The 72,089-nt window shown below is 39.3% G+C and overlaps 1 protein-coding gene across 1 annotated transcript; it reads left to right on the plus strand.

Moving 5' to 3' along the window:
* Positions 1-24,261: 24,261 nt before the first annotated feature.
* LOC141590476 (lipoyl synthase, chloroplastic-like) lies at positions 24,262-36,413 on the plus strand. Its single transcript, XM_074411068.1, has 3 exons — positions 24,262-24,667; positions 35,999-36,162; positions 36,374-36,413. Exons 1-3 carry the CDS (start codon positions 24,314-24,316, stop codon positions 36,411-36,413), a joined length of 558 nt encoding a protein of 185 aa, XP_074267169.1. The 5' UTR covers positions 24,262-24,313.
* The last annotated feature ends 35,676 nt before the right edge of the window (positions 36,414-72,089 follow it).

A 72,089-nucleotide genomic window follows, 5' to 3' on the forward strand; every position in this document is an offset into this window, starting at 1 on the left:
AGTGAAATTGTTGGATAATCAAAGAGAGATATCAAAGCTTGATTGGTAGCAAAGGGTTTTTGCACTAGTTGAAATGCTCAAGTCTATTTGGATCCTCTTAGGGATTGTGTTTCATTATGATGATATACATATAGCAAGTGAATCTAAAACCCTCTTCTTCAATTAGAAGGAATGTATTCAATACATGTCTTGAGTTTTGTAGATTCTTGCAATCCTAAGATAATGTGAAACTTAAGAGAGGGTCTTAAGTAGGACATCAATGAGTTGGAATCAATGTTTTGATCATGTTATAAAACTTTTCTCGATAAGTCGAGAAGTTGTGTTTATACATGAAGTTTAGTGGGAGTTACGGAAATTTTAATTAGTCTTATATGTGGATGACATATTGATCATTGTGAATGATTTGACACTTATGGAGTATTATAATACATCTTTAATATCCGGATTTATGGAGATAAATCTACATGATATTAGCGTCAAAAAAGAAGTATTATGTTGATAAGATTCATGATTAGTTCAATCGAGTTGAACATATTTGATTGATTCCGTTTGCTTCCACTGCCGAATCAAGTAAATAGGAAATGATGTATAACACTTCATGATATACTTTGAGTATGATGAATTGTTTCAAATCGAATTCAAGTAATATTTACAAAGTAAGCCATAAAGATTACCCTTAAGTGCTTGCAGAAACATTAAGGATGTAATGCAAAGTGTTTTTGATGCAATTTTGTGTAAGGGTGTTACACAAATGACAATTGACAATTGAGATTGCGCATGGTTTCCGACAAAACCATAATCAAAACACATCAGGATGGTTAAGATACCATTATGGCTGTGTTATTTAAGAAATAGATTTTCTAGAATCGTTCTAAGCAATAAAGAACAATGAGAAATACTTACAACGGAAATTGAGTACACTTGCAATCATGGGATGTGCAAGAGGGATGAGTTCCGCACACTGTGAAAACAGTGGGAGCTATTTTAAGGCAAGAAAGCCTATGACTAGATTGGATCTAGACACGTACTCAGAAAGTTTTGTAATGCAAATGTATACATTACGAAAGGAAAACAAGTATGTAGCAAGGTTGAGCAGGAAGTTGCTAAGACCTACTTACAATGCCTATTCATAGGCTTAACATGATGAGTCATGTCATTTCAATTGAATTGAAATGAACAACTACATACAAGATCAAAATAGATTATAGAATATGAAATAGTAATCAGGCATTGACTATTTATATATGATAATCGAATTTGTCGTTCGAGTTTTTACTTTAAAAACTCTTTTCTTGTACTTTGTTACATCCAAACGGGTTGTATGACAATATTGAACCCCGTTAAAGTGAGCCCGGATTAACATGGTATTTGCCCATAGTCACTTGTATGAGGTGACGTCTCGAAGTGACTAGAGTGTGATGCGATTGATGGCAAGTTCAGTGCCATACAGTCATGTGAGATGACTAGTCAATCACATAGGCAGACTGTTAGGAACACTTTGTCGGGCAGTGACCGCTTATAGAGTTCTGGCAAATTTATATAGCCTGGTCGTGGCAAGAGCTACTATAGTATTCTAATGAGTCGATTCTTTTGACTAAAGACTGTTCGCCTAAGGTGGCATGGTTTCAGATTAGCTTTGATTTATGTTACTACGACCTTCGTAAATGGGGTCAAATGGGCATATTTTGGGTTATGATGGCTATGGCTAGTCGAAAGGAATAGTGTGATAGGAATTGTCCACGCCTTTGTCAGAGTTAAACAATATCTCAGGGCCACTCGAGGAGTAATGAACTGGAAATGCGTGGCCACGCTCGAAAGGTATCTATGGTAGATAAATTCCGGTCAAATAAGTTATTCTCTAGATCGAGGAAACCACTCTCGATATGATCACTTGCAAGTACGACCTGAAAGACACCTTGCATTGAGTGAGAGATAGTAATAGGACAAGAGAATTGGTGACGCACACTCGTCGAGGACAAGTGGGAGAATGTTGGGGTGTCCCCGACAATAATGCGATCACAATTGTCGATCATGATGATCACATGTTTAAATCTCATTTTAAGAATACGTAAGGGATGATTCATTTTATAGTCAACTGATCAACATTAATCAGTAACGATTGACTTGCTAGAGTTTGACGTTACTGTCGTGGGACGGTGGTGGTGAGTTGATCCCTTAAGGTCACACCTAAAGGATGATGCCCTAATCTGTAAAGTTGATTAATTATATGACGATACAAGTCAATCAATTCCTTAAAATTGAACAATTCAATTTGTGAGAGAGAATATTGATATCTTATTGTAATGGGATTAAATAAGATTTATTTTAGTAATTGAAATACTTTATTACTAAAATTACTTATTGTTTGAGAAACAATAGATATAAGAATGAATGGTTAATTATAATTACAAGATGTTGTGAATTATAATTAAATGACCCATTTTATTTATGTGATCAAGTATCACTAGTCAATTTATTGTATGTAATTTAATTAATTTATAAAATGATATTTATGTGATAAATATGCATTAAATTAATTAATAACATGTATCATACTACATGTGACATATTGTGTGACAATTGACAAAATAAAATGATAGTCCATTTTATGGAGGATGGACCGAAATATAGAGGGAGTATTAGTGGGTTTTGGTTGTTTTATTTTATTTGATAAAATGGCATGATGATGCCTATCTACAACTAGCCTTACACCTACTCTTACACATCTTACACATCTATTTTTTGTGAAGACAAAAAGAGAAAATAAGATGCCCTTAGTTGGAGTACTCCAACCGTGCGCCTCCTTTAATAAGAGAGATTTTGTTCTCTTATTTGATTCTTACACTTAACCATTCAACACACATGCAAACTGTCTCATACTTTGTTCATCTTTCTCCAAAATTAGAGAAATCATGATCAAATTGTTCAAATCAAATTACTAATATTATTAGTGTAATATATGAGTATTAGTAATCAATTTTAAGGTAAACTACTAAACAAATATCTAGCAAATATTATTTAGTGGAGATAAGGGATAGTCTTGGGTGCAATCAAGAGGAGTGGCTTCTATACTTGAAGTCTTTGGAGGATCATCCTATTACTCATCATAGCTCAAGAACAAGTGAAGGTAGGAGATCTTACTTGTGCCCATATAGCCGAAAATACAATTGTAAGGAACCGATTTTTCTTCACTCTTGTATTTGATTTGCATGCATAAGATCTTTAAGTTTTTATGACTAAAACTTTAAACTAAAATATGTGATATTAAAAATATGATTTCCAACAGTTATGATATGTAGTTGTTTTAGTATGAAATGTGATACCATGTTCTGTGTGTTTAAAACTTTTAAGTTCGTTAAAATCTTATGAACTGTTAAAATGGTGACATTGGGACTTAAGATGGTTACATTAGGAACATATTACTCAAAAAATGGTTACAATCTTTTGGGTGTGTGGAACCTTTAATATTGTGACATTGTGATTTAAAATGTGACCCTGGTTTAGTATAAAATGTGACCCTGTGTGTTTAAAACTCTCAATGTCACCATTTTGATAAACAATGGATACATTCTCGTGGACTGTTAACATGTGACCTACATAGGATATGTTGGTGTTGTAGTATTAATTGTGACAAGATGTGGTGTGTGTGTACAACCTAAAATGGTGACATTCTGGGATAAGATGGTTACATTATGATGTAATTTTAGAATGTGGCAATGGTAGTGCGTGATATGTAATTATTTTAGTATGAAATGTGTCAGCATGTTAGGTGTGTATAAAAATAAAAAAAAGATGGTCACATATAGACTAAAGATGGTTACATTCTTATGGACTGTTGACATGTGACCATCGTAGCGTGAAATATAGGTGTTTGTTGAGAACTTAAAATGATGACATTCTGACTAAATGTTGTTACATGTTAAAAAGTGGGCTTCATAGCTGTGATATGTAGTTCTTTTTAAATGTGACATTATATGTATGTGTGTTGAACATTATATTAGTGTATTCAAGTTAGTTAAATATGCTCATAATCGATATTGGTGAATGTGTAGGCGCGTGTACTGAAATGGTACCAGTCCAAGAGGAACCAGCAATTGGTATCACACTTACATCGTGAAATGGCAGCGGAAATAACGGCGGATCCTCCACTGTCTCAGTAGGCACGGCAACAGCAGCCCGCTGATGTTGGAGAGACGGGAGAAGTAGCAGAGATGTTAACGCAGAAATTGGATAACGACCCGGTATTCTATGCTGACTTCATTGCCATGCTTGATCAGGTAGACCAGGCTTTGGAGAACATGGTTCTCCCACCCTCATTTGACTTGGGGATAGATGACATTGACAAACAGGCACCAGCCCGCTCGTACGAACTCAGGTACACTCGTGCTAGAGACCGTCCACTAGGAGGTCATGTTTCTAATTGCCCTAATGATGTCACCCGTGCCCCGAGCTGTCCAGCAACAAAGCCTGCCGGTAAGAAGAAGTGAAGTACGGGCACATAACTGTCGTTTGTTGATAATGATGTAGTATTTTGGGATACCACTTTTGGTCCTTCGTGATGTCAAAGGGATTGTTCAATAGTCCTCGTTTTGTAAACAACTTATGATCTACCAATGTGTAGACTAATTTGGTATTAGTATTACCAGTACTGTAGTAACATTTTGAAGTTGTTTGACACTCCTCCTATTGTAACAACCTTATGGGGTACAAATATTGTGACATATGTGAACAAACATGGTCGCATTTTTGTAGTAAAGTATTAATATTTTGATGTTGAACATAAATGTCAGCAAGTTATAAAGCACAGTTGTTATCATGACCATAAATGTTAGCAAGTTATAAAGGCTCGCCTTTTAACATGTAACAAAATAGAAACATGTCTCTGCTAGGGTGGTCAAATTTGTAACGATGACATACATGTCACCATGATTAGTCACTGATGTTCCCATGTTAACAGTTAAGTCACGATGTTAACTTTAGTATGTAACCAAATGTTTATAAAAGTTTGTTAAACAATGGTATCATCCACAGCTAAATTGCCCTCATATTGAGCATCACAAAGCCACTTTTGAAAGGTGGCAAAAGAACTTCAACAATATTAGTTTATGACAAGAAATGGTGACATTTGAGTATAACTAATAATGTCACCTCCTTCTTTTACAAATGTGATCAGGGTAACCCATATTTTCAACAGAAACACAAAACATTGAAGGTTGCAAATTATCCAAAATAAACAGCCATACACTAAACTTCAAGTCAAAATACTTAGTTTATGACTAAAAATGGTGACATGGGAAGATAACTAATAATATCACCAACTTGTTATACAAATGTGACCAGTTTGTAGCATCATAAAATGGTAAAATGTATGAACGCAGATATATCAATCTGATTTCATATATGTTACAGCTTATATGAGTACACTGTTAACCCAAAATTAACTGGTCTAACAAACAGTTCATCTTCAGCAAAAAAAACTTCCCAAAATATTTCAGCTATTTTACGTGGAACCGTGTAATTCAAATCAGGCGAGGAACAGGAGTGTACATGGTACTGCCTTATTCAGTCGCTTTCTTAGCCTTCTTCTTTGGCCCCAAATTCCTTTTTTTACGTGCACTACGACCCTTTGTCATAAAACGTATTGGATCTAGAATTTGAGGACCAGTAAGCTCTACGTTGGGTGGATCTAAGATTGGACAGTAAAGACTGCACTTCTTTATTAGCCTTCACACACAGCTTCTCAAAAATAATTCTTGCCTCAACCACATTGTGGCATTTAGTGATCAGGTGTTTTGTAGCTATCAACATTGAATGACGCCACTTGATGGCGTCATTAGCAGCGCTTCTTCAAATGTCGCTTGGGAGGAGCCTCTCCCACACAACTGATTTTGAAAATTTTGTTCATCTGTGTAATATATACCTCGACGGTATCTCCCCCACAGAATGCATGTGGAGGACGCGAATGATGTGACTGCAAAACATACCCATAATTTGGAATTTTCGGCAAGTACATTCAACTAACTGATTAGAACAATCATACGTAACATGATGTGGCCCTTCCTCAGAAACAGCAGGTTGGACGCGGTACACCAACAGAGGATCATCGACTGGTAAGATAATGGCCTGAGTTCCCATGGCAAGAGCAAATTCTCTCTCAAAGATGCGAAAGAGCTCGACAGTATAAACTTGAGATGCATGCAGCAACAAATCAGCAAGAGGGTACACGGAGGTTGGGGTAGATCTTATACCGTTGAATTCTTTCCGCTCCTCCTCACTTCTCCATCTTTTCACCGTGTTTTCAAATATCCCAAAGAAAGCGTTGACTGAAGTGGTCTTTTAAGCTTGAAAACCCATAGCATGGTTTGTGCTCTCGCTCCTCTGAGACGATAATATCCCGGCTGAAAAGTATTCATTGTTCAATGCAGTGCTCCATTTCACTCTATGTTTATATAATCTCTTAAACCATGAATGGCCCTCTAACTCATAGTCTTCAACATTTTTCGCCAAGTTTCTTCAAATTCAGGCTCATTGTAACAACCGTTTAGACATTTTTTGAATAAGTTCTGGAACGGCCGATCACCCTTTAATTTCCCAAAGTGAGATATTGCGTTTTGTTGAATGTGCCACTGGCATAACTTATGTCTTGATGTGGGGTAGACCTGTGGACATGTCACCATTATTACGGAAATATGTGATCACCAAAATATACATTAAGATGGTTACATCTCCTTTGTTCATGGTTTAGTGCATAAATGTAACCATTTTAATGGTCAGTAGTGTGTCCACTTTCGAGTGTGTACAATATAACAATTCTAAAAATGGTAACATGTTAATTATAAATAAAAATGTTGATAGGTTAGACAATATTGTAAAGAGTATACAAAATTATTTATATGATGTGTCAAGATCTTATACCGACAACATTTATAACGAACAAGGTGACATCTAATAAATCTGGGACAATGTCAGTGTCAAAGTCGTTTAAATGTAACCACTTTTCAAATTGATAGCAGGAGGAACATATATCAGGTCATATGGCAACATGTTAATGAGAAAAGAAAATGTTGGTTGTTTAGACAGTAATGTAAGGAGTAAAAAAAATATTTTTATGAAGTGTGAAAAACTTATACTGGTAACATTTATAAATGAAAATGTTGTAATTAGTTAAAAGGAGGCACATATATGAGCTCAGATGGTGACATGGTAATTACAATAAGAAATGTTGGTTGCTTAGACAGCAATGTAAGCAGTATCAAAAATTATTTATATTGATAATATTTCTATATGAAAATGGTGTCATCTGATAAATGCATTACAATATTACTGTCACAGTGTAAATGTCACCACTTTTCATATTGATAGCAGGAGGAACATATATCAGGTCATATAGCAACATGTTAATTAGAAATAGAAATGTTGGTAGCTTAGACAGTTATGTAAGCAGTATAAAAGATAACTTATATAACGTGTCCAAAGCTTATACATGTAACATTTATAAAGCAAAATGGTGTAATTTGATAAAAGGAGGGACATATATCAGCTCAGATAGTGACATGGTAAATATAATTAGAAATGTTGGTTGCTTAGACAGTAATATATGCAATATCAAAAATTATTTATATGAAGTGGCAAAATCTTATACTTAGAACATTTAGTCTGAAAATGGTGTTATCTGATAAATGTGTTACAATGTTACTGTCACAGTGATTTAGATGTTACTACTTTTAAGAATGATAGCAGGAGGAACAAATATCAGCTCTAGTGGTGACATACTGACATGGTAATTAAAATTAGAAATGTTGATAGCTTAGACAGTAATGTAAGGTGAACTTGATAAAATATATATGCAAAGATGGTGACATGGTCTGTTTATGCGTAATGTTGTCAGCTCTAATGAGATAATGTCAAACCTCTTTGATGACATTTTCTATTGCTTGGTCTTGGTCAGTGAAGATAGAGACTGGTCGGATTTCATCTCCCATGGATTCATTGAAGACTTTGAATAACCATTCAATGATTCTTGATTCTCGTTAGACATGAAAGCACACCCAAACATAACATTCAACCAATGATTGTTGATACCAACAAAGGCGCCACAAATAAGATTGTACCTATTCGTACGATAGGTAGTATCAAATATGATAACGTCTCGGTACAATAAATAGTCCTCTCTCATCATCGAGTCCCGCCAAAATATGTTACTTATTCTTCATTAAATTGAACACGAAAGAAGAAACCCGGCTCCTCCACTTGCCTACTTGTCAACAGGTTGATCAATGTTGCTCATCACCTTCTTCAAGTTTTTTTCATCCGTAGTCTGTTAACATAGTTAATACGATCTCGCTTTGTGTGCCCAACGAACTCATCACCACCAGCAGCAGCCACAGCAACTCCGAATTGCACAGAAGGGGGCACGTGCACTTCAGTCATTGCCTTTATTAACTCGCCCTCCGCTTCTGAAATATTACGCTCAGACCTATGGTGATGCTGCCACTCGGGGGGGGGGGGGGGGGGAGTGGTTAACGAGTGATTATGTTCGATCTCATGTTGCAGTACCTTCCATAATCCTTTATCATTTACTTGCGTCCTGACACAAGCCTTGCACTCACAACGAGTAATTGAAACATTCTTCAAATTGTTGTTGAAAAATTCAATGCCACCAGTTAAACCACCTTTACTCTTGTTCCCGTGTTTCCCTTCGCAAGAGTATCGGAAGTATCGCTCAATGAACGGTCGATCTTTCTAGTTAGTCCTACGAGATGTGGATTTCTTGACACTAAATCCAATCTGTTGAGAATGTTTGATATAAAGAGCGTAAATATGCTCCCATTTCGCAGCTTTGATTCCAAGAAGAGACCCAGACAGGTCAGTACCTGCGATAAGATATACCAAATTAACAACGTCCTTTTAGAACAATGACAAAAAACCCTACTCTGCTCAAATAACAAAACAACATACAATGTATTATAAATTGTAAAACAAAATTGACAGAAAAATCACAGTAAATTAACGTTAACAAGATGAATACATAAACTGTTGTTCTTGTTTGTAAGATTTCGAAAATCATGTTCATTAACAACAAAGGGACAAAAATATTTTGAAGTAAGATACAGTAAATTACAATCTTAAGAGCATTATCATCATCATCCCATATTCATCATCCTCCGAAATCCATTAACGAAAACGCTTTTATCAGTCACATAAAAAATTAACAACTTAGAATATTATGTAGAAGACAACAAATATAGGACACAAAAAAAATGAAGAACACAAAAAATCTTGCCCTAAATTGAGCTATAATGACCTAAATATCATCAACAAACACAACAAAAACATTTACCGTCATAAAAAGGGACAAAAACGAACCTTTATTTATCATCATCGTCACAAATTAATCGTCAGTAACGATTGGCACCACACTATCATCGTTCTCAACAACACCCATATGATCTTCTAAAACTGTCTCTAAAACCAAGCAAACTTCTTCCTCTGCCATTTTTTTTAGTGAATAATATTTGTAGAATAAGGTGTTATTTAGGGTGAAGTTTACATAATTTCACTGAGAATTTTTTTTTTTTGAAGATTGCTGAGGATGAAGATTACTAGGATTTTTTTTTTTGAAAAGTATATTTGGGTGTGACTAACGTCAACACAAAGGGTGATGGGTTGGGGGGTGTATGGGGTTGGGTTGTTAATAGAATAATATGTGTTGCACAAAAACCGAGAGTCTTTCACAATATAATAATAAGCCCACTAGCAACCCACCCGCCCATTTCAGCCGAATATGCAACTAGTTGACCCGTCTTTTCCTTGTGACGAATATAGGCCGTCTTCAATGAGAATTTGTGTTTGTTTATTTATGAGAGTTGCTTTTTATGGCCTGACCCGATCCCGGTAACGGGTGTACTAGAGAGCCTAGAGTCAAGTCCATTTACACATTCGAGCGGAGATTTCCAAGCTCCATTTCAAAAATAAAACCAACTCACTCAACTACTTTCCAACACCATAACCTTTCAATTGATCATCCAATTCATTCATTCATTAATACATTGGTACAATTTCTACAACATAATCAATCTGTGGACAAGGCCCTCGGGAACTGCGTCCGCGGGATCCACACTAGGCATAATCGACTCGAGATTCTTTCGAATCGAATGAAGACAAATTAGAGTCGCCACCAAGTTTTTTGGGAACTTGGAACCGTTCAAGTCAACTTTACACCTTTCATCGAAAAGCATAAAGCCCATCGACTACGAGTGATTAAAGATAAAGACTTGTACCCTATATCACTCGATTTGAATGACTCTCGTAATCCAATGGTATTTAGACGGATCCACAAAACCATAGATCTTGAGTAAGGGGTGAGGGTACGTGTTAGGAAGCCCATAAGGACACCCAACCCCGCCCGTCAATAACGGCCTCTACTAAGTCAAGTGTCGGAGTTCAAACAAGGTCATAGCTACTACGATGTATGATATGCAAACGTTGTTTTAACCCTATCATGTGAAGTTTCTATGTCGATTTAGATGCAACTAAACTAACTTTGTCAAAGTTGTAATTTAGCATGCGGGTTGATTAATCTAACAACATACAAAGCAAACAAGGCTTAAAGGGGAATGGGGGAGCCGTTGGGATCTACCTATTACAAACCAGGCATTTCATGCCGACACAACAATAAATTAAAGATACAACTCGATCTAAATACAATTGCTACATACAACACTATACCCGACAACACACACGGCCAATCGGCCTAGAAAAGCATGCACAAGAGGGGTGGCCCACGGCTTACATGACTCACGGCCTTGGGTCACTCCTCGTGATGTGTGCTTTCGCTCAATCTCATCGAATTAGACATAGGGCCGCACACCAAAGCATGCATTAGCATAAATCGGGCCATGTTGCTTTAAACAACATGCGATTTACTACGCTCTTACAAGCATTGGGGCACAACCATCTAACCAAACAAGACTAAGGTTTTTTGAAAGAGGTTTTGACTCTATAAAAGAAAACTAACTTGAAAATTACAACTCGATAAACAAATTACAAATTACAAGCAACGAAACAACGAAGAACAAAAGGTATAAAAAAAACGAAGCAAGAAAGACAAAGAAGACGGCCAAGCTCACGGCCCAAACCACGACCACCCTCACGGCCAAGACAAGGCCATCCTAGTTCCTAGGTTAGGTTCATTGGTTAGATCGAATGATTGCGAAACGGATTAGAAAACGAGTTAGAAAACAAGTTATAAAACAGGTTGATCGATTGAGAAGAAACGCGCGAGTGTGTATTCTACACGGCCTAAAGGGTCCAATTAGGTCACAATATCATAAGATTAATGCTTACTCGTCGAGTGTTAATAGGAAGGTGCTAATCACGCACTCCTATGCTAGCGATAAATCAAGTGATAAGAAAGATGTATTCAATTAGGTTATAGAATTGTTAATCGATTTTAAAAGCTATGTCGATGCCACCTAACATGTCTAATTAGGTTATTAAAACGATCGAATGTCGTCTAAATACGTCATGTATTAACAATCAGAGGTTAAACTAACATACAACGGATCCTAGGGTGTGTCGAGTTGGCCGAAATAACAAAGGGGTCAAAAGCGAAGAGCGAAGTTAGAAATTCGTTTATTTATGCCCTACCTTGAACACGAGGATATGTAAATGAGACGGGGGTATACGACCGACTAAAGTAGCGGTTTATTTTCCCATCTCAAGTCAACGCGGGTGTTCATGGTGGTACTTTAACTCATACTCGGACTAAACTAGTTTCATAGTTAATCTAAACGAACGATAAACAAAAGCGATAAACGAATAGAAAAACAAACTATAAAAACAAACATAGAAAAACGAAATAAAAGGAGAAAGAGGAGGATTTGATGCACCCTCAACCTACATGTATCGTTGACACCGTCTTGGGTCGTAATCGATGGTAGATTTTATCTCGAGAGGCCGTCGTCGACGAAGAAACAAGCAAACACGCGTTTTTTGACAAATCTGGACAGCAACTTTCAAACGATGATTTCTCCCTCGTTTCACGACGAAAATTCGATTTAAAAGATGTTTTGAAAACTAGAAAGAGAGGAGAACAGGGATCTTAAAGCAACCCCTGCTCGTTTTGGGTTATTGGGCACGAAAAACGAGCACAAACAGAACTGGACAGACAGGAAAAACCCGCGAAAACAGAGTGTATAACACTCTGTTTTTCGAGGGATTTCGTGTACTCTCAAGGGCAATTTGGCTCATAAATCTTTGTCTAATGTGTAGATGGATGTTATATGGTTAATTAGGAACAAGAAACTCGAGTTTTGATGGAGGTTTGAGGGAGGAACGAATTGTTTTTCGAGGAGGACACACAAACAGTTTCAGTTTGTATGTCGGTTTTGTGGAGGGTTTTTGAGAGGCAATTAGGGTTTGTTTCTGAGGTTTAAAGCTTGTGAGTGATGGTAGGATGTGGGGAGAACTTCCAGGCATGAATGTATGGTGAAGGGGTGGTATTTATAAGGAGTTAAAGTAGGGCAAAAGGGGGGAGAGAGGCAGACGGGCCTGCTGAGCATAGCTGCTGTCCAGCAGCTTTTGTGAGGGTTTGAGGGGGGTTTTCTTGGTGATTAAGCTAGGGTAATATGGGTAGGATACTAGGGTATGGGTTAGGGTTAATGGGTACGGGTTTTGGTGATGTTTGGAGCGGGTTTTGGGCTCGGGATTGAGCTGCCAAAACAGGGGGGCTGCTTGTATGCGCGGGCTGGTTGGGGGGTGTTTGGGGATGGAATTTGGGCCGTGGATAGGGGGTTCGAACAAGGGTGGATGGGTAGAGGCTTAGGTTGGTTAGTGTACTCGATATTCGTGCCAAGTCGTAAAGAAAACGGGCTCAAAAACCGAGCTAAAATCGAGCTCAAAAAACAAGTTTAAAAACGAGTTTTCTTCGCTTTTTAAAATCGATTTTTCAAATCAATTAACCCATTAAAATAAATGACTTTTCAAATCAAATATACTCATAAAATGATTTTTCAAATCAAATATTTATTTTATTTTCAATAAAATAGACTTGGGAAAATAAATTCAAAATAAAATAAAATAAATTGAATTTACCTAAAAAAAGCCACAATTTAAATATCATTTAAATTAATAAAATGAACTCACTAAAAAAAACATTAATTTAAATATCATTTAAATTAATAAAATGAATTCACTTAAAAAAAACATTAATTTAAATATCATTTAAATTAATAAAATACTTCATCGACGACGCCCATTCTACATCGTAAAACGAGCCCAAATAAATGACAATGACAACTAAAGAATACATGTGTCCTATCATCATCGGGTGTTTGTCGGGTTCTCTATAAATTCCAATATCGACGGATACGGGTATCTACAGAGCCCCCACTTTGACTGAGGCTTGGACAAGGCGAAAGTCAAAGTATACCCCAGGTCCCTCACGACCTGAGGATTCTTCGGGTCGTTTATAGTCCATTAGACTTGCGTATATAAGCTCTTGACCATAAGAAGAGATCATACCGAAACTTCGTTGGGGATTGACTCTTGCTTCTGTTGTGTCAAATTATCGTCATTGGTCGTCGACCCACAAATTGCATATATGGTGGATTGAGCCTTATCCTTAGGCGCCTACGTATCCGTTTCTGACGGAATCAAATCCGCGTCGTAGTTCGGCAACTGCTGACACATGCCCAAAGTTTATCATCTGCTGGCGTATGTCCAAAATTCATCATCTGCTGACATTTGCCCAAAATTTATCATCTCTTTGGCGCTTGTCCGAATGGGACGGGACTTTCCAAAGAGGTTGCCGCCACTTTCATCATTTGCTTTCAGCTACGGAATTCTTCCATTTCATACTCTTGTATTGAATTGAATTCTGAGTGGATGTCATCCTTTACATCTTGATAATGGTCTCTGAAGCCAACGGCCGAGCCCCAGATTTGTAATGGCTCTAAAGTCGAAGACTTTAGAGCCCCCAGTTGAAGCATATCCTGCTACATTTGAAACACAAAAACGTACTAGCAATAATCATCACATAAGCACATTTGGATCATCGATCTTAAAATTGGATCATTTGAAATACTGGGTCATCGACCCGAAAATTGAATTTGAAAAAATTTGAATAATTGGGCCATCGACCCGAAAATTGAATTTGAAAATTTTGAATGATTGGGCCATCGACCCGAATTTTGAATTTGACATCACTTGGAATGTTGGGTCATCGACCCGAAATTTGAGTTTGAAAGACTGGGTCATCGACCCGAAATTTGAACATGTTGAAAATTTTGAATAATTGGGCTATCGACCCGAATTTTGAATTTGAAATGAATCACTTGGATGTTGGGTCGTCGACCCAAAATTTGATTTTGAACTTTGAGATTTGAAGCTTTACTTGAAATGTACCACTACTTGGATCATCTATCCCATAATTCGCAAAAAGTTTTTGAAATTTTGAAATTTTGAAATTTTTTGAAATCGAACCTTGATGGCCGAGCATGAAATACGACTCAGACAATCCGTATGACCCGTAAACAACGTGGGCGTAGCCCGCTACCGTAAAACAAAAAAGGAAAATAAAACCGCAAGTGTGCACGGGTTTTAATTCAAATATTGACTTGTTGGGGGTAGAAATGTAAATTGGCCGTTCTGGCACCAAAAGATGGCAAATGGGAATCACTAGGTCGCCGGACTTGAGATAGAGATATCGTATGGCATGGGCGTGCTCCCAAGGGCACATGGGAATCAAGATCACTTGGCATTGACAAGGTGGATTAAACTCATGGAGCAACAACGTTAGCTTCGCCTAGACACTAAACATAGACTGATTTTATGAGAACACTTAGACATCACACATCACTCTTGTTGGGAACATTCTGCCACTCTTCTCCTCGCCTCCTTTCTTTTCAGCGAGTATTCATCATTTCTTGCCACCGCCTTCTTTCTTTTCAGCGGGCTTTTACTATTTTTTCTTCCACGCCTTCTTTCTTTTCAGCGGGTTTTTCATATTGTCTGTTCCCAACTTAAACCCACATCTATGTGACTCAACATCTTTGCCTAAACCGTTAGATAAAGCTCATTCTGAGACTCGATACTATTCATCCGAACCTATATCCTTATCCTAGCCTACATCGAGTGCTAAGACCGACTCAAACAAAGGTGGCTTCATTTGGACTTGGTTAAGACCCGTAAGAAACTGACAAGACGACAACTTGGATGATGGGTGGATTGAATCCCTTATTCTGAAGGACTGCCTACGTATTCGCGTGGAGCGAAATCAAATCCGACGTAGTTCGATCATGGTGCATAAACATGGCATTTTGATTGTGTGTACACACTCAAAGGTTTCACCTAAGGTATCATGTCGTATCCCATTCTAGCCTGTAAGGTGCCGTTAAATCCCGTGTTTGGGTTTAGGTGTAAAAGGCTTGGATCTTTTGGGATGTGGAGCTTGGTAATAACAAGTTGGAATGGTTAACCATCATTCTGAAGGTTTGTTTTGTGGTGCTAAGGTCAAGGGCTATGGCTGTTGATGTGATTGGAATGGGTGTCTCGGGTTTGATGAACCACGAGTACAAATGGGTTGAAAAATGATGTGGGTTCAAATTTCCATGTCTGGACCCTAAAGGCTGGGTGTAACAACACAAGCGGAATGATTCTCAAAATTCCTGACTATCCCCTAGTAACTGTCTCAGGAAGGACTTAGAGGGTAAAGAGGTTACTACTGACGCTTTTGGGCTTCGCCCATTGAACTTCAACTATGGGTACTTGACTTGACTTCTGGCTTCCGTAACTTCGACATTCAACCAAAAAGCATTCCGCAATAACTTCAACATCTTTTTTTCATTTTTTCTTTTTCTTTCATCTTTTTTCATTTTTCTTTTTTTCATTTTTTTTCATTTTTCCAATTTTTCTCTTTTTCTCATTTTTTCATTCTTTTTCACCTTTCTTTTTCTCTCTTTGAAAATGATCTTCTATTCATTCTCTTAGTCATAAATGGATACACCTTGAAAACTGGGCTTCGCCAACTAATTTGGGTAAGAACTAACAATTCCTTGTTAGAACAGGTTGATATCTTCTCTCTTCGAGATGGGATGATTTTATGGAGAAAAGGCTTGCCTTCCGTCATCGATAGGGGAAACAAGGAGCCAGTTCGGGTTCGTCATAGAATCATCTAAAAGCTTGTCATAAGCACTGGTTCTGATGGAGGTTTTCTACCGCCAGACATGGAATAGGTAATGGAATCAAACACGGGATCCTAATGTACCTTACATTTTGAAACGGGACATATTTCTACCCCAGGGATTCCTTTGAGTGTGTTGTGCGTTTTATCATGTTTCGGAATGATTGAGGATTGGAAACAAGACATATTTGGAAACGAAACTGCAACTTTTTATTGGAATGAGAAATGCTTAACAGACTCGAAGAAACGATTCCTAGGACACATCCTAGGTCATCGCAGAACAAACGACTCAAATTCAAGAAAAGAAAGTCCTAGACTCGACTTGACTAAGATAAGAAAACAGATCCCGACTCATAATTTTCAAATCTGGTCTTGAGCTTTCTCTTGTTCAGCTGTCAGCTTAGATGCTCGGCTCTGGTCCTCGATCTCTATGATGGTCTGCCTCCATCCCAAGGTAGTCCTCTGAGGATCTACGCCAGTGATGAAGGTTGGTGAATCGAATTGTCTCTTATTAACTTCGTTAACGAGAGGAGTACATTCTAGAGCAAGACTCCCGACTTGAATTTCATTCTTCGGGTTTAGCAAGGATTCAAAGCAATCCACAAATATGTTCCCGATAAACACCCCTTTCAAGTGACATGGGCGGATAAGATGGGAATAATCGACATTGTCTTCGACAGAAACAAAGTTGGCGTGATCGCCGAATGGATTCGGGATGTTATTGGGTTTAACAGTTGGGATCGGGAGTGTTCCGCTCTCAATCATGTCTTGAATTTCGTGCTTCAGTCGATAACACCTTTCAGTATCATGGCCTTTCCCTTGATGAAAGGCACAGTAGGCATTTGGTTTATACCATTTACCTTGTTGATCGACGGGAGGGTCCGGAGTTGGACCAATAGGCTTCAGCTTTCCTTGGGCTATGAGCCTTTGGAGAGCGTATGTATAAGTGCATCCGATATCGGTGAATACCCTAGGTGTTTGGCGCTGCGACTTCTTCGATTGCCCTTCTAAGAGATTGATGGCTTCATCAATATGGGTCGTTGCTGGGGCCTTGGCCTTAGACGATGAGGCCCCTTGGTACCCTTTCGGCTTTTCAGCCTCTGCCCTTATGACATCATCTTCTACCTTTATCCCGATTCTTATCAATTCTTTGAAAGAGCCAAAATTCGGTATTTGAGCATTGCGGTAAATAGGTCGTAGATTCTTTACGAACTTATCTACCATTTCAACTTCGTCAGGCTTCTTGGCTAACTTCACGCTTTCAGCGCGCCATCTTGCAAGGAATTCAGTAAAGCCTTCTTTGTCTTTCTGTGTCATCACTTCCAATGTTCTTATGTTGGTTTGAATCTCGACATTATCAGCATAGTGCTTGCAGAACTCCACCGTGATATCTTCGAAATTAGGGAAGTTCTTAAGGTCCAGATTATAGAACCACGCCTTCGGGTGTTCATCCAGAGATTGGGCAAAGATTTCAGAGAGCATGTCAGCAGGTAATCCCTTCAGTGCTAAGTACCCCTTATAGGCCTTAACATGGTGGACTGGATCTTCTGTGCCCTTAAACTTTGGGATGTCAGTGAGTACCATGTTCGTGGGCAACTTATCCTGCACCGGGGCATAGGCCCTAGCATTCTCATAGTGAATGTTCTTCCCCTAGGAGAGTTTCAAACGGTCTTCGATGAACTTGAACCGTTTCTCCAGATCGTCGAGGTGGAGGGGAATCTTCACCCGGCTTAGATTCGATTGCATCCATTCGGGTCATCATGAGGTTCACGGCCTCGGTGAGCTTGTTAACAACATCTTCCATTGCTTGACGTCGGGTTTTTGGCGGCCTTTCTACAAGAAAACCCCGTGCATCGAGTCAATATTTAAAGTAAGAGCCCCCGCACACTTAAGGACACGACCCCAACTTGACTCAAACAAAGACTCGACTTGAGATTGACTAAACAAGGGTTCGACTCACGGTTTGATTTAGACCTTGGTTCATTTTAGACTCGGCAAAACAACATGACTCAAACTGTCATGGCACGATTTTAAACTGGACTCGGTGTGACTAAACCCGTGATTGGACTAACATAGCCCATAGGTTCGGGTGAAACGCCCTAAATGGCCTAGCTTAGGCGTTTTTGTGGACTATCCTAGACCAAATGGTCGACCAACATGACTCAAGGCCCAAGAGGTGAGCTTGGGTGACCCAACAAGGTCGTGTTCTAGACTCTTAGAACGAAACACACCCGGCCTAACACGGCCATGACCCGGACACGACTCGACGCATTTCATGCTTGGTTGAGGTTCGAGAGGCATTTTGGATTGATTTTGAAAAACGAAGGATTGATTTGAAAATGAGATTTGAAATGGGCAGCATGCCGGCTATAAAAGCTCATTTTGGCCGAAATTTCTAGTCCTATTTGGGCAGCATTCCGCGTTTTGAAAATCATGCTAAGTTTGAAAGTAAGTTGTTCAAAAGTTCGGTTTTGAAATGGACATGGAAAATTTTGAAAAGACTCGGGAAAACACCTTGCACATTGTCATTCTCATGTTATAAGGATGTATGCTCCTAGACATTTCTAAGTCTCGGCAAGTCTTCTACAAGAAGGTCTATGCCCTCCATCCTTTTGCGGTCTTATAGAGCAAGGTGTCTTAAGGTAGAGTACCTAGAAGATCGTCCCCACCATCAAGAACCACGCGAGGTGAAGTGGAAGCGAGCAATGTGCAGCTTCCTAGCATAGTGGGACGTCGCCCCCACGCATCACGAAGAAACGCTGGGACGGCCCGGGAAGTCCTTAAGGGTTTATGCATGAATCGTAGCACTATGAGTAATGTTTTACTTTCCAACACTTTCTTTTCAAGTTTCACCTCGGAGGAAAAGACCCTAGAAACAAAGTGTAACTAGTCCTGTTTTCCCCAGCAGAGTCGCCAAACTGTGGACAAGGCCCTCGGGAACTGCGTCCGCGGGATCCACACTAGGCATAATCGACTCGAGGTTCTTTCGAATCGAATTAAGACAAATTAGAGTCGCCACCAAGTTTTTTGGGAACTTGGAACCGTTCAAGTCAACTTTACACCTTTCATCGAAAAGCATAAAGCCCATCGACTACGAGTGATTAAAGATAAAGACTTGTACCCTATATCACTCGATTTGAATGACTCTCGTAATCCAATGGTATTTAGACGGATCCACAAAACCATAGATCTTGAGTAAGGGGTGAGGGTACGTGTTAGGAAGCCCATAAGGACACCCAACCCCGCCCGTCAATAACGGCCTCTACTAAGTCAAGTGTCGGAGTTCAAACAAGGTCATAGCTACTACGATGTATGATATGCAAACGTTGTTTTAACCCTATCATGTGAAGTTTCTATGTCGATTTAGATGCAACTAAACTAACTTTGTCAAAGTTGTAATTTAGCATGCGGGTTGATTAATCTAACAACATACAAAGCAAACAAGGCTTAAAGGGGAATGGGGGAGCCGTTGGGATCTACCTATTACAAACCAGGCATTTCATGCCGACACAACAATAAATTAAAGATACAACTCGATCTAAATACAATTGCTACATACAACACTATACCCGACAACACACACGGCCAATCGGCCTAGAAAAGCGTGCACAAGAGGGGTGGCCCTCGGCTTACATGACTCACGGCCTTGGGTCACTCCTCGTGATGTGTGCTTTCGCTCAATCTCATCGAATTAGACATAGGGCCGCACACCAAAGCATGCATTAGCATAAATCGGGCCATGTTGCTTTAAACAACATGCGATTTACTACGCTCTTACAAGCATTGGGGCACAACCATCTAACCAAACAAGACTAAGGTTTTTTGAAAGAGGTTTTGACTCTATAAAAGAAAACTAACTTGAAAATTACAACTCGATAAACAAATTACAAATTACAAGCAACGAAACAACGAAGAACAAAAGGTATAAAAAAAACGAAGCAAGAAAGACAAAGAAGACGGCCAAGCTCACGGCCCAAACCATGACCACCCTCACGGCCAAGACAAGGCCATCCTAGTTCCTAGGTTAGGTTCATTGGTTAGATCGAATGATTGCGAAACGGATTAGAAAACGAGTTAGAAAACAAGTTATAAAACAGGTTGATCGATTGAGAAGAAACGCGCGAGTGTGTATTCTACACGGCCTAAAGGGTCCAATTAGGTCACAATATCATAAGATTAATGCTTACTCGTCGAGTGTTAATAGGAAGGTGCTAATCACGCACTCCTATGCTAGCGAGAAATCAAGTGATAAGAAAGATGTATTCAATTAGGTTATAGAATTGTTAATCGATTTTAAAAGCTATGTCGATGCCACCTAACATGTCTAATTAGGTTATTAAAACGATCGAATGTCGTCTAAATACGTCATGTGTTAACAATCAGAGGTTAAACTAACATACAACGGATCCTAGGGTGTGTCGAGTTGGCCGAAATAACAAAGGGGTCAAAAGCGAAGAGCGAAGTTAGAAATTCGTTTATTTATGCCCTACCTTGAACACGAGGATATGTAAATGAGACGGGGGTGTACGACCGACTGAAGTAGCGGTTTATTTTCCCATCTCAAGTCAACGCGGGTGTTCATGGTGGTACTTTAACTCATACTCGGACTAAACTAGTTTCATAGTTAATCTAAACGAACGATAAACAAAAGCGATAAACGAATAGAAAAATAAACTATAAAAACAAACATAGAAAAACGAAATAAAAGGAGAAAGAGGAGGATTTGATGCACCCTCAACCTACATGTATCGTTGACACCGTCTTGGGTCGTAATCGATGGTAGATTTTATCTCGAGAGGCCGTCGTCGACGAAGAAACAAGCAAACACGCGTTTTTTGACAAATCTGGACAAAGAACTTTCAAACGATGATTTCTCCTCGTTTCACGACGAAAATTCGATTTAAAAGATGTTTTGAAAACTAGAAAGAGAGGAGAACAGGGATCTTAAAGCAACCCCTGCTCGTTTTGGGTTATTGGGCATGAAAAACGAGCACAAACAGAATCGACAGACGGGAAAAAGCGCGAAAACAGAGTGTATAACACTCTGTTTTTCGAGGGATTTCGTGTACTCTCAAGGGCAATTTGGCTCGTAAATCTTTGTCTAATGTGTATATGGATGTTATATGGTTAATTAGGAATAAGAAACTCGAGTTTTGATGGAGGTTTGAGGGAGGAACGAATTGTTTTTCGAGGAGGACACACAAACAGTTTCAGTTTGTATGTCGGTTTTGTGGAGGGTTTTTGAGAGGCAATTAGGGTTTGTTTCTGAGGTTTAAAGCTTGTGAGTAATGGTAGGATGTGGGGAGAACTTACAGGCATGAATGTATGGTGAAGGGGTGGTATTTATAAGGAGTTAAAGTAGGGCAAAAGGGGGGAGAGAGGCAGACGGGCCTGCTGAGCATAGCTGCTGTCCAGCAGCTTTTGTGAGGGTTTGAGGGGGGTTTTCTTGGTGATTAAGCTAGGGTAATATGGGTAGGATACTAGGGTATGGGTTAGGGTTAATGGGTACGGGTTTTGGTGATGTTTGGAGCGGGTTTTGGGCTCGGGATTGAGCTGCCAAAACAGGGGGGTCGCTTGTATGCGCGGGCTGGTTGGGGGTGTTTGGGGATGGAATTTGGGCCGTGGATAGGGGGTTCGAACAAGGGTGGATGGGTAGAGGCTTAGGTTGGTTAGTGTACTCGATATTCGTGCCAAGTCGTAAAGAAAACGGGCTCAAAAACCGAGCTAAAATCGAGCTCAAAAAACAAGTTTAAAAACGAGTTTTCTTCGCTTTTTAAAATCGATTTTTCAAATCAATTAACCCATTAAAATAAATGACTTTTCAAATCAAATATACTCATAAAATGATTTTTCAAATCAAATATTTATTTTATTTTCAATAAAATAGACTTGGGAAAATAAATTCAAAATAAAATAAAATAAATTGAATTCACCTAAAAAAAGCCACAATTTAAATATCATTTAAATTAATAAAATGAACTCACTAAAAAAAACATTAATTTAAATATCATTTAAATTAATAAAATGAATTCACTTAAAAAAAACATTAATTTAAATATCATTTAAATTAATAAAATGAATTCACTTAAAAAAAACATTAATTTAAATATCATTTAAATTAATAAAATACTTCATCGACGACGCCCATTCTACATCGTAAAACGAGCCCAAATAAATGACAATGACAACTAAAGAATACATGTGTCCTATCATCATCGGGTGTTTGTCGGGTTCTCTATAAATTCCAATATCGACAGATACGGGTATCTACACAATCAAACCACAATGATGAACCAATCAATCAATTTAAACCCAGCAATCTCAATGCAAATCCCAAAACGGGCACCCAATCCCAACAATCTCCCGCAACCCAAATTCACCATGGTTGTTGCATCACTAAAAAGCTCTAAAGAACCCACATCAATGGCGGACGTTACAATGAAAAAGGAGGTGGGCCCACCATACCCAGGTGACATGGGGATGGGGCCGCATATAGGGAGAGACCCAAATGTGAAGAAACCTGAGTGGTTGAGACAGAGAGCTCCTCAGGGTAAAAGGTTTGATGAGAGGTTAAGGATTCTCTTTCAAGGTTAAATCTTCATACTGTTTGTGAAGAAGCTCAGTGTCCTAATATTAGTGAGGTCAGATTTCCTTCCTTGTTCTTGTTCTTGTTGTGGTTGTAATATTTGACTAGTGTAGCCGCTTTGGTAAAGTTACAAGGGGTGTTACTCTTGATCTTGGTTAGTATCCTGTTAGCACCGTATTTGCCCCTATGACTCCCTTTAAGCAAAAAAAGAGCATTTGATTAGTGTAGTTGTCATTTAGCTTAGGGGGTACATTAAAAGGAGCGGTATTCTTGACCTAGGTTCGGAACCTGTTAACATCGAATTTGACCTTATTGTTCTCTTTAAGCCAAAGAAAAGTACATTTGATTAGTGCAGTTGTCTTCTAGCTTAGCGGGTATGTTAGAAGGGTGGTACTCATGACATGGGTTTGAGTCCCGTCAGCATCATATTTCCCCCTACTACTCCGTTTACACCAAAAAGAAAAAAACATAAGAATGGTTTGTTCTTTTTATTTTAGAGATTGTGAATTGCTAGAATTATGTATATGATTTTGTAATTAGTGGTAGAATTTGTCCCCGTTCGTCTGGACATGATTTCAGCTTGGTGAATTTTAGTACAAAAGAGTAGGGTCATTGAGATGGCAAATTTGAGGTAGTAATCATGCTAGCTTAATGTAATTGTAATATCATAGTGTGCTTTCAAACAAATCCTTATCTAGTTAGAGGGTGATGTTGCCTACATTTGGATCTCCTTCCACCTTGTAGTCAGATCTTTTTTTTTTTTTTTTTTTTTTTTTTTTTTTTTTTAACTCCAATGACATAACCAGATTATGAAGTTGAGCCTAAAGTAGTAAAATATCCATTTTCGCATTGTCTAGGGGCGGCTACTCTTGTTAGTACCGCTCACCCCGTTCTCAACAACACCCATATGATCTTCTAAAACCGTCTCTAAAACCAAGCTAACTTCTTCCTCTGCATTTTTTTAGTGAATAATATTTGTAGAATAAGGTGTTATTTAGGGTGAAGTTTACATAATTATACTGAGAATTTTTTTTTTTGAAGATTGTTGAGGATGAAGATTGCTAGGATTTTTTTTTTTGAAAAGTAGATTTGAGTGTGACTAACGTCAACACAATGGGTGATGGGTTGGGGTGTGTGTGGGGTTGGGTTGTTATAGAATAATATGTGTTTCACAAAAACCGAGAGTCTTTCACAATATAATAATAAGCCCACTAGCAACCCACCCGCCCATTTCAGCCGAATATGCAACTAGTTGACCCGTCTTTCCCTTGTGACGAATATAGTCCATCTTCAATGAGAATTTGTGTTCGTTTATTTATGAGAGTTGCTTTTTATGGCCTGACCCGATCCCGGTAACGGGTGTACTAGAGAGCCTAGAGTAAAGTCCATTTACACAGTCGGACGGAGATTTCCAAGCCCCATTTCAAAAATAAAACCAACTCACTCAACTACTTTCCAACACCATAACCTTTAAATTGATCATCCAATTCATTCATTCATTAATTAATTGGTACAATTTCTACAACATAATCAATCAAACCACAATGATGAACCAATCAATCAATTTAAACCCAGCAATCTCAATGCAAATCCCAAAACGGGCACCCAATCCCAACAATCTCCCGCAACCCAAATTCACCATGGTTGTTGCATCACTAAAAAGCTCTAAAGAACCCACATCAATGGCGGACGTTACAATGAAAAAGGAGGTGGACCCACCATACCCAGGTGGCATGGGGATGGGGCAGAATACAGGGAGAGACCCAAATGTGAAGAAACCTGAATGGTTGAGACAAAGAGCTCCTCGAGGTAAAAGGTTTGATGAGGTTAAGGATTCTCTTTCAAGGTTAAATCTTCATACTGTTTGTGAAGAAGCTCAGTGTCCTACTATTGGTGAGGTCAGATTTCCTTCCTTGTTCTTGTTCTTGTCGTGGTTGTAATGTTTGAGTAGTGTAGCCGCTTTGGTAAAGTTACGAGGGGCGTTACTCTTGATCTTGGTTAGTATCCTGTTAGCACCGTATTTGTAACACCCCCATACTCCAAGTGCCTTACCAGGACCACTCAGGTATGAAGACATTACCATCTCGGTTACCCAAGGCAATGATAATCAAATAAATAATGAAGAAACAACGTTTAAATATAAAATACTTAGCGAAGAGTTACAATTCTCAAAACCAAACCAAATGTGTCATACATGTCCTCAACCGATGTTCTAATGAAATGTAAATAACTAATAAGCTACAGCGGAAGACTCCTATCATCATGTCGTGGCAATCCCAGCTATCCAGTACTCATCTCAATACCTGCTCAATATCTGCTCACCATCCCCGAATGGATCACCGCAGGTTTACAAAACAACACCGGGGTCAGTACTAATCACACAATTCAATATAATTTAACAATAGGATAAACAGACAGCTTAGCTGTCACACACACACAATCACGCCTTTCTTGTGATTAGATTGGCCACCACCATCGCTCTCAGACTTCCTCTTCTCACCACCTGACCTCTCCTGAGCCATCTCCACCAACCTCTCAGCTCTCCCAGCCCTCTCATAGGCTTCCTTAACATCAGTAAGGACTCCCACGGGTAACTTATCCATAATCTTAGGGGTCAACCCTCTCTCAAACCTCAATGCCAAATTCTCCTCACTCAAACCCATGTCCTCAAAAAAAAAAGCATACCTAGACTTATCATTGAACTTCTGTAGTACTCGGCCACAGACATCTCGGCGGTCATCTTAAAACTATCAAACTCTTCTCTCAGCTTACTCCTCACATGCTCCAAAGACAAACTCCTTTCTCACGGCCCCTACGAAACTCCTCCCAAGGTATAGCGAGTAAGCCTTGGTTTGTATATATCTCCTTAGCACTCACTTTCACCGTATCCCACCACTTGCCATTTTGCCTCCCTCGGATAGAACGCACTGTTCTACTCTCATCTCATCAGGACAGTGAACCAAATCTAGTATGTTCTCCATCTCTCTAAGCCAACTATCGAGAAGGTTAGGCTCCCCAACTCCCTTATACTCTTTCGGGTTAAACCTCGCTATATAGAGGCTGATTTTAGAATGATCAACCTCCTTCTCCTTATCCTTATCCTTATCTTTCCCCACAGTCTTTAAAGCCTCAGTGAGAGCATCCTGATGCTCCAACATCTTAACGATGTCATCTATGTTCATAAGCTCAGCTCTCGCATACAAAGCAGTCTTCTTGGGCGGCATCTTGAAACTATATATAAGAAAGGGTAGACATAAACACACGTACTAAACCTCAAAACACGAAAACACGCTGCCCAGAACCTACTCGATCGAGTTCCCACACACACTCGATCGAGTAACGGGCTACTCAATCGAGTGCCCAACATACTCGATCGAGTACCCAAACATCCGACCCCAAACAGACCTTCTGATCTCTAACATACTCGACCGAGTAGCTAGGCTACTCGATCGAGTGACCCCCTACTCGATCGAGTACCCCTAGTTACTCGATCGAGTACCCAAAAACACGATTCTGGACTCAAAATCGTCAAAAACCCACCCGATCGAGTCAGTCCCACTCGATCGAGTCATGCTAACTCATAAACGCTACCCGCATGCTATGTCATATGCTAACATGCTAAAAACTTTATAAAACCACATATTATATCATAAGTAAGCATATAATGCTACGCATCCTTTCATACGATTTACGAGATCATTATATCATGCTATTAAGCGCCACCTTATAAACATCCAACATGTTATCACTCCAACAACGAGTCTACATATATCATTAACCTTTCTTTCACATTCTCAACTTCTACTTCAATCATCCAACAATTAACACACTTCATCACATTCTTACACAAGTTAACCAAGCAACACATACGACCTTAACATACACCCCCCATGTGACCGGTTCAAAATTGTAGGGCAAGTTCGCGACTTTAGGACGTCTCCCAAGCCTTTGCATTAGCTCCTACAACTTTTACCCCGGGTTCATTTTAATTGACTCCCTATGTTCATTAGGTTCATTGGTTACAGGTTTCAGGATCGTCGCTCTGATACCATTTGTAACACCCCCATACTCCAAGTGCCTTACCAGGACCACTCAGGTATGAAGACATTACCATCTCGGTTACCCGAGGCAATGATAATCAAATAAACAATGAAGAAACAACGTTTAAATATAAAATACTTAGCGAAGAGTTACAATTCTCAAAACCAAACCAAATGTGTCATACATGTCCTTAAACGACTATTCTAATCGAAATGTAAATAACTAATAAGCTAAATGGAAGACTCTATCATCATGTCGTGGCAATCCCGGCTATCAAGACTCATCTCAATACTGCTCAATATCGCTCACCATCCCCGAATGGATCACCGCAGTTTACAAAACAACACCGGGGTCAGTACTAATCACACAATTCAATATAATTTAACAATAGGATAACAGACATGACCTTAGTCACACACACACACAATCACGCCAACTCCAATCATCTCAACCACCGATCGTCCACTGGACCGATACCCCCGATGGGGGACCGGCCGTACCCACCAAATCCCCGCTCCACATAGTGAGCGATAACCTGTTCATTAATGTGCACATCCCTTCGTGGCGGGTTCCTCGAAGGCGAAACTAGGGCGTGAAGCCACTCCCGCAAGTGACCCCACTCGGCCGAGGACACGCCTCGCGAACCATAGACAACGATCACAACCACAATCACAATACAATTACTATATCAAACAACCAAACACAACACATCAACCAATATCCCATTATGGGACTAATACTGAGTAGGAAATCCTACGTGGTAAGCACATAATCAGACGGTCTCTACTGCTGAATCAAAAAGCTTCCTCTATGAAACCTCCTCCTATCATACGACATATAAATGCTACCGAATCATATACTATACAAAACCCCCAAATCCCTTAATTAGGGTTTAACCAAAATAAAGGAAATACAACAAAAAGAGTACACAGATCTTACCCTTGACGCAAGGAACTCAACGGTATAACCAACGCTAAGAACTGACCTTCCAAACTCCGGGGATTGCTAATAATGCGATTAGGATGAAGAACTTGCTTGCTTTCTCTCTTAAACAGTAATTTAGGTTTTGCAAAAGTGATTTAGAATAATGACGACAAAGCTTATATACCTTAATCGCATAATTAACAAAACCCGAGAAAACTCCCCGTAAAACCAGACACTCGATCGAGTACCCGAGGTGCTCGATCGAGTACCCCCTTACTCGATCGAGTACCCTAGTTACTCGATCGAGTACCCAACAGGTCAGAAACTTTTCTAAAACGCCACTTACCCTTACTCGACAGAGTAAGGCCTACTCGATAGAGTACCCCAAGACTTATAAATACGGAGTATTACAGTCTTCCCTCCTTAAAAGGAACTTCGTCCCCGAAGTTCAAACCACTACTAAACAAAGGTACACCCATAACATTCCCGACTCAACAACCAAAACAAAATTCAACATAAAACGTGTTACTAACCCAAGTCATCCCGACACACATACCGACACAACATACAAAAAGGGTATGAAACTCTTAAAAACTGTTCGCGATCATCTCCTACCCCCCCTAAAAGAAACAAGGTTACGTTCCCGTAACCATACATACCTGATCAAAAAGGAAAGGGTAATGCTCTTTCATAGCCTCCTCTGGCTCCCATGTAGCTTCCTCGATCTCGTGGTTAGACCAAAGGATCTTGAGCAGAACTGTCTCACCACTCCTAGTCTTTCTAACCTTTCGGTCAAGAATCTGTTTAGGCACCTCAAGATATGATAAGGACTCATCCATCTCTAAGTTCTCGGCCTCTAACACATGTGACAGATCACTCACATACTTCCGCAGTTGCGATACATGAAACACATTATGCACTCTCTCTAATGCAGCTGGTAAAGCCAGACGATATGAAACTTCCCCAACTCGCTCTAAGATCTCATAAGGCCCGATAAACTTCTGACTTAACTTGCCTTTCTTCCCAAATCTCATAACTCCACGCATAGGAGACACTTTCAAAAGAACTTTGTCCCCCACTTGAAACTCTATGTCCCTGCGATGTAGATCTGCATAACTCTTTTGCCTATCCTGAGCCGCCCTCATCCGTTTCCCGATCATCTTAACTGTTCCACCATCTCATGCACCAACTCTGGTCCTAAAACCACTGCCTCAGCACTATCGTCCCAACAGATTGGACTCCTACATCTCCTCCCATATAAAGCCTCAAACGGTGCCATACCAATACTAGTGTGATAGCTGTTATTATAAGAAAATTCTATCAAGTCCAACCTCTGTTCCCAGCTACCACCAAAGTCCATCACACAAGCTCGCAACATATCCTCAAGAGTCTTGATTGTTCTCTCATCTGTCCGTCGTCGCAGGATGAAATGTCTGTACTCATCTTCAAATTTGTTCCCAACGATTCTGCAACTCCTTCCAAAACCTCGATATAAACCTCGCATCTCGTCGGACACTATGTCCTTAGGGACTCCATGTAACTTAAGCACGTTCTTTCGATAGGCCATAGCCAATTGTGCCTTAGTCCATGTATCTTTCATTGGAACAAAGTGAGCCGACTTGGTCAAGCGATCCACTATTACCCAAATCATGTTGTTACCTTGTTGACTCTTTGGCAAACCCACAATGAAATCCATGGAAATGGATTCACTTCCACTCGGTACCTCTAAAGATGAATCTTCCCTTTTGGTCGTCGTTGTTCCCCTTTAACTCTCTGGCATGTCAAACAACGGGACACAAACTCAGCTGTCTCTTTCTTCATCCCAGGCCACCAAAACGTTTTCTTCAAATCCTTGTACAGTTTGTCACCACCCGGATGTACTGAGTATGGTGTACAATGCGCCTCTGTCATGATAGTCTTTTTCAACTCCTCATCATTAGGGACACACCACCTACCATCGAACCTCAAACTACCATCTGTATGAATTGGAAATCGGGACACTGTCCCTTTTTCTACCCCAGCTCTCCACTCCACCATCTTGGGATCCAACGCCTGTTTACCTCGAATGTCATCATAAAACTCAAGATGTACTGTCATATCACCCTTGGCTTCTCCTTTCTGCATTATATGTATCCCAAACCTTGCTACCTCATCTCTCAGCCTCATCAAAGATAGAGTTGTACACAGAGAATGTACACTCTTCCTACTCAAAGCATCAGCAACAACATTGGCTTTCCCTTCATGGTAGATGATTTCCATGTCATAATCGCCAATCAACTCCATCCACCTCCTCTGTCTCATGTTCAACTCCTTTTGAGTGAAAATGTACTTGAGACTCTTGTGATCAGAAAATACCTTAAAGATTGCTCCATAAAGGTAATGTCTCCAAATCTTGAGAGCAAACACTACCGCACCCAACTCCAGGTCATGAGTAGGGTAGTTCTCCTCATAAGGCTTCAATTGCCTAGAAGCATAGGCAATCACTTTACCGTTCTGCATCAACACACATCCCAACCCATTATTTGAGGCATCTGTATAAACCTCAAAGTTCTCCGTCCCTTCAGGCAATGCTAAGACAGGAGTTGTGGTCAAACGCTCCTTTAATGTTTGGAACGCCGTCTCACAACTCTCATCCCAACGAAACCTGTTCTCTTTCCTCATCAATATTTGTCATAGGTCTAGCTATCTTGGAAAAATCTTTCACGAACCGTCTGTAGTATCCAGCTAAACCCAAGAAACTCCTAACCTCAGCAACATTCTTTGGTGCTTCCCACTTTGTCACTGCTTCTATCTTCGCCGGATCCACAGCTACCCCATCTTTAGAGATCACATGCCCTTAAAAGCAACTTTTCTAACCAGAACTCACACTTGGATAGCTTAGCATACAACTCATGGTCCCTCAAAGTTTGCAACACGATCCTTAGATGCTCCTCATGCTCCTCCCTAGTCTTTGAGTAGATTAAGATATCGTCGATAAACACCACTACGAACTTATCCAAAAACTGTCTAAAGATCTTATTCATCAAATCCATAAACACTGCCGGTGCATTAGACAACCCAAACGGCATCACCACATACTCATAATGACCATACCTTGACGTGAAAGCCGTCTTTGGTATGTCCACCTCTCTAATCTTCACCTGATGGTACCCCGACCTCAAATCAATCTTAGAAAAGACTGATGCACCACTCAACCGATCAAACAGGTCATCTATCCTTGGCAAAGGATACTTGTTCTTCACCGTCACTCGGTTCGGCTCCTCCCGTAATCTATGCACAACCTCGACTCCCATCTTTCTTCTTCACGAAAAGAACTGGTGCTCCCCACGGTGATACACTAGGTCTAATGTATCCCTTCTCTATCAAATCATCCAACTGCTTTCTAAGCTCCTCCATCTCCTTAGGACCCATGCGGTACGGTGCCTTAGAGATTGGCCCCGTCCCTGGTTTCAACTCTACTGTGAAATCTATCTCTCTTCCGGGCAACCCGGAATCTCCTCCGGAAAAACATCGGCAAACTCTCCCACCACTGGTATCTCATCCACTCGCGGACTCTCTATCCGGTCATCTCTCACATGGCACAAGATCAAAGGACATCCCTTCCTCGGATAAGACTTCAAGGTGACAAAGTGCAATCAACTTAACTTTGGGTTTGACTAGAAACCCACGATAAGACACACTAACACCCTTAGGACCTCTTAAAGACACTTTCTTTTGATGTCAGTCTATCTTAGCTTTATACTTTCCTAACCAATCCATCCCGACTATCATCTCAAAACCGTCAAAAGGAAACTCTAGCAAGTCTCTGGTAGATCAACTTGCCCAACTATCATAGATACATCTCTAAACAACCTCCCACATGATACGGACTCACCCGAAGGTATAAAAACTTGCTCACTAACGGACTCATATACCCTCAAACCCAACCGCTTAACATGACTCGAAGATACAAACGACTGAGAAGCCCCTGAATCAAACAAAACAAAGGTATGAACACCATTAACAAGAAAAGTACTTAGGGTGATAACGTGAGCATCCTACTCGGGTGCTTTCTTCTCCATCATGAATAGCTTTCCATCGGTCTTGTCCACCTCCCGGACAAGATCTTGGGCCGAGGTGGTCGGCTTAGCACCCGACCCTTGATTGTTGTTGTTGTTCGTCGGTGGTTTCTGATAAGAATTATCGCCGTTGCGGTTGCCTCCACTCGGTAACTCGACTTCCCCGGTTTGGCCATGATCCGGCCCGGTCTGTTGCTCGCGTAGCTCTGCGCAGGTCTCTGGAAAGATCCCGGTGCACTTGTGCACTCATGTCTCTTGTGGCCTACACCACCACAGCTATAGCAGGTCACTCCCCAACTACCACCAACACTTCCATGGCCACGCCTAAAGGAAGCCCCAAAGACACTAAACCCACGACCCGAAGAAAACCCCTTAGACTGATTGTGGTTGCCTTTCTTGTGATTAGATTGGCCACCACCCTCGCTCTCAGACTTCCTCTTCTCACCACCTGACCTCTCCTGAGCCATCTCCACCAACCTCTCAGCTCTCCCAGCCCTCTCATAGGCTTCCTTAACATCAGTAAGGACTCCCACGGGTAACTTATCCATAATCTTAGGGGTCAACTCTCTCTCAAACCTCAATGCCAAATTCTCCTCACTCAAACCCATGTCCTCAGCATACCTAGACTTATCATTGAACTGCCTGTAGTACTCGGCCACAGACATCTCAGCGGTCATCTTAAAACTGTCAAACTCTTCTCTCAACTTACTCCTCACATGCTCCGGTACAAACTCCTTTCTCACAGCCCTACGAAACTCCTCCCAAGGTATAGCAGGTAAGCCTTGGTTTGTATATATCTCCTTAGCACTCACTTTCACTGTATCCCACTACTTGCTTGTTTGCCTCCCTCGGATAGAACGCACTGTTCTACTCTCATCTCATCGGGACGATGTGAACCAAATCTAGTATGTTCTCCATCTCTCTAAACCAACTATCGAGAAGGTTAGGCTCCCCAACTCCCTTATACTCTTTCGGGTTAAACCTCGCTATATAGAGGCTGATTTTAGAATGATCAACCTCCTTCTCCTTATCCTTATCCTTATCTTTCCCCACAGTCTTTAAAGCCTCAGTGAGAGCATCCTGATGCTCCAACATCTTAACGATGTCATCTATGTTCATAAGCTCAGCTCTCGCATACAAAGCAGTCTTCTTGGGCGGCATCTTGAAACTATATATAAGAAAGGGTAGACATAAACACACGTACTAAACCTCAAAACACGAAAACACGCTGCCCAGAACCTACTCGATCGAGTTCCCACACACACTCGATCGAGTAACGGGCTACTCGATCGAGTGCCCAACATACTCGATCGAGTACCCAAACATCAGACCCCAAACGGACCTTCGATCTCTAACATACTCGACCGAGTAGCTAGGCTACTCGATCGAGTGACCCCTACTCGATCGAGTACCCCTAGTTACTTGATCGAGTACCCAAAAACACGATTCTGGACTCAAAATCGTCAAAAACCCACCCGATCGAGTCAGTCCCACTCGATCGAGTCATGCTAACTCATAAACGCTACCCGCATGCTATGTCATATGCTAACATCCTAAAAACTTTATAAAACCACATATTATATCATAAGTAAGCATATAATGCTACGCATCCTTTCATACGATTTACGAGATCATTATATCATGCTATTAAGTGCCACCTTATAAACATCCAACATGTTATCACTCCAACAACGAGTCTACATATATCATTAACCTTTCTTTCACATTCTCAACTTCTACTTCAATCATCCAACAATTAACACACTTCATCACATTCTTACACAAGTTAACCAAGCAACACATACGACCTTAACATACACCCCCCATGTGACCGGTTCAAAATTGTAGGGCAAGTTCGCGACTTTAGGACGTCTCCCAAGCCTTTGCATTAGCTCCTACAACTTTTACCCCGGGTTCATTTTAATTGACTCCCTATGTTCATTAGGTTCATTGGTTACGGGTTTTAGGATCGTCGCTCACGATACCATTTGTAACACCCCATACTCCAAGTGCCTTACCAGGACCACTCAGGTATGAAGACATTACCATCTCGGTTACCCGAGGCAATGATAATCAAATAAACAATGAAGAAACAACGTTTAAATATAAAATACTTAGCGAAGAGTTACAATTCTCAAAACCAAACCAAATGTGTCATACATGTCCTCAAACTGACTGTTCTAACTGAAATGTAAATAACTAATAAGCTACAGCAGAAGACTCCTATCATCATGTCGTGGCAATCCCAGCTATCCAGTACTCATCTCAATACCTGCTCAATATCTGCTCACCATCCCCGAATGGATCACCGCAGGTTTACAAAACAACATCGGGGTCAGTACTAATCACACAATTCAATATAATTTAACAATAGGATAAACAGACAGCTTAGCTGTCACACACACACACAATCACGCCCAACTCCAATCATCTCAACCATTGACCTGTCCACTGGACCAGCCCTGCCAGTGGGGGACTGCAGCCGTACCCACCAAATCCCCGCTCCACATAGTGAGCGATAACCCTGTCCATTAATGTGCACATCCCTTCTGTGGCGGGTTCCACAGAAGGCGAAACTAGGGCGTGAAGCCACTCCCGCAAGTGACCCCACTCAGCCGAGGCCACGCCTCGCGAACCATAGACAACGATCACAACCACAATCACAATACAATTACTATATCAAACAACCAAACACAACACATCAACCAATATCCCATTATGGGACTAATGCGAGTAGGAAATCCTACCGGTAAGCACACAATCGACGGTCTCTCTTCTTTGAATCAAAAAGCTTCCTCTATGAAACCTCCTCCTATCATACGACATATAAATGCTACCGAATCATATACTATACAAAACCCCCAAATCCCTTAATTAGGGTTTAACCAAAATAAAGGAAATACAACAAAAAGAGTACACAGATCTTACCCTTGACGCAAGGAACTCAACGGTATAACCAACGCTAAGAACTGACCTTCCAAACTCTGGGGATTGCTAATAATGCGATTAGGATGAAGAACTTGCTTGCTTTCTCTCTTAAACAGTAATTTAGGTTTTGCAAAAGTGATTTAGAATAATGAAGACAAAGCTTATATACCTTAATCGCATAATTAACAAAATCCGAGAAAACTCCCCGTAAAACCGGACACTCGATCGAGTACCCGAGGTGCTCGATCGAGTACTCCCTTACTCGATCGAGTACCCTAGTTACTCGATCGAGTACCCAACAGGTCAGAAACTTTTCTAAAACGCCACTTACCCTTACTCGACAGAGTAAGGCCTACTCGATAGAGTACCCCAAGACTTATAAATACGGAGTATTACAGTATTTGCCCCTATGACTCCCTTTATGCAAAAAAAGAGCATTTGATTAGTGTAGTTGTCATTTAGCTTAGGGGGTACGTTAAAAGGAGCGGTAATCTTGACCTAGGTTCGGAACCTGTTAACAACGAATTTGCCCTTACTGTTCTCTTTAAGCCAAAGAAAAGTACATTTGATTAGTGCAGTTGTCTTCTAGCTTAGCGGGTAAGTTAGAATGGGTGGTACTCATGACAAGGGTTTGAGACCCGTCAGCATCATATTTCCCCCTACTACTCCGTTTACACCAAAAAGAAAAAAACATAAGAATGGTTTGTACTTCTTATTTTAGAGATTGTGAATTGCTAGAATTATGTATATGATTTTGTAATTAGTGGTAGAATTTGTCCCCGTTCGTCTGGACATGATTTCAGCTTGGTGAATTTTAGTACAAAAGAGTAGGGCCATTGAGATGGCAAATTTGAGGTAGTAATCATGCTAGCTTAATATAATTGTAATATCTTAGTACTTTCAAACAAATCCTTATCTAGTTAGAGGGTGTTGTTGCCTACATTTGGATCTCCTTCCACCTTGTAGTCAAATTTTGTTATTTTTATTATTTTTATTTTTTTTAACTCCAATGACATAACCAGAATATGAAGTTGAGCCTACAGTAGTAAAATATCCATTTTCGCATTGTCTAGGGGCGGCTACTCTTGTTAGTACCGCTCACTCCGCCACTGCTTTTTGACATTTTTGTGTGTGGAATAAGCCTTTTTGGGTTGTCAATGAGAAATCGAGAATAAGCCTTTCTGTACTACTATTATCATTTTGTTTGCGTAGTTTATGTGTCTAACATCAAAATGAATATGGGTTATAGTAATGAAGCATACATTGGCATAATTTCAGTGTTGGAATGGAGGCGGGGATGGAATAGCAACTGCCACAATCATGGTGCTTGGTGATACTTGCACCCGTGGTTGTAAATTTCGTGCCGTTAAAACAAGTAGGAATCCTGCGCCGCCTCACCCAATGGAACCCGAAAACACTGCCAAAGCTGTTGTCAGTTGGGGGTGCGTATCACTAACCTTTCAACTTTTTCTTCCTCTTTCTTCTTATTTACTACCGACTACTACGTATTTCTTTCTCATTTACTAAAGTATATTTATTTTCATATGAACCGAGGACATGCTTGGTGCCAAACTGGCAATGTTTAGCATTAAACCATGTCTATCTTCACTAGAGTTGGATTATCATGTAGTTTTTAATGACGTCTGTTTCCAGTATATACCTTCATCATAACTACATCTTTGGTCCTACCTAAACCTTGAGATATAATGCTAAGGGATGTGGTCATTGTACCAGAACACATCATATTATGATCTTCACGAATACCAATTACACCAAGAGAGCACTTCATATCACAATTGTTATAAATCTTTGATATTAAGGATGTTGGTTGTAAATAGAAAAAATAATTTCCATGAACATACAAAAAAAACATAGTTTGGTACCTGGGAGGCGAGAGATGTGATCAAATTAGGGGCAAGGAAGAGGATTGGAGACGGAATGGACACACAAGTATGGACTGACCCTTGGTTACCTGGTACGGTGTCGAAGCAAGTATTAACAGCTGGGGGAAATTCTAATATGGAGATAAGGGTTGCGAAACTCATAATGCCTGGTACTACTTGTTGGAATACTGCATTGGTTCGATCGACTTTTCTTTCATTTGAAGCTGATAATATTATGAATATTCGCTTGAGTGCAAGCCTCGCTAAGGATGTGTGGTGTTGGGAGTTGACAAGAGATAACAATTACTCCTCTTTAAGCCAAAGAAAAGTACATTTGATTAGTGCAGTTGTCTTCTAGCTTAGCAGGTAAGTTAGAAGGGGTGGTACTCATGACATGGGTTTGAGTCCCGTCAGCATCATATTTCCCCCTACTACTCCGTTTACACCAAAAAGAAAAAAACATAAGAATGGTTTATTCTTTTTATTTTAGAGATTGTGAATTGCTAGAATTATGTATATGATTTTGTAATTAGTAGTAGAATTTGTCCCCGTTCGTCTGGACATGATTTTCAGCTTGGTGAATTTTAGTACAAAAGAGTAGTGTAGATACCTCATTTCTGCACCTCCCGCAAACCACTCGGTGATGATTGGGCCGCATGTTTGGTACGCGGAACAATTTGTGACAGTTCATAAGTTTATTGTCAAGTGATTGCTCAAACACTGATGTCTACCTCTTAGTTGTCATCTACACGCCGATACGGTCGTTTTGACAGTAATTAGAGTACATTTGTAGTCCGGGCCTAAAACCGTCTTCATTTTCTGATAACCGCTAAATCCCGAGTCAGAATGTTTTGGAATGTTTCGGATATTTCTATTCCATATTTTATAAATCTTTCACAATCTTTTAATCTTTGGCAAACAATTTCCCGTAATATTCATACAAAATATTAAGGAAAACCAAATTATCCCGTTATTCCATAAATTAAACGCGGAAATCTTTCTTCCGCAGGAGGAAACCACTTGGGAACAGACGCAGCAGGTGCTGCGCCTCTTCCAAGAGACGCAGTGACTGCTGCGCCTCTTCCCAGGTCCTTTTCTGCGTGTTTTTCGTATCTTTTTCATATCTTTTCGAGATTCACTTTCAAAGTCTCTCCGAAAACCCTATTCCTTTACGTGATTAGTATAAATAGGAGCCTTCGCTCCTCATATTTCTCACGCGAGTGTCCGCCCTTCTCTTCTCCCTTTGCATTCTAGACCACGTTCTTACTTTTTGGCGTCTACGTGCTTGAACATTCGACCACGTAAGCTCGGATCCTTCTGAATACCAGCCTCGTTTGCATGACCGACCAATTTGACCAACTCCACAATAATCAACTTAATTAATCTTAATCGTTTTCCTCTTACGAGGGCACTTTCGTTACATTCGAGTCGAGCATCACTAGAACATAAAATTAGTTCATCTCGTTTCGTCAAACATGTAAGTCTGAGGGTGTAAATCTCTCTTTTATTTATTGTTATTTACTTTTTGTAATCACTATTGTAAGATTTATGTCGAAAATACTCATTAAAACCGATTTATGAAACCATGCTTTAAAACCCTTTTTACGGATTACCAGAAGACAAACCGTCGAGAAAGGACGCAGCAACTGCTGCGCCTCTTCGAAGGGACGCAGCACCTGCTGCGCCTCTTCGTGAGGCTGCCGCCGTTCCTGCTTCCTTTCTTCTTCCTTCGTCCTCTGTAACTTCGTTCGTTTTATTTGTTTTCGTTTGTTTTTGTCAATTCTTTTGTATAATAGCATAATCATCTCACATGTATATTATTTATCATTCATTAGTATGTAATTAATCATTAAATCCGACTTAAATCCCTTATAATCCAATATTAGCGGGTTTTCGTCATTCAAATCAAACCCGAGTTTTAGAGGCTCGATTCATCCATATTGAATCTCTGGAATTCGTCATCGATATATTTTTCACCTGTTATTTATCATATTCATCATTAATCCGTCATTAACTCATCATATTTAACCTAATTAATTTAGTTAGTTTATTAATTTGTTAATTAACCCTTGTAATCTTGTAAATATCCATCCTAATTAGTTTTCATCCATGTTTTATCGCTTTTATGACCCATTCGCATGTAATTAATCCATTAAATCACTTCCATCCGAGTTAGATATCATAATTAATCCTTAAATTCACCGATTAAAATTAACGATTTGCAGTTTCGGCTTCACAGCCAGAACTCACCCTTGGAACAGACGCAACAACTGTTGCGCCTCTTCCAAAGGGCGCAGCTCTGCTGCGCCTGTTCCAGGTTGATTTCTGTCTCTGAACTTTCGTTCTGCCTTGACTTAGTTTAATTAGCTTACGTATTAATTAACTATTAACCGTATTATCGCCTAATTCCTGTTCGCTTATTTGTTTATTTTGTTCTTTCTCAAATTATCCGTTTTGGAAGTATGTTCGACATAAATCGCTAAACCCGATGTAATTATTGTAATTTTTGTTACTGTAATTTTCTTCCATTGTTTTTTTGTATCATTTGTATGTTTTCACATGTAATTGAACATAAATTCCTGTGGGAAATAATCTGTATACTTCCCTTAAACTAGAAGGATTATAACGAATTTAACAATGATGATCAAAGGTCATAAACAAAATACATAAACAAAATATAAAGGATTCAGAATTAACCTTCGGTCCTAGCCAAATTGGCCTAAGAACAATATCAAAATTGATATTCGCCTATTAGTTGCACCCAAGACGATGTGAGATATGCCCTTTGATTATGCTAGAAATCGATCTAAAATTTTCTGTAAAATTTAGTTGTTTTTGTGTTTTTTTATGAGAGAGAGGAAGCAAGGTCAAGAAAAGCATTAGGGTAGAAATAATTCTCTCCCTTTCTTTTTATACAGACCGAAATTTGGAGTCAATTAGGAAAGAAAAATCCTTCCTAATTTTCGGCCAAACTGACCGAAATAAGGAGTATATTCTCCTTATTTTTGGTCTTTCCAAAAATATATAATATGTGTTGGATTGTCATCTAGTGAGGATCGAACCCAAGACTTCTTGGTTTGTGTACCCTCACTATTACCACTATGACACATTCATCTTGTTGATATTAAATATAACTGATTCTATTTAATTACGAATTAACAGATTAATTCGTCCAAGCTAACATTATATACATTTAATTAAATATAACTTATTATATTTAATTTACGAATTGACAGTTAATTCGTCTCAACTAATATTATTTAATTTTCATTAAATAATTATCTCATCAACACATTGACTAACGTTTTAGTCATATTGGGCATCAATGTGATCATATTTCTATAACCATATTTCTCAAACACATCCTATAGGTGTGACCTTTAGGGACCAGTTGATCACCGCCATCTGTATGATAATAACGTCAAACTTTCTAGCAAGCCAACCGTTATTAGGTAAACGTTAATCAACTGATTAAATATACGAAGTATACCCTAGTGAACCTGTAAGAGATTTACAAATGTTATCACCACTAATTTGTGGAGGACACAAGCTCCAACAAACTCCCACTTGTCCTCACAAGTGTATGTGCGATAACCGATTCTCATATCCTATAAAATTTCTCCCACTCAATGTAAAACAATTTGCAAATCCGAATTCACAAAGGTCGTATTTTACAAGCGATCAATATCAAGAGTGGTTTCCCCGACTAGAGAGTAACTTAACTGATAAACGAATCAACATTCGAGCATGGCCATGCATTTCAGTTACAACTCCTCGAGTGGCCCTGAGAAATAACTATACCGATAAGGGTTGGATATTTTCCTCAACTCGAATCCTGCAGATGTAAGCACGAGTATGAAATGACCAGAAAAAATCTACTTAGCCTCCGATTCTGACGGATCGTGAGAAAGAAACCAAAGTCACCCAAAAGCGCCTTAATCTCAAGAGACAACGGTCGATAGTCAAAAGAATCGACTCTAGGAACACAATGGATGTCCTATCCACGACCTGGCACCGAATGTTATTAAACATTTAGGACTCCATTACGTTGTCACAAAAAGTTGTCCTACGAGGTATCGTCATAATCTCGCATTTGTGATCGATCAGTCAACCGTTTGACTTATGGCTCGTTGAACCCACCATCAATCGACTGCACAATATAATAGCCGGAGTTATCAGCTCACAATGGCGATTACGGACCAAAACAAGATATAATGTAATTCAGTTCACTTTGTGGCGTTCAATGTTGTCAGTACAATCCACATGAAAAATAAAATATTATATATAAAACGATGAAGTTATAAATAGTATATGAAAAAGATAATGTATCAAATCCATAATCAAGTACTACAACCCAGGAACATGTTTAATTCCCATGGAATTAACATGCCCTACATGCTTATCATAATTCAACGGTTTGGTGAGAGGATCCGCGATGTTATCATCCGTCGCAATCTTGTCAATCACTATCTCTTCTTGCTCCACGTAATCACGGATCAGGTGAGCTTTCCGAAGTACATGTCTAGATTTGTTGCTAGACTTTGGCTCCTTAGCCTGGAAGATGGCACCTCTATTGTCACAATAGATGGTGATCGGGTCATTCGAACTAGGAACTACCGAAAGCCCTTGTAAGAATTGACGCATCCATATCACTTCCTTTGCTGCCTCCGAAGCGGCATAGTACTCAGATTCAGTAGTAGAATCTGCTACAACTTCCTGTTTGGAACTATTCCAACTGACCGCAGCACCATTAAGAGTAAGAACGAATCTAGACTGAGATTTCTAATCATCTCGATCCGTTTAGAAGCTGGCATTTGCGTAACCGGTTGCGCATAGCTTAGTATCGCCTCCATAAGTCAATACCCAATCCTTAGTCCTTCGTAGGTACTTGAGGATATTTTTGACTGCTATCCAGTGTGTTTCACCTGGAGTCTTTTGGTACCGACTCGTCATACTCAATGTATATGCCACGTCTGGAAGTGTGCATATCATGGCATACATGATCGATCATATTGCAGATGCATAAGGAACACGACTCATGCGCTCAATACCTTCAGGCGTCGTGGGTGACTGAGACTTGCTCAACTGCATCCCAGTCGTCATAGGAAGGTTCCCCTTCTTGGAGTTGGTCATGCTGAACCTCTCAAGAACCTTATCCAAATAAGACTCTTGACTAAGTGATAACGTCTGTCGTGATCTATCTCGGTAGATACGGATTCCCAAAATGTGTTGTGCCTCACCCGGATCTTTCATCCGGAAATGGTTCTTCAACCATTCTTTAACCGAAGATAGGAGAGGAATGTCATTCCCAATCAAGAGTATGTCATCGACATACAATATCAAGAATACAATCTTGCTCCCACTCGACTTGATATATAAGCATGGTTCCTCGACCGATCGAGTGAAACCATACTCTTTTATCACTTGGTCGAAACGATGATTCCAACTCCGAGAAGCTTGCTTAAGTCCATAAATGGAACGCTTAAGCTTGCATACTTTCTTAGGATGTTCAGGATCTATGAAACCTTCGGGTTGCACCATGTACAACTCTTCCTCCAAATAACCATTTAAGAAGGCGGTTTTCACATCCATTTGCCAAATCTCATAATCATGAAATGCGGCAATCGCTAAGATTATCCGAATGGAACGTAGCATGACTACAGGTGCAAAAATCTCATCATAATGTAATCCTTGCACTTGAGTGAAACCTTTTGCCACAAGTTGTGCCTTATAGATATCTGGTTGCGCGTCTACATAACGCTTTATTTTGTAAAGCCATTTGCACTGTAGAGGTTTTACCTTATTAGGTAAATCAACTAGATCTCATACGTTATTCTCATACATGGAGTACATCTCGGATTGCATGGCTTCAAGCCATAGCTTTGAGTCGGAACAGGCCATAGCACCTTTATAGGTTGCGGGTTCATTACTTTCTAGAAGTAAAATGTCATTCTCCTCGACCATACCAATGTATCTGTCCGGAGGATGAGAGTCTCTACCCGATCTCCTAGGTTCCTCAGGAATATTAACCGTATCATGAGTTGGAGGTACAGTTTCCTCAATCTGTTCCTCGGTTGTTGGTTCTGGAATCTCCGACAGCTCGAAGCTTCTATTACTCGACTTGTTCTCGAGAAATTATTTCTCTAAGAACGTCGCACTAGCCGCAACAAAAACTCGATGTTCGGTAGGCGAATAGAAGTAATGACCAAATGTTCCTTTTGGATAACCTATAAAGTATGTCTTGACCGATCGCGGGCCGAGCTTATCCTCGTGTCGCCACTTGATTTATGCCTCGCAGCCCCAAACCCGAATAAAGGAGACCGTTCCCTTCCATATTTCATATGGAGTCTTGTCGACAGCTTTAGACGGACTTCGGTTAAGTATAAGAGCAGCTGACAAAAGAGCATAACCCCATAATGAATCAGGCACTACGGTGTGACTCATCATGGATCTAACCATATCTAGTAAGGTTCAATTTCTCCGTTTGGACACACCATTCAATTGAGGTGTTCCAGGTGGAGTTAACTGCAAAACGATTCCACAGTCTTTCAGGTGTTGATCAAACTCATTTGAAAGATATTCGCCACCTCGATCTGAACGGAGTGCTTTAATCTTTCTACCCGAGTTGGTTCTGTACCTATTCGGTATTCCTTGAATTTCTCAAAGGATTCACTTTTATGCTTCATTAAGTAGACATATCCGTATCTACTCAAATCGTCCGTGAAAGTGATAAAATATCTATAGCCATCTCTAGCGGTAATTGACATAGGTCCACATACGTCCGTATGTATGAGTCCTAATAGGTCACTAGCGCACATTCCAACACCTTTGAAGGAAATTCGAGTCATCTTGCCAATGAGACATGATTCACATGTGCCATATGTAGAAAAATCGAATGCGGGAATAGTCCCATTATCGACGAGTTTCTTCACGTGTTTCTCATTTATGTGTCCCATTCGACAATGCCATAGATAGGTTTGATCTTTGTCACCAACCTTTAATTTCTTATTATTCATGTGTAATACTTCCGTGGTTTGATCTAAGATGTAAATTCCATTCATGGAAACTGCTTTGCCATAAATCATTTCATTAAAAGAGAAAATACAACTATTATCCTTTATTGAAAATGCAAAACCGTCTTTAGCAAGTACGGAAACAGAAATAATGTTCTTAGATAAACTGGGTACATAGTAACAGTTATTTAAAGATAACTCAAAACCACTAGGGAGTTGGATTACATATGTCCCCTTCGAGGCAGCAGCAACTCGTGCTCCATTCCCGACTTGCAAGTCCACATCACCTTTTTCGAGAGGTATGATGTTCTTTAGGCCCTGCAAATGATTACATAGATGAGAACCACAACCAGTATCTAGTACCCAAGTTCCGAAACTTGCATGGTTAATCTCAATCATATGAATATAAGATGACATACCAACAGGAACGACGCGGCCTGCCTTGATGTCCTCACGGTAGACCGAACAGTTCCTCCTCTAATGTCCAGTCTTGTGACAATGATGGCACTCTATGTCACCGCCCTTGCTCTTTGTATTGCCCTGTGAGCCACTTGTCTCACCAGGCGAACTCTTACCGTTTCCTGGCTTTTTAAACTTTGGCTTACCTACAGCTAGGTCGCCATGAGCCTTGCCCTTACCTTTACCTTTGTAAATTGTGAGAACATCCTGCTTCACGCTCCCACTCAATTTCATATCCTTCTCGGTCTGTACGAGAAGGGAGTGTAGCTCATGAGGACTCTTTTTCAAGTCATTCATATAGTAGTTCGCCCTGAAAAGGGCAAAACCATCGTGAAGAGAATGAAGCATTCGGTCAATGACAATGCTCTCACTGATTTTACAATTCGAGGTGCCTCGACTTCTCGACATTCTCAATCATGTGAAGAATGTGTGGGCTAACCGGTTGGCCCTTCTGGAGTTTCGCATCAAAGAAGCGACAGGTATGCTCATATGTAACGATTCTCGGTGCCTTTGAGAACTCGTTAGTGAGCGTGGTGAAAATCTTGTTTGCACCTTGGGCAATGAAGTGTCTCTGCAAATTGGTTTCCATTGCAAAGATGAGTACGTTCTTTATCGCACCCGCTTCCATAACGAAATCACTATAAGCGAGTGACTCGTTGGCTCCTGCATTGGGGCCTGGGTTGACTGCAATGGCTCGATTAAATACCCGAGCTTACCGTCGGCGATGGCAAGCATTCCGTAGTGCCGCCTCCCGATCCAAAATTGGACCCATCATTCTTGATCGAGTGGGTGATTCATTTGGTCCATGAACATTTTAAGCCGGAGACGAACGATATAGTGTGGCACTAGGCATTGGGATTGCGTTATTTCCAGCCATTTGTTGTAACAGTATTATTGATAATAAACGTGTTCTACACTGCGAAAGAAGAATAAAAATAATAAGCATGTGCATCGTTTTGATTTTAAGTCTAATGAACTAACGTCATAACGCGAAGACTCAAAACATTTAACAATTGACCTCCCTCAAGAATTATATAAATGACCCCAAGACTCAATTCTCTGTAAATTGATAAGCTAACCTTTTAGCTAATTCTACCGTTAGAATTCTTGGTCGATAAATTTCTGTAAATACTATCTTTAGTCCATCATAATCACGAGAAACTCTTCGGACTATGATGTTGAGGTAAACTAAGTCAACACTACTTACCCAACGTAGAAGGGGTCATATTAGGCCTACCGACGAAGAAGGGATTCATAGATGTTTGCCCTTATAAAGACTAATCTCAATTTCCGTTTTAGAGGAAGATCCCATCAACTTTATTTTAATTCATTTTAAGTGAACTATAAACTAGCATGCGAGAATGAATAAACTAAGGTGATGGCTTATAGACTGTGACATCTGCATGTCCATGAAAACTAACATACAACCTATATGAGTCAATTTTCATGCATTTTAGAAGTAGGTGGTTTGGTTTTAGGCGGAATATGATGCAATTACTAACATGTAAATGAAAAGCAATAATAATGAAAAACGTAAAAAAAAAAAAAACAGTAAAAGTCCTAGTGTGGCTTATCCTATCAAAATGAACAATAAATACAAGTTTGGAATCCATCCTTGGACCCGAGAAACTTGTCTTAATGTTCCATCTTGATCCATGTAGCGGGAGTGAGCTTGAATCTTCATCTTTAGTCTTCTTTGAAATTACAATAAATAAAATTACATAATTGACCTATTTATTACATTCTAATTTCAAAACCCAAAACTAAAATAAAGGAGATTCGAGATCTCATAATTACATAAAAAATCATGTTTCCTTCATTACGAAAACATAATTTGACTAAGGCCACACTAAGTATTACAAATTACAACCGATTGCAAAATTAAATACGTAAATAAAATTCATTCATTCGATTCATTCAACAAAATTAAAAGCATCAACTAAAAATAAATTAAACATACATGACACAATTCCTTAATTATGTTGATTAATTTATCCAAACCACCTATTTAAATTAAATTAAGTGACAATTCCGTAATTAATCACATTAATTTCATTCTTAATCCATATTAAACTTGTAATATGAATTCTATCCGTCAAAATTTTAAACTGCTTTAAAATAACTCGGTATTTTTAAATTGTGAACCGATTCACAATAACTAATTGGCCAAAATAAAAATAAAAATAAAACAACCCTTTTTTTTCTTGTTTGGTCTCGGCAGAACCAAATAAAAGAAATTTTTTTTTTTATTAAAATCCCAGCTCTCGGCTGGAAAAAGAAAACAGCCAAAATTTTTTTTTTTTATTTATCCGGCAATAAAAAAAAACAAAAACTTTCCCCCCTTTTTTTTATGCGGCAAAAAGAAAAAAAAAACAAAACTTTCCTTTTCTTTTTCTGATTCGGTAAATCAAAAAAAATTTCCTAAAAACCGTTTTTTTTTCTTTCCAACGGCAAACCCTAAAATTTGAGCCGTCAAAAAAAAAATATATCCCTTTTGCGGCAATATGCCCAAATTCAAAGATTTTATGAAGAAAATGTTTAAGTTGCTATTAGGACATGATTTAGCGAATGCATTAACAAACATGATTAATCGTATATGCTAAAACTATATAGCAAAAACAAATTCTTACATCAATGACATGATGATACTATATGTATTTTAACTTAATCTGCATTAAATCAAAATCTACCAATTCTCATATGATAATTTTAACCGATTAAAACAATGATATGATCTAAAGAAATTGGATATAAATCATCAAACAAAAGGAAAAACGAAAGAAGAAAAAAAAACAGGCCGAAAGATAAAAAAAACTCGGCCAAAAATTTTCCAGCCGAAAAAAAAAACGAAACCCTAATTTTTTTTTCGAGAATTAGGTTATTATTTACATACAATTTTTATGAAAATCATCAAAATCAAAAACGTGGCCTAGCTCTGATACCACTTGTGGGAAATAATCTGCATACTTCCCTTAAACTAGAAGGATTATAACGAATTTAACAATGATGATCAAAGGTCATAAACAAAATACATAAACAAAATATAAAGGATTCAGAATTAACCTTCGGTCCTAGCAAAATTGGCCTAAGAACAATATCAAAATTGATATTCGCCTATTAGTTGCACCCAAGACGATGTGAGATATGCCCTTTGATTATGCTAGAAATCGATCTAAAATTTTCTGTAAAATTTAGTTGTTTTTGTGTTTTTCTGATGAGAGAGAGGAGGCAAGGTCAAGAAAAGCATTAGGGTAGAAATAATTCTCTCCCTTTCTTTTTATACAGACCGAAATTTGGAGTCAATTAGGAAAGAAAATCCTCCTTCCTAATTTTTAAACCGAGAAATAAGGAGTATATTCTCCTTATTTTTGTCTTTCCAAAAATATATAATATGTGTTGGATTGTCATCTAGTGAGGATCGAACCCAAGACCTCTTGGTTTGTGTACCCTCACTATTACCACTATGACACATTCATCTTGTTGATATTAAATATAACTAATTCTATTTAATTACGAATTAACTGATTAATTCGTCCAAGCTAACATTATATACATTTAATTAAATATAACTTATTATATTTAATTTACAAATTGACAGTTAATTCGTCTCAACTAATATTATTTAATTTTCATTAAATAATTATCTCATCAGCACATTGACTAACTTTTTAGTCATATTGGGCATCAATGTGATCATATTTCTATAACCACATTTCTCAAACACATCCTATAGGTGTGACCTTTAGGGACCAGTTGATCACCGCCATCTGTATGATAATAACGTCAAACTTTCTAGCAAGCCAACCGTTATTAGGTAAACGTTAATCAACTGATTAAATATACGAAGTATACCCTAGTAAACCTGTAAGAGATTTACAAATGTTATCACACTAATTTGTGGAGGACACAAGCTCCAACAATTCCTACTTTGACTAAATTGTTTGTTAATTAATTGTTCACCGACTTAGTCTATTCTTCACATGTTAGGATTAAAACTTGGATGTTGCATTGCATGCATATAATCGACGATATATCGAGTATAGACAATTTCTCTAATCATTAGTAGAGGCCGCTATCGAGGCGGGCGGGATTAGGTGTTCGATCAAAAGAGCTTCTTAATACGTACCCTCATCCCTTACTCCAGATCTCTGTGAACATCCATGTTCATTGGCATCCACGAGAGTCATTCTAGACATAGAATGCTAAGGGTAACGAGTTCTTGGTGTTCATGTCACTACTTTGCGTCTTGACATGGCACGAGGTATTCGAACGGTTTCCAATTTTCCACAATAAATTGGTGGCGACTCCACAAATGCAAACGCTTGTTTCCCAAGCGCCCCCATGGCCCATGTCCACAAGTAGGGCCATTGAGATAGCAAATTTGAGGTAGTAATCATGCTAGCTTAATGTAATTGTAATATCATAGTACTTTCAAACAAATCCTTATCTAGTTAGAGGGTGTTGTTGCCTACATTTGGATCTCCTTCCACCTTGTAGTCAGATCTTTTTTTTTTTTTTTTTTTTTTTTTTTTTTTTTTTTTTAACTCCAATGACATAACAAGAATATGAAGTTGAGCCTAAAGTAGTAAAATATCCATTTTCTCATTGTCTAGGGGCGGCTACTCTTGTTAGTACCGCTCACTCCGTTCTCAACAACATCCATATGATCTTCTAAAACCGTCTCTAAAACCAACCAAACTTCATCCTCTGCCATTTTTTTTAGTGAATAATATTTGTAGAATAAGGTGTTATTTAGGGTGAAGTTTACATAATTTTACTGAGAATGTTTTTTTTTTAAGATTGCTGAGGATGAAGATTGCTAGGATTTTTATTTTTGAAAAGTAGATTTGAGTGTGACTAACGTCAACACAAAGGGTGATGGGTTGGGGTGTGTGTGGGGTTGGGTTGTTTATAGAATAATATGTGTTGCACAAAAATCGAGAGTCTTTCACAATTTAATAATAAACCCACTAGCAACCCACCCGCCCATTTCAGCCGAATATGCAACTAGTTGACCCGTCTTTGCCTTGTGACGAATATAGGCCGTCTTCAATGAGAATTTGTGTTTGTTTATTTATGAGAGTTGCTTTTTATGGCCTGACCTGATCCCGGTAACGGGTGTACTAGAGAGCCTAGAGTCAAGTCCATTTACACAGTCGAGCGGAGAATTCCAACCTCCATTTCAAAAATAAAACCAACTCACTCAACTACTTTCCAACACAATAACCTTTCAATTGATCATCCAATTCATTCATTCATTAATTCATTGGTACAATTTCTACAACATAATCAATCAAACCACAATGATGAACCAATCAATCAATTTAAACCCAGCAATCTCAATGCAAATCCCAAAACGGGCACCCAATCCCAACAATCTCCCGCAACCCAAATTCACCATGGTTGTTGCATCACTAAAAAGCTCTAAAGAACCCACATCAATGGCGGACGTTACAATGAAAAAGGAGGTAGGCCCACCATACCCAGGTGGCATGGGGATGGGGCAGCATACAGGGAGAGACCCAAATGTGAAGAAACCTGAATGGTTGAGACAAAGAGCTCCTCGAGGTAAAAGGTTTGATGAGGTTAAGGATTCTCTTTAAAGGTTAAATCTTCATACTGTTTGTGAAGAAGCTCAGTGTCCTACTATTGGTGAGGTCAGATTTCCTTCCTTGTTCTTGTTCTTGTTGTGGTTGTAATGTTTGACTAGTGTAGCCACTTTGGTAAAGTTACGAGGGGTGTTACTCTTGATCTTGGTTAGTATCCTGTTAGTACCGTATTTGCCCCAATGACTCCCTTTAAGTCAAGAAAGAGCATTTGATTAGTGTAGTTGTCATTTAGCTTAAGGGGTACGTTAAAAGGAGCAGTATTCTTGACCTAGGTTCGGAACCTGTTAACATCGAATTTGCCCTTATTGTTCTCTTTAAGCTAAAGAAAAGTGCATTTGATTAGTGCAGTTGTCTTCTAGCTTAGTGGGTAAGTTAGAAGGGGTGGTACTCATGACATGGGTTTGAGTCCCGTCAGCATCATATTTCCCCCTACTACTCTGTTTACACCAAAAAGAAAAAAACATAAGAATGGTTTGTTCTTTTTATTTTAGAGATTGTGAATTGCTAGAATTATGTATATGATTTTGTAATTAGTGGTAGAATTTGTCCCCGTTCGTCTGGACATGATTTCAGCTTGGTGAATTTTAGTACAAAAGAGTAGGGCCATTGAGATGGCAAATTTGAGGTAGTAATCATGCTAGCTTAATGTAATTGTAATATTATAGTACTTTCAAACAAATCCTTATCTAGTTAGAGAGTGTTGTTGCCTACATTTGGATCTCCTTCCACCTTGTTGTCAGATCTTTCTATTTTTATTTTTTTTATTTTTTTATTTTTTTTAACTCCAATGACATAACCAGAATATGAAGTTGAGCCTAAAGTAGTAAAATATCCATTTTCGCATTGTCTAGGGGCGGCTACTCTTGTTAGTACCGCTCACTCCGCCACTGCTTTTTGATATTTTTGTGTGTGGAATAAGCCTTTTTGGTTTGTCAATGAGAAATCGAGAATAAGCCTTTTTGTACTACTATTATCATTTTGTTTGCGTAGTTTATGTGTCTAACATCAAAATGAATATGGGTTATAGTAATGAAGCATACATTGGCATACTTTCAGTGTTGGAATGGAGGCGGGGATGGAATAGCAACTGCCACAATCATGGTGCTTGGTGATACTTGCACCCGTGGTTGCAGATTTTATGCCGTTAAAACAAGTAGGAATCCTGCGCCGCCTGATCCAATGGAACTCGAAAACACTGCCAAAGTTGTTGTTAGTTCGGGTGCGTATCACTAACCTTTCAACTCTTTATTCCTCTTTCTTCTTATTTACAACCGGATACTATGTATTTATTTCTCATTTATTAAAGTATATTGATTTTCATATGAACCGAGGGCATGTTTGGTGCCAAACTGGCAAGGTTTTGCATTAAACCATGTCTATCTTCACTAGAGTTGGATTATCATGTAGTTTTTAATGTCGTCTATTTGCAGTATATACCTTCATCATAACTACATCTTTGGTCCTACCTAAACCTTGAGATATAATGCTAAGGGATGTGGTCATTGTACCAGAACACATCATATTATGATCTTCACGAATACCAATTACACCAAGAAAGCACTTCATATCACAATTGTTATAAATCTTTGATATTAAGGATGTTGGTTGTAAATAGAAAAAATAATTTCCATGAACATACAAAAAAAAACATAGTTTGGTACCTGGGAGGCGAGAGATGTGATCAAATTAGGGGCAAGGAAGAGGATTGGAGACGGAATGGACACACGAGTATGGACTGGCCCTTGGTTACCTGGTACGGTGTCGAAGCAAGTATTAACAGCTCGGGGAAATTCTAATATGGAGATAAGGGTTGCGAAACTCATAATGTCTGGTACTACTTGTTGGAATACTGGATTGGTTCGATCGACTTTTCTTTCATTTGAAGCTGATAATATTATGAATATTCGCTTGAGTGCAAGCCTCGCTAAGGATGTGAGGTGTTGGGAGTTGATAAGAGATGGCTTACTCCTCTTTAAGCCAAAGAAAAGTACAATTGATTAGTGCAGTTGTATTCTAGCTTAGCAGGTAAGTTAGAAGGGGTGGTACTCATGACATGGGTTTGAGTCCCGTCAGCATCATATTTCCCCCTACTACTCCGTTTACACCAAAAAGAAAAAAAAAAATAAGAATGGTTTGTTCTTTTTATTTTAGAGATTGTGAATTGCTAGAATTATGTATATGATTTTGTAATTAGTGGTAGAATTTGTCCCCGTTCGTCTAGACATGATTTTCAGCTTGGTGAATTTTAGTACAAAAGAGTAGGGCCATTGAGATGGAAAATTTGAGGTAGTAATCATGCTAGCTTAATGTAATTGTAATATCATAGTACGTTCAAACAAATCTTTATCTAGTTAGAGGGTGTTGTTGCCTACATTTGGATCTCCTTCCACCTTGTAGTCAGATCTTTTTATTTTTATTTTATTTTTATTTTTAACTCCAATGAAATAACAAGAATATGAAGTTGAGCCTAAAGTAGTAAAATATCCATTTTTGCATTGTCTAGGGGCGGCTACTCTTGTTAGTACCGCTCACTCCGTTCTCAACAACACCCATATGATCTTCTAAAACTGTCTCTAAAACCAACCAAACTTCATCCTCTGCCATTTTTTTTAGTGAATAATATTTGTAGAATAAGGTGTTATTTAGGGTGAAGTTTACATAATTTTACTGAGAATGTTTTTTTTTAAGATTGCTGAGGATGAAGATTGCTAGGATTTTTTTTTTTGAAAAGTAGATTTGAGTGTGACTAACGTCAACACAAAGGGTGATGGGTTAGGGTGTGTGTGGGTTTGGGTTGTTAATAGAATAATATGTGTTGCACAAAAATCGAGAGTCTTTCACAATATAATAATAAGCCCACTAGCAACCCACCTGCCCATTTCAACCGAATATGCAACTAGTTGACTCGTCTTTCCCTTGTGACGAATATAGGCCGTCTTCAATGAGAATTTGTGTTTGTTTATTTATGAGAGTTACTTTTTATGGCCTGACCCGATCCCGGTAACGGGTGTATTAGAGAGCCTAGAGTCAAGTCCATTTACACAGTCGGACGGAGATTTCCAAGCTCCATTTCAAAAATAAAACCAACTCACTCAACTACTTTCCAACACCATAACCTTTCAATTGATCATCCAATTCATTCATTGGTACAATTTGTACAACATAATCAATCAAACCACAATGATGAACCAATCAATCAATTTAAACCCAACAATCTCAATGCAAATCCCAAAACGGGCACCCAATCCCAACAATCTCCCGCAACCCAAATTCACCATGGTTGTTGCATCACTAAAAAGCTCTAAAGAACCCACATCAATGGCGGACGTTATAATTAAAAAGGAGGTGGGCCCACCATACCCAGGTGGCATGGGGATGGGGCAGCATACAGGGAGAGTCCCAAATGTGAGGAAACCTGAATGGTTAAGACAAAGAGCTCCTCGGGGTAATAGGTTTGATGAGGTTAAGGATTCTCTTTAAAGGTTAAATCTTCATACTGTTTGTGAAGTGTGGACAATGGGCCCACGGGGGCGCTTGGGAGGAGAACAAGCGTTTGCATTTGTGGAGTCGCCACCAATTTATTGTTGAAAATTGGAAACCGTTCGAATACCTCGTGCCAAGTCAAGACACAAAGTAGTGACATGAACACTAAGCAATCGTTACCCTTAGCATTCTATGTCTAGAATGACTCTCGTGGATGCCAATGAACACGGATGTTCACAGAGATCTGGAGTAAGGAGTGAGGGTACGTATTAGGAAGCTCTTTTTATCGAACACCTAATCCCGCCCGTCTCGATAGCGGCCTCTACTAATGATTAGGGAAGTTATTCGTACTTGATATATTGTCGATTATATGCATGTAATGCAACATCCATTAGATTAATCCTAGCATGTGAGAATTAATACTAAGTCGGTTAACACGTAATTTAGCATACAATTGATGTCGAAGTAGGAGTTAAAATTGATTGCATGTGAGAGCATGTAAATAAATCATACAAATACGATAAATAATACAATAATAGAAAATTACAATAATTACATTGGATTAGGTCAATTTATGTCGAAAATACCTTTAAAACGGATAATTTGAGAAAGAATAAACAAACGAATTACGAACATGAATTAAAGGTGATAATACGATTAGTAGTTAATTAAATACGTAAACTAATAAACTAAGTCAAGGCAACAACGGAAGGTCAGAGACAGAAGTCAACCTGAAAGAGGCGCAGCAGAGCTGCGCCCTTTGGAAGAGGCGCAGCAGTTGCTGCGTCTGTTCCAAGGGTGAGTTCTGACTGTGAAGCCAGAACTGCAAATCGTTAATATTCGTTGGTGATTTTAATGATTGATTAATGATATTTACTCGGATGGAAGTGATTAATAGGTTATTTACATATGATTGACGGTCATAAAAGCGATAAACATGGATGAAACTAACTAGAACGAATTAATACAAGATTAATAAGGATTAATTAGCAAATTGAAGAACTAAACAAATTACTTAGGTTAAATAGATGAATTAATGATGAACCAATGATGAATATGATAATAAACAGGGGGAAATATATCAAAGATCGAATTCCAGAGGCTCAATATGAATGAATCGAACCTCTACAATCCGGATTGAGTTTAATGACGAAAACCCGCAAATATTGGTTACTTGGGATTTAAGTCGGGAATTAAATGATGAATTATATGTATTAATGATGATGAACAATGTACATGTGAAATTATTATGCTATTATATCAAGAAATTGAAGAACAAACGAAAACAAACAAAAAACAATGAATTGACAGAGGACGAAGGAAGAAGAAAGGAAGCAGGAACTGCGGCAGCCTCACGAAGAGGCGCAGCAGTTGCTGCGTCCTTTCTCGACGTCTGTCTTCTGATAATCCGTAAAAAAGGATTTAAACAAAGGGTTTTAGAAATCGGTTTTAAGAAGTACTTTCGACATAAATCTTACATGATGATTACAAAAGGTAAATAACAATAAATAAAAGAGAGATTTACACCCTCAGACTTACATATTTGACGAAACGAGATGAACTAAGTTTATGTTTTAGTGATGCTCGACGCGAATGTAACGAAAGTGCCCTCGTAAGAGGAAAACGGTTAAGATTAATTAAGTTGATTGTTGTGGAGTTGGTCAAATTGGTCGGTCATGCAAACGAGGCTGGTACTCAGAAGGATCCGAGCTTACGTGGTCGAAAGTTCAAGCACGTAGACGCCAAAAAGTAAGAACGTGGTCTAGAATGCAAAGGGAGAAGAGAAGGGCGGACACTCGCGTGAGAAATATGAGGAGCGAAGGCTCCTATTTATACTAATCACACGGAGGAATTAGGGTTTTCGGAGAAACTTTGGAAGTGAATCTCGAAAAGATATGAAAAGATATGAAAAATACGTAGAAATGGACCTGGGAAGAGGCGCAGCAGACACTGCGTCCCTTGGAAGAGGCGCACCACCTGCTGTGTCTGTTCCCAGGTGGTTTCCTCCTGTGGAAGAAATATTTCCGTGTTTAGCCTATGGAATAATCGGATTTTTCGTATTTTCCTTAATATTTTGTGTGAATATTACGGGAAATCCTTTACCAAAGATTAAAAGATTGTGAAATATGGAATAGAAATATCTGGAACATTCCAGAACATTCTGACTCGGGATTTAGCGGTTATCAGAAAATGGAGACGGTTTTAGGCCCGCACTCCAAATGTACTCTAATTACTGTCAAAACAACCGTATCGGCGCGTAGATGACAATTAAGAGGTAGACATAAATGTTTGGGCAATCACTTGATAATAAACTTACGAACTGTCACAAATCGTTCCGCGTACCAAACATGCGGCCCAATCATCACCGGGTGGTTTGTGGGAGGTGCAGAAATGAGGTGTCTACAGAGCCCCCACTTTGACTGAGGCTTGGACAAGGCGAAAGTCAAAGTACAGCCATCAGGTCAATCGAAGATTACAACCTGACGACTATGGCGACGCGAGGCGGCTCAAGGGGTCTGAGCCAAGGACCTGTCGTCGGGAACATTTTAGAGTCTGTTGACTATCGGGGAGGGTCGTTTAAAGTCCATTATACTACGTAAGGAGGCTCGCCAGCCATAAGAAGAGACCATACCTGAGATACCCTGGGTGAAACGGGACTGAAGACGCTTCGGCAAAACTCTTCGGTCTGAAGATAACTTGGTGTCTGAAGGCATTAGGGGGTCACAAGGATTCTGAAGAAACTTCTTAATACTTCCGAAGGCTAACTCTGAAGGCTATCTCCAAAAGGGAAGGCTGAAGGACAACTCTCTCTAAAGGTCTGAAAGGGGTTGTCTGAAGGGATACTGAAAGGATTATCTAAAAGTGTCTGAAGAAATAAAGGATTATCTGAAACGGGGAAGGTTGAAGGAAGGATTATCCTGAAAGGGTCATCTGAAGGTTATCTGAAAGGGTAACTGAGGCTATCTGAATATACGAAGGTTATATGAAGGGTAACTAAGGCTTGAGTGTAAGAACTCTACCGGTCTGGGAACTTCTGGAGAACGACACCTTTATCGCACTCCGCGGGGAAACAAGAAATATCGTGAGTAGCAGGACACAGGCGGGAACTGCTGGGAGAAATCTGCTTGGGTCGTCTTCAAATAAATTTCAGAAGAAACTCGAGAAGGACGATTGTATGTCGTGAACTCTCGTTGGGGAAACCTTATCAGGAACTTATCTCCATGTCTCGAGAGGGATTGTCTATCCACTTACTCTCGCTGGGGGAAATATAATGAAGGCGTGTCGAAACACCTGTCGGGGAATACTCGCTCGTTGTGACAAGCAAGGTCTTGGAAGCAGTAAATAATGCACGATAGTCTGCAGTTGGCTTAGAAACGCGGGTCTGAGCGAAGAATAATCGTCAAACGGGCCAAAAAAAGATAAATGGCATCGGGGAAGAGGCGCACCAAAGATGGGCCCACAAATAACGAACTCATAACGAATTTTTGAAAATTCGTATGGAGGGAAGTTTAGGAAGAGGCGCAGCAAGAGCTGCGTCTCTTGGAAGAGGCGCAGCACCTGCTGCGTCTGTTCCTGAAGGTGTCTTTCCTGCGTAAAAACGCGATGAAACAGGGGCTCATTTCATTTGTTTCGAAACACAATTCCTTAATTTCTCTCTCAAATCTCAACCATTTCCGTCAAAATTTGATCCAAAAGCTTGCATTCTCCATGACCAATCCAGGTATGTATATCATTCTTGCATTAATCTTCTATAACGGACGAATTGGATCGACAAAATTTAGGGTTTTCAACCCTAAAATGTCAAAAATTTGGGGCTTTTCCCCCAAATGATCTTGCCTTGCAAAATTGACCTTGTAAATGGCTAATTGGTAGTATAAGGATCATAACCATGTATTTGTCTCGAATTTTTGTTGAGTTTTGGGCATTTGAGTGAAATTGTAACGGTTTCACAGCTAAACCGTAAATTGCTTCGAACATGGTCTTAGGATTGCCCATTTGCGATGAAACTTGAAATTTGGAATCCTTGGATGATGGGTAAACTTCCTACCATCTCGGAATTTTGGTTTGTGACGGCTTTTTCAGGGCACTTTTCTAGGGCATAATCGCCGTTATAACGAAATGCTGCCGAAATTTTGACTCGAATCCATGACTAGGCTTCAACTTAGGCTTGACTTAACCCAAATTACCATATGAGTGATCAGGTTTGTGGGAATATGGCCAAAGATGGCGAGAAAAGAGCGACTTCGGGGCTTCTAAAGCTCGAAAATCCCCTAATCAAGGTTCGTCGTACTTGACGCGGCCTGAAATTACTTCAACGTTGCAGGTGACGAGGCTTCTACTTCTGGGAGAGCTCCCATGGACATAGACACAACCGTTGACGCTTCTCGTGCTCGCGAGGAGGCTCTTGCTGCGGCTAGGGCAGCTGGTGAGGTTGCTGAGAAAGAGGTCCTCGTGGAGGAGGAGGAGGTCCCGAGGCGGGCCAACGTTGGGCGAGGTAGTCGTCAGCTGAGGGGAGCCCCTGCGTGGGCTGAGACCTGGGACAACAGACACTTGCTTTGGGCTACGGAGGGTCACTTGTCCTATAGGACGGTGAAGAGCTTGGTAAATAGGAATTCATCACTCTTCATTCATCTTCTTTCATTTCATTTGCTCATATCTTTCCGAATTTCATTAAAACTAAAGATAGCTTTTGTTTCAAATCACAATAGGAGGCCGGGAACATCAGATCGTTCTCGGGCTACACGACGGCGATGGAGTGCTACGAGAGGCTGTCGGCGGAGGAGCGAGCCATGATTGAGCGGGGAGCATTTGGCGCCCTGGTGCAGGCCTGGAGGGATATCGCGAAGAGGAAGCTGCGGGCTAACCTTAGCCTGGTCCGCGCTTTCTTGGACCGATTCTGGGATACGACTTCCACTTTTCACATGCCTTTTGGTGAGGTGGGAGTCACGTTGGAGGACTATGGCATGATCGCTGGTCTTCCATGTGGGACCGAGGAGGTGGAGTGGCCGGAGATTGCCATGAGGGTGGACTCGGCCGAGGCTAGGAGGTTGATCGGCTGGAACTTGGCGCCGAAGGCTGCTGCAGTGCCTGGTTTGGTGCCTAGTTCTTACGTCCGAGACTACTTTGCGGGGAAGACCCCGGCGCAGGTGGTGATTGACGGTAGAGGGACGGCTCCTCCCCCCTGTACAGCTGAGCAGAGGGCCCGTTTGTGGCTTTGGTGGTTTCTGTCTTCGATCTACCTCGGAGACAAGGGAGAGAGGTTGTCGATGAAGCTTCTTCCCTTCCTTTCTGACCTGAGCTCCTTAGGATGTTGGGACTGGGTCACTGCTGGTTTTGCGGTCCTCATCCGCTTCATGAGGGCCATGGTTCGTCCGGAGTTGATGGAGAAGGGGACTTCTCCTGGTGCTGTCGGCCCTGGACTACTGTTGGAGGTATGAACCTTCATTTAGACTAAAAATCACTTCTTTCCTTTATCGAATTACGAAAGATCGTTATTGACTATCTCGCTTCACAGGCGTGGGTGTACTCCTACTTTCCGAGCCTCTCGCCCAGGAGGACGGAGCCGCTGGAGAAGGCCTATCCCGCCGTGAGGGATTGGGTGATGTGTCTGTTGGAGTTAGTGTCCTCCACAATAGTGCGTTAACATAATAAATCTCATTAATGGAATATCATCAGATATTTAATTATTTGATCCTCGTCAGTTGATTAACGTAAATCGATAACGGTTGGCTGACTAGAGTTTGACGTTATTGTCGTGAGACGGCGGTGATCAAATGACCCCTTTCGGTCACACCTAAAGGAACGAACCCCAATTGATAACTAATTAATTGTATGAGATACAATTTGTTTAGTCCCTTGATTTATAGACTAAGAGGTTAGTCGATTATTTTTAGAGAGATTTCGAGTTGCGAACTCGAGGAGCGGCAGTTATTATTTAATTATGCAATAATTAAATAATAAGTTTTGGGAAACGGGTTTTAGTTAATTAACTGTTAATTTACTAAAATTGTACTAATTGATTAATGTGATTAATATTAGTACGTAAATAATATGTGTAGTGGTACACGTATATTTACGGAGTGAATTGGACGAATTAATTATGGAAGTATTTAAACATGATACGATGTTTAAAATGATAATTACACGGATATGTACGACAAATATAAAAACCAACATGGACCCGTATATGGTCAAGTGGACCGTGTAAAATAAGTGTAGTGGATGATTACTCACATAATCATTTTACCTTATTTTGTATACTACCATAATATATATCTTATACTAGATTTTGCATGTGATGTAAGATAAAATTATAAGACAAAAAATTGTCCACTTGAGGACTACACCACCCGCCACTTTTCCCCCTTTTACACTCCATATCTGTTCACATTTTCTACACTACTTCATTCTTACACTCTACCATATTTTGCATGTGAACATTTCACTCTATCTCTCTACAATAATTCATCACTAGTATTCATTATTAATATTACTAAGATAAGTTAGTGATATTACTAATATTTATCAAGGGAGCAATATTAACAAGTAACTAGTACAAACTTGTTATTATTATTGGGTTAGTTCTTGGGTGCAACTTGAAGGAGACTTTTTTTTTGAAGGTTTTTCAAGGAGGATCATCCATATCATTTTAGCTCAAGAACAAACTAGTAAGGAGAACTAGTTTGTGCCCATTTTACCATATATTCAATGTAAGGAAATTGTTTTTCCTTATACCTTCTTTTTATGCTTTCATATTAGCATGCATGTTACATAGATCACCTAAATAACAATTTATGAGATAAATTAATTTTATTAGAGAGTCTAATATGGATCTATAATCTTTCAAGTGGTATCAGAGCTTAGGCTTGTAATTTGCATGTTGATTTTAAGCATTTTAATGAATTATGAGATAATTAGTAAAAACTCAAAAATTGTGTTAGAAGAGGTTTTAGCACGAAATTTTTGGGTCATGCATACCTACTGATCTCAAAAGGTTTGTGGAATTGTTTGGTGATTTTTGAAGTTATTTTGCTATTTTTAATGATTTTTGGTATAAAACCGAGTCAAAATGTCGCATTTTAGTGAAAAATTGACTAAAATTAGTTAAATGTTGATTCGGTGCATGGATTGTTTATGGTAGTTCATGCATTTTTTTCTACTGATTGTATTCAAAAAGTTGAAGGTTGGTTCGGATTTTTGCATGTTTATTGATTTTTTGAGTAAAAAGTCGATAAAAGTCAAATTAATTAATCATAATTTTGAAATTTTTGATTCTGCCCATTATAAATTTATGTACATTTAAGAATATTATTTAAATGTCAAAAGTGATTTTGCATGTGTGTTTTCACTTTGTTTTGATGTTTATTGGTTTTAGTGGTTAAAAACCGATAAATATCGATCTTTTTCTTCACAAAATTTATCTGGAAATTTTGGGCATTTTTTCTGACATTTTGGTGTTCTTAGGAGTGTTCCAGAATACTAAAAATTTTTGTTTCAATTTTTTGGGTAATTTTTCAATTATTTTTGATTTTTACTTAAATATTATGATTTTATCGATTAAATTAGCAAATTATCACCAAATCAAACTAATAATTTGTCATAAAATTAGTGAGGACTAATTTTGAGGTTCAAAAAAGTTTGGACAATTAGTTTGGACTTAAATGAGATTTAAGAGTTAATTATTGATTTTTACATGTTAAAAATCGATTAAATCCACAAAAACCGAGATGGATACCAATGAATGATAGATAGGGCGATTTTGGCATAATTTTTACAGCATTTTAAGCATATTTATTTAAGTTGAATGAATGATTGTCATTTATTTAATGTATTTATCTTTTTGTACCTAGTATGGCTTAGTTAATTTTAATCGTTATTTCCCGAAATGAATGGAAATATCGATTTGTTTGTAATTAAATACGATCTCGTATCGTCGGTTTGTAATTAATTAATAGTTTTATTCATTTTATTAATTAATGTATAATAGGAATAGCTATGTAATTCATTTGTAATAGTTATTTTACCGGCGTTTCCAAAAGACGGATTACAACGAGACGGAGTCTATTTTTGGAAGGTGTTCCAAATCCCACAAGCAAGAGCCACTTATGGAATGAAGAGGCAAGGGACCAAGGAGTTGGTTTCCGAAATTTAATAGACTAGTTTTTATTAACTAGGTGGCCATACTAGGATTTATTCATATGCTTACATGTTTGCTTGTTTTATTTTTCGCGCATGCCAAAATCGCCATTCACATGCATTTTATTTTTCACGGTTGTCAATTCACGTCATTTACATTCACCGAATTAATTTACTTATCAGGAATTTATGACTAAATTGACAAGATCTCTCACATAACTAAAATTGAGATTAGCCTTACCAATTAGTAACACCTATGGATCTCTTGTTCATTAGAGCCACGCTCGCCCAAGCGGGGTGTTCTCTTTTTACCTTGAGTAAGTAGGGTGGTAAGCGGTTATCACACGCCAAAATTGGTTGGACTCAACGGGATATAAGACGGTCTTGTATTCCGCGGCTAGTAGATGGATTTAAGGAAATTTGTCGACCAAGAGTTCTAGAGGTAGAATTAGTCAACGTGACTTACCGAATTTACACAATTATGGGATGTTGCGCCCAAGCAATGCCTAGTTTTTGTCTAAAGACGGATCTTGGAATTATTTATATAATTTAGTGGGAGGTCATTATATAAATGCTAAAACTTGTTGAACATGTTTTCACAAGTATTTTAAAACATTGAATGTTAATTTTTCCTATTTTTGTTCTTTAACGTATTTACTATGACATCGCGCACTTCATCCTCTATTTATTATTATACTCGTTTCGTTCTTTCATAGGAAGCGGTTTCTTTGAAGGAATTCGGTAGCAGTGATTGGTAACATGATTTACTAATTCACCTACATAAGCTTACAACAATTATTGCGATTATTATACAACTTAACATCCATACATATTTAAAAAGGGGTTTTCATGTTGCAAACTCATATTACGAGTTTAAAAGGGAGTCAAATTTTATCAAGAGAGTCTTGATTTCGAAAGTGACACCTCCACCATGATGATGACATATTAATTACTCAAGAGTAATTTAAATGTTTACGAAAAGAGTTTTCAAAAACACAAATAATACTCCAATATAATACCGTCAAATGGCTCAATTCAATAAAAGCCAAATCGATTGTTTATGCGCTAAAGAATTTAGGCATATGATAACAATTGAACGGTTAGGTAGTCCAATTTCGCAAGAAGTTGAGATTTTGCCACATGTTTCACTCACTTTATAGTAATTCACTCTTACTAAGTGTATAAAATATCACAAATGACATGAAGAGAGGTCTTCATGAGATTCATTTTTGCTTGATTGAAGCAAAGAGGAATGTGAAAGTGAGTGGGAGTTAAGAAGAATCAACCCTAGATGTATGCGATAGAACAAAGTTGAAAGAGACATCTACTCAATGGATAGGCTAGTTCCACTATCTTGGTATGACATACTAAGTATGGGTCATTTCTTTGTAAAGAAGTTTACATGAATTGACAAAACGTAAGACGTCTAGCATAGGACATTTTTGTATCGAAATGGTGCTAGAGTAGCAATGATTTCGATGAGGACAAATGTACCTAAATTTGGTTTTAAAAGAATGTAATCATCTATGTTTATACATAGAAGGCATCACTCATGTGATTTAAAACAAAAGGTTGTACCTACTCCTATGATAACTTGGTGGTTGGTTTAGACCATACAAGTTAGAGGAATTTTACATTCTTCACGAAAACTAAATATTAAAACTATCTTGTAGATTTTAAAATCTCTAATCTGGTGAACCCTATTGATCAATCCTCAAGTAAATTCGTTTCAAACGAGTAAACGAAAAGCACATTGAACAACCATTTGATTGTGAGTCTTATGGTATGTGTGCATGTATTATGTTTTTCTTTTGCAGAAAAGAAACACAATAGTGAGGTGATCGACCATATACATACGAATGTGTAAGGCCGATAGTTGGTAATATACATACTTGATTACTTTTACCGTATTGTTAAGTAGATATGAAGACCTCATATCTATTTAATAAGACATAAAAGTGATTTTTGAAACGTGGAATATTTTCAAAATGAAGTAGTAAACCAAAAGTACTTCAAGATCAAGATGTTGATCGGAAGTTTCAAAGTATTGACTTTGAAGATCAAATGGGAAATATCAAGTAATGACCTTGATAATCACTAAGAAGATTGTGAACCAGTTCACATAATACCTTCTCCGTGGGACATGTATGGTGTAGTCAAGTATATAAACCGAACTTTATGAGATATAGTTTGAGATTTTTCGCAATTTTTGTAAGCTATTTTCTCACTAAAAGTTTAAAACCCGACTATAATAGCCTAAATGACTCCATATGAGATATGGATAGGGAGAGTCCCTAACTTGTTTTTTTATACATTTGGGACCATAAATGTTTATGTTCATAACCAATTTGCGTATTTGTGAGGGTTATCCAAAATTAAACCACATGGTTTTTACTCCTCCAAAACGAGAACAAAGAGTTTGTGGCTCGTAATGCTGTCTTTCCAGAAAGATTTTCATTTTCTGGAAGACAGAGTGGGAGAAATTTTGAACTTGCGGAAGTCCAAGACCCACAAACTAAGTACAATGCAAGAAGACGTTCTTTATTAAGGCTCAGGGGTGAGTATAATTCAAGAAGACGTTCTTTATTGTGGCTCAGTGGTTATAAGGAGATAATTTTGCGATAATATTGCGTTACTTTTCAAAAGTGACGAATCTTAAACCCACATCAAAGGCTTTTTCTATAGTATGAACTCTATGTGATGGCGTGTCACCATGCAATTCGAATTGATCTCCTTGCACACGATGCGATAAGGAAGGAAACACAAGATGTTTTTGAGACTTGACTTAAGGTGAATACTTTGGTTGGTTACCTTGATCTTGTCATAAAGGTTACATAAGATGTTTAAATTTGGGCTTGTTATAGAGAGTTTGTGACAACCCAAATGCCTTTATCAATTCGTATGGTCCTAGCAATATAGCCTCTCATGAGGATGAGTTTAGGCAAAAGGATAACGAAACTTTCTCCTTGGGAGAAGTTTTATCAATGCTAAGAAGCCTAGCATGCTTGAAAGATCCCTTTTGTGATCTATATACATCAAAGAGTTGGAACTTTGGGTTCAATCATGTAGTCTATCAAACAGTATTACTCGAGTGTCGAGATAACATGATGATACATGGAGTTTAGTGGGAGCTAAAGTAAGTTTCTTAGTCTAAATATGTGCTTGACATATTAGTGACTAGAAATGTAGCTAAGGTGATATTTCTTAGTCTAAATGTGTGTTTGACATATTAGTGACTAGAAATATTCTCGAGTGAATACTTGAGAGTAGCATGGCACATCTTAAATATCCAGATCTAATGAGATAGATCTCCATGGATATTAGAATTATAGTCAAGAGACTTATGTGATAAATTTCTTGGCTCGTTCAAGTTGTTGAACAATTAATATGATCTCATGTGCTTCCGCTGCAGGATCTATTATATATGCTAAAAGCTTCTCTCATCTGGACTTATCATATTGAGAATATGAGAAGTCATTACCAATCATTTCCTAGTGAGGGTCACTAGATGATTATCAAGAGCATCCTTGAGTACTTGAGAAGCACTGAGGATTTACTCTTGTAGTTTGGAGGAAATTATGAATTTTGTGTAAAAGGATTACACGGAAACATTCCTATGCTTATAAGATTTTATGGGCCTCGTTATGGAATGGTTAACATGTAAGAGTGTTATGTACATAAAGAATAATATGTATGACACGTCTGTCGCGTACCTGTCAAAAATAACCAACTGGCTCTAACTAATATAGCTAGGGAAGTCGGGTCGAATCCACAGAGAGGTAGGAATCTGTCGGCTAAATTCAAGTTCGTCTAAGTAACCAATTGGGGGTTTATAAAATGTGATTTCTAAACTAAAAGAATAAGGGAAGAGAAATGAAAAGAAGGAGGTTAACAGATAAAAGAGAATAGCTAAGACAAACGGTTCACCATAATCATCCGGTCAAGTAATCTAGGTCCCAGGTCAATGCAGCACGGTCTAAGGGGTAGCGAATGTCACCTTTCGGTCCTTAATTCACCCTAAAGTGTAAACAGTTTAACTTTCGCCCTCGCTGCAATACTCTATTGTTCGCTACTAGTCTGCCTCTTCCAACCTTTCGGTCCAGGTTAAGGTCCACTAAGAATAAGGGTCTAATTGCGTCGACTCAATTAGGCAATTACAATTATATGCAGCACTTAAACAACAAAGACGGTACTGGTATTAACCTAGTGAATCGATTACTCTCCCTTCAAATCATGGATCCCCTATAGTCTTAGCATAGGAAATTAGCTACTCATAATCGTCGGATTGACAATTGCAATAACCAAATAATAAAAACTAAGCATGATGACAAACTATTAAGAGACTGATTGAACAATTATAAAGCAAAGAGAGAAAAGGAATTAAAAGCAGTAAATATGATTAAGAAATAGATTAGATTGATAATACCGAATCAGAGTGACAAATGTAGAGAATAGAAATCCAAAGAACAAGAACAAGAGTAGCGATCGAAATGTACGTAGTGAAGAGAAGAGATGTAACGTGATGTTCTCCTCAGTCTCTTATACTGAGAAATTGTCTTAAACCTAATCTATGGACTGATTACAAAAGCCCATAAAAGATTAGGCGGAAATCAACCAAAAGCATACGAAAACCCCTCGATCGAGGAGAAAGATCACTCGATCGAGCGCCTAATCACTCGATCGAGCCAGGACAACCTCTCGATCGAGCACTGCTTGCTGAACTTCCTCGATCGACTCCTTGAACTGGTCGATCGACCAGCCTTGAGTGTATAAAGCATTCGATCGAGCAGTAAAGCCACTCGATCGAGCTACATAGGCACGTCAGGACTTGAGTTTCTTCCTTTACTCAGCTCATGCGTCCTCCAAATGTAAGATTCCTAAGCTCCGGCTCCTTATCTCCCATGAATGCGTACAATTGGGACAATTAAGGCTCGATTTAGCTCCTCCTCGGTCAATTCCTGCAAATTACAATAAACGGACCAAAGTAGAATATTCGGGGGCATTTGTAGCCAGATGCTACATAAAAAGCACAGAAATGCGTGTAAAAATGAGGTGAAAACCTTATATAAAAGACACGCATCAAATCTCCCCAAACCAAACCTTTGCTTGCCCCCAAGCAAATATGAATGCTACTAAGGGTGAACAATAGAACGGGACCAACGCATCAGCTACAAATCATCCACTAGAACCAATTTAATGCAACAAAATGACAAAGTGGCAACTAAAAAGTGCAAACGAGTTAAATTAATGTTTCATGCTTACTGAACCGTCGACCTTGCAGGATTCAAAGATGTCGGACTCTCACGGGTCACTCGTCACTCTAAATCAGGTACAAGGTGAGTATATATGTGAAAGATAGGAAGAAGCTAGACACTCACCTAACTCGACCTATAAGAACATGCATGCAGTTAACATGAATAAAGTCTCTACAACCGTACATATGCACTCCAACCATACTAATGACCAAGACACGTGCCGAGGACTTACATTTGGGTTAGTGAGGTAATGGGTAAGAAAGGGCTAAAATGAATTTGGATATGTGGGGTTAATAGCTAGGCTAGCAACAACGGATCCAAATATATACTGCATCCCAACTTCGTACTCATAACAGCAAGATGAAACGGTGCAAAATTATGCACTAAACTCACAAAACCAAAAGCCGTCAACTCCCCATAAGATATAAATAAGGCATGGGAGTGTGAACCATTGTGCAATTCTCATTCTTTTTTTTTTTCTTCTTTTTGAATTTTTCTGTCTCTTTTTTCGCTTTCTTTCTTTTCTTTTTCGCACTTTTTTTTTCATTTTTTTTTCGTTCCATTTTTTTCAATTCAACATTTTTTCTTTCTTTCCCTTCAATCTTTCCACCATCTTCTGAAATCAGATGAAATAACCATTTTGCAATAAAACATTCCAAGAACTACTCGTTACTAGCTCAGCTAGGGTAGGAAGTATTATAGAAAGTAGTTGATAGGACAAAAAGACAATTTGGCTATGTGAAGCTCATGGGTAGAATGAAATAAGGGGGACCGCCTCTCCTAACACGTGTCACCATCCACGGACTGAATGCATACAGGTATTAAGAAGACTGGACTCATGCTTATGCAAATTGATGTTACATGTCTTAAAGAGAGTACTACTCACATCCTAAATGAAACCGGTCATGAATGTCACCAGTTTAATAAGCTCTAACCTCAGAATGTATTGTAGCTTGCCGACATAAAGAATCAAGTCTATTCGTTCAGATAAGAGAGAAACAAAACTCGTAGATTATGCACATAATCATGCCAGGTAAATGTCAAGAATATGCCAGGCTCAAGTAAAGATTCAAAGTAGCGTCAATGTTCAAACGTTCCGACTCAATTTAAACATGAAAATTTGGAAAATTTTTGAATTTTATGATTTTTATATGATTTTTGGAATTAATTAAAACAACAATGCGTGCGGAAGTAAATAAACGTGCAAGCAAAAATGCAAGAAACATGCAGACACAGATATGGATGCATACCTCCCCAAACCAAACCGTACAATGCCCTCATTGTACCAAAAATAGGGAAAGAAATGCAAACTGAAAAGAAAAGGAGAAGTGGAGTCGGAAAACTTACAAAACGTCATATAGCGGGACCTCCCCAAACCGACCATGAACATGGGAGGTCAAAGAAAGTCAACAGTGGCTTTGTAGACGTAAAAAGCAGTGGAGGTTATAACTACTCGATCGAGTGCCAGGCAGCTCGATCGAGTGAACCGATGTATTGGAAGGGCTCGATCGACTGACAACCCTCTCGTTCGAGTAAGCACGGGTAGGGATCTGGTCGATCGAGGACATCATCCCTCGATCGAGTAGCAGCCGCATCAGAAAGTGCTCGATCGAACACAAAAGCACTCGATCGAGTACTTTAACCTGCAAAAAACGCATAAAAGCAAGGAAAGCACAAAAATTGTTCATAAAGCAGCGTCTAATGTTTAACGTAAAGCTAAAGAAAAACAAATAGTTCAACAAAAGTACAAATAAAACTGTCCGGGCTGCCTCCCGGAGAGCGCTGGTTTAAGAGGTCCCGCACGACCTTTCTGGTATCAAGTAACTGGCGCGTCGAGCTCGTCGAAGCGCAAGACCTCAACGCGGTTGTCCGCTTCACTCGCCTCATGGTAATGCTTCACATATTGGCCATTCACCTTGAATCTATGACCCTCGGAATCTTCAAGCTCCACGGATCCAAATTTTGTAACACCATCCTTGTGTATGGACCACTCCATCTGGACTTCAGCTTGCCAGGAAATAGTCTCAAACGGGCATTGAACAGCAACACCTTCTGCCCCACATGAAACTCCCGAGGTAAGATTCTCTTGTCATGCCATCTCTTCGTCTTTTCCTTGTAAATGCGCGAGCTGTCATAGGCATTAAGCCTAAACTCCTCTAATTCATCTAGCTGCAAAAGACGATTCTGACCACACAATTTAGGATCATAATTAAGCTCACGGATTGCCCACCAGACCTTACATTCCAGCTCAACAGGTAAGTGACACGATTTCCCATAAACTAACCTATAAGGTGATGCACCAATTGGTGTCTTAAAGGCAGTTCTATAAGCCCATAATGTGTCATCTAGCTTAAGACTCCAGTCTTTCCGTGATTTAGAAACTACTTTAGACAAGATCTCTTTCAGCTCACGATTAGAGACCTCTACCTGACCACTAGTCTGGGGATGATACCCCAAACCACGCCGGTGTTGGACACCAACTCTAGACAGTATAGAAGTGAGTTTCTTTTCCTTAAAATGCATCCCCCCATCACTAATGACGACCCTAGGGACACCAAAACGGGGGAATATGATCTTTTTGAACATTTTTATCACGGTCTTACCGTCACAATGAGGTGAAGCAATTGCCTCAACCCATTTTGACACATAGTCTCTGACTACTAAAATGTACACATTACCTTTTTTGGGACGGGAACGGTCCTTGGAAATCAATGCCCCAGACATCGAAAACCTCAACCTCTAGGATGCCGTTTTGTGGCATCTCATGTCTCTTCGAAATATTCCCTGATCGTTGGCATGCATCACAAGCTGAAACAAAAGACTTGGCGTCAGCAAATAAAGAGGGCCATAAAAAACGGTGAAGTACCTTAGCCACGGTGCGCGATGGACCGTGGTGACCACCATATGAAGAGGAGTGACACCCTTCCAGGACTATTTTAGTCTCCCACTGCGGAATACACCGTCTGTAGAGACCGTCTGCACACTCCTTAAACAAGTAAGGATCATCCCAGAAGTATTGCTTAGCGTTATACAAAAAACGCTTCTTTTGCTGATGAGAAAGGTCAGGCGGCAGCTTGCCACTGACAACGAAGTTAGCTATATCTGCATACCAAGGTTCTTGGTCAACAATAGACGATATAACAGCAATTAAAGTATCGTCAGGAAAAGAATCATCAATAGGTAGAGAATCTTCCCCTTCTTGTCGCATCAGTCGCGACAAGTGATCAGCTACAACGTTCTCAGCTCCTTTCTTATCCTTAATCTGCAGGTCAAACTCCTGAAGAAGGAGTATCCATCTCAGTAGCCGTGGTTTAGCCTCCTTCTTAGCAAGGAGATGCCTCAAAGCTGCATGGTCAGTAAAAACAGTGACTTCTGACCCAACTAAATAAGTACGAAACTTCTCTAAGGCATAAACTACAGCTAACAGCTCCTTCTCAGTGGTGGTGTACTTCACTTGAGCCTCATCCAGAGTTCGGCTCGCATAGTAAATAGCATTCAAGGCTTTGTCTTTCCTCTGGCCTAGCACCGCTCCTAGTGCATAGTCACTCGCGTCACACATGATCTCAAACGGCAAGTCCCGGTTGGGATTTGTATGATCGGCGCGGAGACTAAGGCCTGCTTTAACTGTTAAAAGCGAGAAAGACAAGCGTCAGTGAACACAAAAGGGGCATCTTTAAGCAACAGCTGTGTAAGTGGTTTAGCAATTTTGGAGAAATCCTTGATAAACCGGCGATAGAAGCCAGCGTGACCAAGGAAACTCCTTACCCCCTTAACATTAACAGGAGGTGGTAATTGCTGAATCACTTCCACCTTTGCTTTGTCAACTTCTATTCCCCTATCAGAAACTAAGTGCCCTAAGACAACTCCCTCGTTGACCATAAGGTGGCACTTCTCCCGATTCAAAGACAAGATTAACCTCTCAATACTGCAACACTTTCTCAAGGTTAGATAGACAGTTAGAAAAATCACTTCCATAAACACTAAAGTCATCCATAAAAACTTCCATGATAGACTCAATATACTCTGAAAATATCCCCATCATACACCTTTGGAAGGTGGCAGGGGCATTGCACAAACCAAAAGGCATTCTGCGATACGCAAAAACGCCCTTAGGACAGGTAAATGTAGTCTTGGCACGATCGTCTGGGTGGATAGGGATCCGAAAGAACCACGAATACCCATCTAAATAGCGAGAAAAATTTATGAGAAGCTAACCTTTCTACCATTTGATCAATAAAAGGAAGGGGAAAGTGATCTTTCTTAGTGGCGGCATTCAAATTTGTCACGTAGTCTATGCACATCCGCCAACCGGTCACTACTCGGGTAGGTATTAATTCATTCTTCTCATTCTTAACTACAGTTGTCCCTCCTTTCTTCGGGACTACTGTCTTTGGGCTTACCCATCTAGAATTACCTACTGAGAATAAATAATACCGCATCCAGCGACTTCATTACCTCGGCCATCACAACATCCCGCATCTTCCGGTTTAGCCGACGCCGACCTGTCTGCAAGGTTTGTGATCCTCCTCCAGCTCTATCTTGTGCATACAAATATCGGGACTAATCCCTGTGATATCATCCAGTGAATAGCCCATTGCTTTCCTGTTTTTCTTAAGTACTGACTAACAAAGAAGTGTTTGATCATCACTAAGCTTGGCACTAACAATGACTGGATCTTTGCTCTGTATCGTCTAGAAAGGCATATTTAAGATGAGATGGGAGAGGCTTACGTTCAGGTACCTTTACCTCAATGGAGCAAAGAGTGCTGATCATTTGTTCCACCTGCTCTCCCTCATGCTCATCTAAATCATCAACAAGCAAATCCAATGCAGCGTCATCGTCCTCTGGGCTATCTGCACACTCATCAAAAAGCATGAGAGCCTCCAGTGGGTCCTTCATAAAAGAACCCGACCAGAAGTCATAAATAGACTCATCAATGATATCGACCGAATAACAAGTGTCCTCTACATTGGGTGGGCTAAATCTTGGGCAAACCGAATGTGATAGCGTCATCCCCTCTGCAAGAGTCGACGCCCTTGTCTAACATCAATAACGGCCCCATTTGTACAAAGGGCAGTCTTCCTAAAATAATTTGGGTCCGGGTGTCCTCGGCTATATCCAAAACAATGAAATCTCTTTGGGATGTAAAGCTTGCCTATTTTCACAGGCACATCCTCCAAGACACCTAAAGGTCTCCTAACGAGATCTATCACCATCGTAGGGTAATGTTAGTCACCTTGAAGTGACTCATCTTCAATTTCTTGCATACAGGAAGGGGCATGACAACGACACTTTGGCACCTAAATCACGAGAGGGCCTTATCAATAACCATATTGCCTATGACACAGGTAATAGAAAAGCTGCCTGGGTCTTTCATTTTTGGAGGGGCCTTATTTAACAAAGAGTTACTAGACTCTTCCATAAATGAAATCGTCTCAAATTCGCTCAAATTTCTCTTACGCGTCACGATATCTTTCATAAACTTGGCGTAAGTGGGTACCGAGTAACAAGTTGAGAAAAAGGGACGATTA

Source organism: Silene latifolia, chromosome 7, assembly GCF_048544455.1.
Source record: "Silene latifolia isolate original U9 population chromosome 7, ASM4854445v1, whole genome shotgun sequence".
NCBI lineage: Eukaryota > Viridiplantae > Streptophyta > Magnoliopsida > Caryophyllales > Caryophyllaceae > Silene > Silene latifolia.

Coding starts and splice junctions, on each gene's coding strand:
- LOC141590476 (XM_074411068.1), top strand. CDS start 24,314: ATGATGAACCAATCAATCAATTTAAACCCAGCAATCTCAATGCAAATC. Junction 24,668..35,998: donor AGTGTCCTACTATTGGTGAG/GTCAGATTTCCT, acceptor GCATAATTTCAG/TGTTGGAATGGAGGCGGGGA. Junction 36,163..36,373: donor AAAGCTGTTGTCAGTTGGGG/GTGCGTATCACT, acceptor GTCTGTTTCCAG/TATATACCTTCATCATAACT.